The sequence below is a fragment of the Amphiura filiformis genome, chromosome 13, assembly GCF_039555335.1.
Source record: "Amphiura filiformis chromosome 13, Afil_fr2py, whole genome shotgun sequence".
Classification (NCBI taxonomy): domain Eukaryota; kingdom Metazoa; phylum Echinodermata; class Ophiuroidea; order Amphilepidida; family Amphiuridae; genus Amphiura; species Amphiura filiformis.
Window position 1 is genome coordinate 2,416,494 of NC_092640.1, and position 72,089 is coordinate 2,488,582.

General features: G+C 36.0%; 1 long non-coding RNA gene across 1 annotated transcript; it reads left to right on the top strand.

Annotated features, from left to right (window-relative positions):
* The first annotated feature begins 20,731 nt into the window (after positions 1-20,731).
* LOC140167165 (uncharacterized) lies at positions 20,732-34,165 on the top strand. Its single transcript, XR_011860972.1, has 3 exons — positions 20,732-20,831; positions 26,225-26,289; positions 33,560-34,165. It is a non-coding gene; the product is annotated as an uncharacterized lncRNA (long non-coding RNA).
* Positions 34,166-72,089: the final 37,924 nt, after the last annotated feature.

Here is a 72,089-nt window from a genome sequence, read left to right on the forward strand (position 1 = left end):
GTAAAAGAGTTCGCTTATGAACTGAGTGTACCCCTAACTGATATATTGAATAGCTCTTACTCAGAAGGTAAGGTTCCCAAACAGTGGAAACAAGCAATAGTTGTGCCTATTCTTAAGCAACTCCCCCACCCCCCCACTATTGAAAAACTGAGACCAGTTTCTCTCACCTCTGTTTTTGCTAAAGTTGCGGAAGGTTTTGTTGCAGGGTGGGTCCTCGATGATATTCAGCATAAAATTGATAAATGCCAATTTGGCAATGTTAAAGGTGTCTCGACATCCCATTACCTTGTTAGCCTTCTTCATCATCTGCATCAAGGCGCGGAAGGAAGTCACAATGTTGGAACGGTGGTCCTAACGGATTTTTCCAAAGCGTTTGACTTGGTCGATCATACCATCCTTGTTGATAAGATAATCCGCTTGGGAGTCCGTGGGTCCATCGTTCCATGGATTTGTGATTTCCTTCATGATAGGCAGCAATGTGTTCGTTTTAATGACACTCTTTCAGACTATGTTTCACTTCATGGAGGAGTCCCTCAGGGCACGAAACTCGGCCCCATTGGTTTTCAAATTCTCATAAATGATGCTGCTCAAAATTCCACTTCTAGTTGTTGGTAATACGTGGACGACCTGACATTTGCAGAGAATGTAAATGGATCACAACCCTCCAGCTTTTTACAATCGGATCTTGATCAGTTTACTGAGTGGTCCAAGGATAATTTGCTCAAATTAAATCCCTCCAAATGTCAGGCCCTCCAGGTTTGCTTCAGTAAAAACAAACCCCAGGCTGGCGACTTGAGAATCGGTACAGAGCCACTGTCATATGTCACGGAGGCTAAGGTCCTTGGCATTTATCTTCATAACAACCTCAAGTGGGACATACAGGTTAATAACATGCTTAAAAAAGCCAATAAGAGATTGTTTATGCTAAGGTCCCTCAAGAGGTTTGGCTTTGATAGTGAAGAGCTGAGTGTCGTTTACAGTGGTTATGTAAGACTGATTCTTGAGTACGCCAGTGTTGTGTGGCATTCCAGTATTTCTGTTAAACAATCCAAAGAACTCAAAGAGAGCCTGTAGAACAATCCTGGGAGGAGATTACAGTTCATATCATGATGCCCTGGTTAGTTGTAAACTTGACTCCCTATCTGATAGGAGGGTGGTGCACTGTCGTAGGTTTGCTGAAGAGCTGCCTAAAAATGAACGAACACAGTCATTAATCCCTCCTACCAGACTTGAGAGTCATGGTCGCAATTTGCGCAACTCCCACAATTTTTCCCAATTCCGTGCCAGGACCGAGCGCTTTCGGCTGAGCCCTATCCCATATTTTGTTAATCTTTTAAATCAGTAATCTCCTCTTGGGATTGTTCTTCGTTGCCATGATTGCCTTTTATAGTCTGGTGCAGCTGTTATAATATTTTTGACATGTTTTGAATTTAAGTATATTTTGATGTTTTTCATAGTGCAATAGTATTTTGGTTAAATATTTGTGTGCAATATGGTGCTTTCATGTTGTAATACTTTTGTCCCTATCAATGCAATTTTTGATGTCTTTTAAAAGTTCTTTAGTGTTTAATATTTTTAATGTTTATATGTATGTATATTCATATTGTAATGTTACATGTAATTTGGCCGTTTGGCCACGATATGTGAACAATAAAATACCGATAATAATAATAATAATAATAATAATAATAATAATAATAATAAAATGTCGATGTTCAATAGAATGTTCAGAAAAGTTAACAGAATTGTTAAAAATCAAAAAGTCGGTGCTTGATTGTTCAAAACAACAACAAATGAAAAGACGAATGAATTTGAACAGATTTTGTTTTTAATTTATCGGGATTTTAAACAACGAGTTGTTTAATAAAGAAAACACGTGACGTAAACAGCCAATGACAATGTGTCATTTACCAATAATCAAAGATGGCCGTTTTGACAAGCATGCACGAGAAGCGGAGGAATTTTATTGAACGGGTAGGTGTACAAGTCATCAAGGGAGTCTGTGGCCTAAACGCCAAGAAAAAGAGAAAAGCTTTCATATCTAAAAATGATACCTGAATATGAAATAATAATTTAGATTAACAATTTAGAAATTTCTCAAGCTTTTTATGCTCGCTTCATTTGCATTTTGGAATGCAGGTATCACTGATTATTATTAATCCTGTGTATTATCTCATCTTAACTCAAGCTTTTTATCAATGCTGTTTTAAGCTTCAAAAATAATATTATTAAAATAGAAGTTGGTGATAAAGAATGCCTGAAGGTCGGTCTTTTTTTATCTTTTAAAAATGGAATGGGGGACATAACTTAAAATATTAGCACTAAAATTAAACGTTTTTCAAAGATTCAAGTAGCGTAATTAGCAGCTACTAGCACGATAGTTGCAGGCATTATCTGACACAAAACTGCAATAGCACATACTATTATGACAGTAACACCACCATGCAATTTGAAGTAGACCTAAAGACTGCACAAAAGTTTCGCAGCTGTTATAAATACGCCTATAGATGAGGTGACCTATGATGTCACATGTTTACATTCAGACCGCCCTCTGTTGTTTCAAGCCAGGCAAAATAGCACAGAAGTGTCTATGACAGACCACATAAATCTCTTTAAAACTCAACTTTTAAAAACCTTTGAAGTTTTGTGTGATATTATGTATATAGCTTGATGTATTTATAAAGAAGATTGATACCATTTTTTGTATTATTTGCTTTGAAACCAAAGTTAATGAATAAAAATCAACTTCTTCCATGTAAACTATAGTGTTTTTTGCCTGACAGTTTTGATCACAGACCAACAGAGGGCGTATCAAATGTAAACACATGTCACCTCATCTATAGCGTCAGAACTAATAATCGTGTTCACAATATTTCAATATAGATAGAAGGATGATTTATTTTACGCGCATTTTAATACCCCCATTTGTCCAATTTCGTTCAGTATTAACAACACAGCAGTGCTATTAAGAAAAATGCCCGAATTTAAAAGTTGCAGCTATTTGTATTGATTTGAAGTCAGCGCGAAGATAGTGGATGATTTTACGTGCCACAATGCTTGCGTAATAACCATTGATCGCTGTAAACTACAACTTTTAAATTCGGACATTTTTCTTTAAAAGCACTACTGTGTTGTTATATTGAACGACATTTAACAAATGGGTATAATGCGTTTAAATTAACCATCCTTCTTTCTATGTTGAAATATTGTGAAAACAATTATTAGTTCTGAAGCTATAGGCGTATTTATAAAACTGCGTTACTTTGTGTGATGTACGAATACTAAACGATGTCTAACAAGGACTCTTGAACTCACAGATGCCCTTCAGAACATAAAATATTATTAACAGATTATTTTGTATTTTCGGAGCACTGGTAAACATAGCTATTAAATGAAATAATGTAGAAAATTTCAGACATCCTTGGATTGTCTGGTTTATTGAACATTTCTTAAAAGTAATCAACCGAGGCGACACAAAACAAACTGTTCTACGGGCCCGACCGACCCAGAATTTGCGTTTTGAATAACTTTGCTAAAATCATGTAAATTCAACCATTTTGAGACCAAAAGTTATTTATTTTGTCTGAAAATGTTTAGACAATATGTTTGCAAAAAAACGTTCGTATTTTGTTTCGAATCTTTATTTCAAATATAACTAGGTGAAATAATCAATATTTCTATTGTTAGCTGATTGTGGCATGGAGAATATTCAATCCATGGCCTTTTTACGCATTGATTAAAAAAAATGGCAGCAGATATAAATGGTGCAATCAAAACGGAACCTTTGACAAAACCATGACATATAGCCCCGTATAATGTGATGTAGAAAGTTGGGGAACATTTTTATTTAATCCAAAGCAATTTGCATATTTACTGAAAAGAAATTAAAAAAAAATATTGCATGGTCGATACATGTTGAAATCAGAACAATGCAGAGATACACCTTTTTGCTATGAAATTTATTTTCACGGTCAAATATAAAGAAATAATTTTCCTTCAAAAATGTCAGTTAAAACATAGTGATTGGATATACATTTTTTTTCAATCCTGGTGTTGAAATTAGGCATGAAATTGTGTCTTCTAGTGTAAGATTTTTGATTTTTATAGGCAATTAACTTCGGAGCGAGCTTTTTTCGGAATTCATTTTTTAGCGTTTCAAACTAAATATAGTTTGCTAAAGAAAGATATTTCGCACCTCTGTAAGGCACATTGAGTGGGTCTATAGTTTTGTCAGAATATATCCGTTTTGATTTTACCATTTTCACTTGTGACTGCCAAAATGTCCAACTCAAAACTTCATTTCTAATATACCAGCAGAACTACTCGACATTTCTATTGTGGCTTGCAAAATCATCCATCCGTGGGTACATTCGCAAGTTGATTTTGACACTGGCAAAATTGGTAGTCGGACTTGAAAAATGGTCCGAAAAAACCGAAATTCTGACCAAACTACAGGGTGTCCCAGAATGATTAATACCGGGAAAGATGGTATTTAAGTATGGTATTTTTAGGTATTAACGGCATTTCTATTGGTCATATTGGTTTACATTTTAAGTTCTACATATTTAGCTTTTACAGATTTTTTAGATTTTAAAGATTGGACATTTCTAGTAGAGAGGATTGCGTAAAAGTGGTAAATTCCAAGTTTTGACAAAGCAACCTATTTTGAAAATCTGTAAAATTGCTAACCGTTCAGCACAAAGTTATTTGGAAAATGTTATGCAGTATATTTGTTGTGTCCTGTTCTTACTTCTACTAAATAGTTGATATCTATCATTTATTTATGATGTTACAAAGCAATCCTTGTATGGAATAAAGGATTTGCTACGCTTGAGTGACCTTAAACTATTCTTTCTTTGGCGGCAGTTTTGAAGCCAATTATTGCGGTCTGTGAGTTTCATCATTTGAAATGCAGGCAGAGATGGATTTTTTTTATAAAGGTATATAGAAGGTTCTTCCTTAGTGTCACAGCATGCATTTATGTCCACAGTATATTGGCAAACCCACAGCTACGTGACGAAGAAGATTAAAATTTACTGCGGACGATCCTTGAGGAAGTTATATCCTCTGTAATAATGACATTTTTGGGTAAAAATTGGGGTAAAAATCACATAAAAAGTATATCACCTAAATATCTGATGTCATATTGAAATGTTTATCATTGTGAGCTCTACAGCTGTGCCAAATTTGGTGTATTTCCTATAAAATAATGTAGGATTTCTCCAATATATTGCACAGTGCGGCTGGACGATGGTGACAAAGGATGATCCATGTGTTATGATGCCTTTGCACTGTAAATTACACACATGCAGTTTTCGTCCATTTTCAGTAATGTCACGCGAAAACATGAAAGTCACAAAATAAGTAGGAAACATGTGTGGCATTGTTTTGCACTTATTAAGATTAGATACACTGTTGACTATATATTTTTGATATTTTGTTCAAACACGGTATAAATCATTCTGGGACACCTTGTATGGTGATGAGCGTTAGAAAATTGGGAAAAATACTTCATTAACGAACTATATTACTTTGAAAAGCTAATAGGTTGATCCATAAAAAAGCTCGCCTAAGTTTAACACTAGGATTTGAGAAAAATGTAGTAATTAGTATCAAGCATTGGAGTTGTCGTTTTTTTAAATGGCCGTTTTATGTCCAAAAAAGGCTGTGAGGGCGCTTTGCATAAAACATGCACACGATCTTTTCACAGGAAATGATTTCAATTTGAAGATATTCACAGGTGACACATCCTCAAGAGATTTGGGCATTATATTTATTTTCGTTTGACCGTTGCACCATGTTTTGTATTCTCAGGAAGCCTTCCATTGAAACGTACACATTTTAAAGTGCATTGGCCCCTGTACAGCTGAATGGAGCGTTCTATGAAATATTCAAATGGCTGCTAAAATCAAACCGTACTATGTAAATCGTTCACATTTCTTGAGCAGATACTACCTATGATTATCTCCATACATACACCACTGAAATTTCTGTTTTAAAGATCGTTTGCAAGTTTCATGCGAAGCACCCTCGCATCCTTATTTGGACGTAATGGCCATTTTAAGAAAACGACAACTCCAATTTTTATGCAACTTTCAAAAATGGAAATCTAGTCATCAATTACATACAAATCAATACCAGCTTTAACAGAATTGGGCATAAAATAATGATTGTTGATGAAAATATTGATTTTCAGACCCTTAACCGACCCCGCTGTCCAAATACTTGTTTAGGCCGGCATCTGGGCCTACTTATTTTTTGGCCGAAATGGATGAAAAAGGTGTCAAAATGCTCAGGAGATCATACTGCATCAAATAAGCTGGTTCCCTAAGAAATTTAAAGCATCACCATTTTTAACCCACCACTATTAATACCAATTTTGTTGAAGTGTTTGTTCATCAATTATCGTCACTTTCTTCCATAAAGTATCTTAGAATAATCTAAAAAAGCCGTAATGTTTCTTTTATGATCCACAAATTGGGAAAGTTACCTTCAAATCAATTGCAAAAACACATAAACATAATTATAAAAATAATAATATTCTTTTCACTCCAGTGAAGTTGGGTGGCCTGACTAGCAATCAAGTGGACAACAAAATTACACTGTAGCGCAATGTAGCAGAAATTGGTGAAATGGGTGAAATTCCAACGCAATTTGCAAGTACCAAATAGTTGCTATACTTATTAAACCTAATCAACGGTTGGCTCGTGCACATCAGACACACCAAATTACATTAGGAATGTCCTTCTGATATCAAATAATTTTGATTTTTGAAAATCGCGATAAAGTACAAAATGTTATGTCCTCCAAGTAAGCTTTATCAATCTAATGATAACGTACTTAAATTGTTTGTAGCTGGGAGGACAATTTAAGGCCTTTTGGGGAATGTATAATTATCTTCAATACGAAAGGTCAAAATTTTCAAATGATGGTCGGTTTTTCCTAGCAGCTACATATTCCTTATATTAAATATAGATTATTTTAAAATTGCACCTATTTCTGTAAGAAAATAATGTGATCTAAATGAAAATAACTTGGGACTGAAGAACGTTTTTGTTGGTCTAATTTTTATCAAATTTAACGAACTTACAATGAACTTTTTTTTCCGTTACAATATAAAGTATTGCCAGACCAGTATTTGACCAGGTATTTACTAACTACATTTAATGTTGACAAATATTTCCGGTATTCAGAGACGCTATGCACTTTTCCTCCTTTTGCCTGAATACCTTCTTTTATCAAGTCAAAATTACCACACGTTTATTTAACTTCAGCCTCCTAAATTTACACCCGATTATGGGCCAAAATATTGTAAAATACCAACATATTGCGTGCACAATGAAGCTCTTTTCATCCAGATCATGGGCGAAAATAGTGTAAAATAGAAAATTTTGCTCGCTATTCGCGCACATCGTCCCAGTAAAGCCTTTCTTGGAAGCCCTAAGACATGCGCAGTCCGAAAACAAAACCTGTATAAGATAAGTATATTTTTTCCACAAAGTTCCAGGCTTTTCAAGTGGCCCTAGGTGGCATCTCTGTGATGTATTGTGGTATTGCCCGGTATTTTCTGCCCTAGCCGGTAAAGGGATACACTAGCATTATGTGATACATAATGTGAAAGTCTAGTCGCTTTAGCGGGCACACCATGTCCCATTGAAATACACGTGAACAATACAAGAAAGTAATTTCGTTTTTCTACTAAATTTATTTCTGACAAAGTTATGAAAGTTTCGAATACAATTTCATAAAGTATAAATTCTTAAATTTATTAAAATAATTTGTTGATCAATCTATTTGAACTTTTGAGATACGGGCATCTGAACAACCCCCTCATAAAATTCAGCTGACAATCGCGTCTCCTTGCCAATTCTCGACTTGATATTATTCCGACAGAATTCACACTCGATTCGAAACGTTTTTGAACATATTTTTAATGTTGATGTCCTCAAATTGAAAGCTGATATATCTCACGCATCAGCGTCAAACTTTTGTTCGAGAAAATATTATGTCCTTTTATTGATCAAAGGGAAAACAAGTTAAGGTTATTAAATGGTATGAGCAAGGTTAGGGGCTACGGGTGTGGAGTTTATTTTGTACAGTCTGTTAAAGGCTAAGCTTATAGTTATCATCAGCAATATTATGCTCAGATTTTTTTAAACACACAGATCCCAAAATCGCATTCAGTTTTGGCAGCAGCACACATACATAGAATAACGAAATGTAAAACTTGTACAAGTAAAATGTTCGATAAAACGTAAACAACCGTTACTGAATAAAAGCATATTAACAAGCCTAAAAAGTTTGAAAATCCATATTAAAGCAACATTTTTTAAAACAACAGATGTTCATTTAATTAAACAATTGAGTGTATGAATATTAAGCAACTTTGAGTTGTTTAACTTTTAAACAAGATTGAGCGATGCCCTGGTTAATATGTGGTTGGTTACAACTTGTTTGATTTTATGTTAGCAATGTAGGGTATCTCTAGCTCTTAAGGATATGATTAATGTTATCAGGGGTGCAAATTGTGATTTCTTCATCAGGTGCAAGGTGTTTAGGCTCAAAATTTCCTCAATCATACCAGACATAAAATAACTTTATTATGCGCTTCGAAAGATGAGAATTATAGCATAGCATGCACCCCGGGGGTGCGGGCACTTAACACAAATGACCATATGGGTATGTTCACCCGGAAAGATTTAGCAGCTCCGAAAGACCCCTATAATTGTCCAAAATAGAGCTCCAAAAGACCCTTGATTTTCTTTTTTTCAGGCAATTTTCAGCCACAAGGCCAAGAAAAACCCTTGATTATTCGCAGCTCCAAAAGACCTCCTTTTACCGGTACGCCGTCAGCTCCCAAAGACCCACCACCTCAAAATTTCAGGTGAACATACCCACCAAAATTTGTTGATGTGCCCCCGAACATGTGTTTTTTAGAGAGACTCCACATGTAAAGTCTTTAAGCTTCCAAAAAGGGCTCTATCGTGACATTGTGCGTGCTACGCGCACAAAAATTGTGTATTTTACACTTGTTTGGAGTGAATTTTGGTGGGACACAGGCTCCTATCCTTTGTTTGGAGTGAATTTTGGTGGGACGCAGGCTCCTTTATGCTTTGTTTGGAGTGAATTTTGGTGGGACACGGGCTCCTTTACCCTTTGTTTGGAGTGAATTTTGGTGGGACACAGGCTCCTTTACCCTTTGTTTGGAGTGAATTTTGGTGGGACACAGGCTCCTTTATCCTTTGTTTGGAGTGAATTTTGGTGGGACACAGGCTCCTTTATCCTTTGTTTGGAGTGAATTTTGGTGGGACACAGGCTCCTTTACCCTTTGTTTGGAGTGAATTTTGTTGGGACACAGGCTCCTTTACCCTTTGTTTGGAGTGAATTTTGGTGGGACACAGGCTCCTTTACCCTTTGTTTGGAGTGAATTTTGGTGGGACACAGGCTCCTTTATCCTTTGTTTGGAGTGAATTTTGGTGGGACACAGGCTCCTTTACCCTTTGTTTGGAGTGAATTTTGGTGGGACACAGGCTCCTTTATCCTTTGTTTGGAGTGAATTTTGGTGGGACGCAGGCTCCTTTATCCTTTGTTTGGAGTGAATTTTGGTGGGACACAGGCTCCTTTACCCTTTGTTTGGAGTGAATTTTGGTGGGACACAGGCTCCTTTACCCTTTGTTTGGAGTGAATTTTGGTGGGACACATTCCAATGCAATAACCGATCATCTTCAAACTTGGTTTGGTGATTGGATATGGTATAGCCTGATGTGTTGTATAGGGCTATTCCAGATATTATCCACACTCCCCCCCAAAGATGACATGGTTAAAAACAATTTTTAATGTGGGATTTCCCATGGGTGAATTCACAAAACCATGTGGGATTTCCCAAGGCTCTCATATATAACGGTGGGATTTCCAAAGACCAAAGATGACAAAATCAAGATCAGTTTCCTTTTTCCATGGGAATTTACCACAATTTGCTGCGATTACTCTGGGAAATCCCAAATACCCAATTTGGCATCCATGAAAATCACTTTTTACATAGGAATTCCTGAAAACCCCTAGATATGTAACAATTTAAAACATTTGTTTACAAATATGTTTCACTTTCAAGATGGGAATTAGTAACTTCATTTGTTTTATTTTTATTTTAATATTGTTTATTGCCCAAGAAACAAATAAACAAACAAAATCAAAAAAGATGTGTTGTGCAATTAATGGAACGCTAATGAAAAAGCATCAAGGCCCACAGTTACAGACCTTTACTCAGGGAAGTATATCGACCTGCGATTATTTTAGGCCTACTGTTTATAAATATTATCATGCAAGACATGCACATTTGCAAATAAGAAACTCATAGTTTATCATTTTATGCATTATGTTCAACTTCAAATTGACATAACATTTCATTAAAAATTGTATTGTAAGCTATTTTATTTTATAAACATAGGCCTAATATGTCATTAGTGCTAGTATACTGAGCTATACCTAAAACAAAAATTAATAAAACTAAATAATAGATGAAGAACACAACCTTTTTAACACAGATCTTCATGGCTAGAAAGCGAATGTGATTGATTTTGCCACTTAATTGTTGCATTTTTAGATTTATACTAGTCTTTTTCCATGTAAATAATTTGTAATACATTGAACACAGAGAAGGCATTATGTTTTAAACGCCTGATTCACTCCTATTTATGTGGTTTTCAAAACAATAGAATGTGTTTAATAATTATTGATACTCTAAATATACTGCCAATGCCATTAACCTCTGCCCCTAGCTCGCCCTATTTGACCTTAGTAACTAAAAGTGGTAAGTTTGAACTCTCTTTAGCTCTAGTACTGGCTACTAGGCATAACTTACTACTACTGTGACACAGTACATATTTACTATTTAGGAAATTTAAAATAAACTTGAACAAGAATACTAGTGTCATAACAATTACACATATTTTATAAATTAAATAATTATCTGATGAAGTAAATAAGTAACATGTGTACAAATCTACAAAGAACATAGTGATATTTGCTATGAATATACCCTTACTGTAAACTGTTATACTCTGAGAAATACATGTATACGTCTAAAAATCCTGAGAGTCAAAGTCATCATTAAAAAAACAGTTGTGTACATTATTTAACATTTTAAAATTAATGTTTAGCAAATTACCACACAAACTATGAGTATAAATTGAGTATGATTTTGATGAAAATTGCCCGGGAAAATTGTTAATTTTAATTAAGTATTGTTGTTGTTGTTGTTGCCGACTTCCTGCAAAGTGTCGTTCGCGTGTTTTCATGTTTTTGGCCGTGTTTTTTGGTATAAATCTTGGTATATGAGTAGGCCTACAGTGGCCTATAAACTTATTTGCAGGCATATTCAAATTAGGTTTTAAATGCCTTTCAGACTCAATTTCATACAGCTGCAAACTGCATGTTTATTTTGGGCAGTTTTAAATCAATATTTATCATCATCTCTTCAAAAGTATTAACAAAGAAACTATTGAAATTTAAATATGGAAGACAGAGATATATGCAATCAGATATTAAAAAGGAAAAATCATGTGTGTAGTGAATGTTATAAATAATTTTTCAAACCTAAAAAGGCCTGAATAGTCCTTGAAAATTTGGTTCATTTTCAAACAAACAAACAAAAATAACCATAATATTCTGAAGTTGAGTTTGGGCTTGTAAAAGTTGGTGAAGGCCAGGCAAATATGCAGGATTTATTGGGGGGGGGGGTGTCAGTATGTCCAAAAAGTGGACCTTTTTTTTTTTAAATAAAACTATACTTGGGCAGATATGTGGACCCAAAACCATCTACAAATTGCCCTTTTTGGACCTTTTGAATGTCTATCACCAAAAACCTGAGTGGACCTTTTGTCAATGTTTTTCTCCTACTTTTGGACCTTTATAATTGGTAAAAGGAACAATAAGCAGACCTTGACCTCTGTAGATTTTGGGGGGGGTTAAGGGAGCGCTGCCGCAGCTCACTGTATGGCTTAGCCTTACGCACACCAGGCCCATAGATAAGAATTTCAAATTTTTATTTATGCCCTTTGGAATTTTTAGATACATTGTTTTAACAAAAATTGTTTTCTGTTACCTGTAGCCCATTCATAAAACTTTTTGTTTCAAAATTATACTGTTGATATACGTACGTCTGCAACAAGCAAAATGAAATTAATAACAATAAATGTGTAGATTTATAATATTAGCCTTTTTTTTCCAAAATTGCAATATCAATCAAAATTAACCCTCAGTGTTACACAAACACAAAATATTTTAAATACTTATTTTGTAAACAAAATCTAACTTTGGTTCAGGCCACCAGCAAAAAAACAAATTAACTTGTTTGAATAAGTAGGCTATACTTTGAATGAAAACATATTTTAATGTAAGTCATGACACATCCCATACACCTTTGCACACACATAAACAAACAAACATATAAACAAACACCACCACTAACAAACCAACACGGACACCAAGAAACAAACAAGCTAACAAACAATAAATAAATATTATATATAAATATATAGATAAATAAACTAAATAAATATTAAGAATAACAGACCAAGAATTATAAACAAATAAAATAAATTTGAAATAGGCAAAGGATGTTCTGTAGGCCTACATGTATTTCTAAGCTAGGTTTATAGTGTTCTGAAATCCTTGTAGTTCATCTTGGCATTACAACAATGTTTCAACACAATTTCCTCACAAATATTGCTAATTATTGTGCCCATTGCATTAAATGGATAGATTGATCTAAAATTCAACAAATTTATGGTACCCGACAATCTGCCACTTTCTCAAACAAATTTGACGGTGTTTTTCTTCAGGTTATTTAAGTGGAAACAATAACCTGATGAAAAACACAGCCAAATTTGACGATATCCTACGATCAATGTTAAAAAGCTGTAGATTATCGGGTACCATGATTTTTTTTTTTTTTTTTTTGATTAGAAGTATTTAATTCCCGATTTTTCAGATTAAGGCCTATATATTGTCACATTGTTAAATATTGAATAAAAGTAAACTTAATACATCATAATACTTTAGTTGGACTTAAAGTGGCAATAAAAGTCCAATTTTAATATTTGGCCCAAATTTTTTTAATAAGGGCCAAAAACTGTCCCTTCTGAAAAATAAAAAAAACAGCATGTGCATTGTATTTTACAAGCAAAGGTTTATTTTAAAGTTTTTGCGTAAAGTGTAGAGGACTGGGGGATTCACTTTAAAATAATAAAAAAAGTATTTAAAGAAAGATGTTTTGGAGTAAAAAATTTAGTTTAAAACTGTAATGAATGACCGACGTTACTTTAAACAATGGAAAAAAAAATTGTGATCCATCAAAAAACAAACCTTTTATATCAATTGTACATTTAAACACTTGTACTATGGTCTTTTTTTTCAAATGTGTGCCCTCAAAAAAAGAAAAAACATGCTGAGTGATTGCTTTCTCCCTTATCCGTATATTTACACTTAGTAATATGTTCATGTTATTTACACATTAATCATATTTACCTTTAAAAGAAAACATAATATTTTATTTAACATATATATTTTGTGGCTAAACAAAAGAATAAGAACAATATATTTGTTTTCAAGTTTTTTTTTATAATCATGGTAAAATAGTGCACTTTCTCTTGCTATATTGATTGTTTTCAGGTAAAAAAAGTTAATGGGACCTAATCTACCTTGAATTTATATTTATAATTTATTATTTAAACCAATTAACAAATTGAAAAAATTATCAAGTTATATATATTATTTCTTAAAGTCAGTCAACTTTGTTCAATTCACCCCAAGTGGATCTGATATGGGGTAAATAGAACACCAAACTGATTAATTAGCTAATAAAATAATAATATGCATAATTTCATCATTAAAATCTACTATACCAATATTCAAATATTTAGGAATCAATACCCTTAAATTAGTATTGTTCACTCAATCCTACCACTATTTTATGGTTAGTGACAACCTTTAGCTTTTCTTCCGCTCCAATATCAAGTAAACCCATGAAACAAAATGCAAGGCATGGAGGGGGGGGGTAAATAGAACACTCGGTATAATGTTGCCCGATTTTGTTGATTGAGGAAATTCTTAGTATCCATATAATTTCATATACCCCACATCATGTTTTGCCCTCTCTGTGTCCAAAAGCATCCCTGTCCCCGCACATACTTAAACTTTAAGGGCAAAAACTGTCAACAAAAGACATTATTAAAACATCACTTTATTGAACACCATTGCTACCCAGTAAACAAAAAACGTTTTACAGAAAATGTGTAAATGTCGGGTCATATAAAGGGTATAAAACGTTTTAACAACATTCAGAAAACATTTTTGACAACTTAATGCAAAACATTCTAACATAATTTTATTAAGTGTTGACAGAATATTTTGCAAACATGTTGGCCAAATTAACAATAACATTTTGACAACACTTTTAAATTGCATGTTATTGTGGTGGTTTTTTTTCATATAAAATGTTTTTCAAATACCGAATCCAAAACGTGTTTATAACATGTTTAAGGGTATACGAGGTATTGTTGGTCGAAGCAGCCAAAAATAGATTTTCATTATCTGAATCAATATATTATTGAAAAATAACACTTTGGTGTTTTGCAAAAGTTCATTCTACAAATCATATACTTTGAAAACTTGCTTAATTTATTGTTCTTAATGAGTTACGTACGTTTTACAAAAGTGTTGTTGTTTCAGCCCTCTTTACAACATAACTCAAGAACCGCATGACCTACAAAAGTATATCTGTGATATTTGAATTCTTCTACACGCTCGCTACGAATTGAGCAATGTAATTTTTGCTAAAGTTCTCTACCATTTGCAAGATGCTGCGAACTACTTTTTGTTTTGACTGCTTCGACCAACAATACATCGTATACCTAATAATAACGTTTTAAAACATTTTTTGTGTTTGCTGGGAAAGCGATTTGGGAAAACAAATTTATACTATACACTTTAATCAGAGACTCGAGCATGATACAACTGTTTGCGCCTTTGTTTAATCAGAGTTCTATTATCATGTTTAAATCTTGCGCGTTTAACAACGGCTAGTATCGTAGAACTTGGAAAAGAGAAAGAATTTGGACATAAAAAGGTTACAATTTTCTATAGATAAGATAGAAAAGTTTTTCGTTTTCTATCGGGAAGCAAGATATAAATCTTACTCTAACCCAACCTTAACCTTACCCTGATCATAAACTAACCCAAGTCATAATCCTAACCCTATATGTAATACACCATTTTACCCGTCAATTATAAAATCTCAAATTACCAAATTCGAATTTTGATGCCAGATAAATGGGCATTTTCTATCAAATTTTGTTTAAATTTTTTTCTCAATAAGAAAATTAAATCCATATAATGGCTATTTACAATACCTACTCATGATTTTCTGATTATGGTCTGCAGGTCTTCTTCTAAATGCTGATTGATATTAAGGGTCTTTTTACCTTTTCAGTTTATGTTTTTGTTGTCGTTTACACTTTTGGATGACATTGTTATTTTGAAGTGTTAAGGGCTGGGGTAAGGCAAACTTACTGGTAACTGGAGAGAGGAAACTACGAGGAATCCCAAATCTCAGCGCCAGGTAATGACTGGGCTGCCATGTGCAAATGTTCATTTATTTTGGAAGGTTCATGTTTGTTTTAAATTTGGGGGCGTTTTTTCCGAAATTTAATATTTTGGTGATATTTAAGAAAGTGACATGCCAAAGACAAATCTTTTTGCACATACTCTGTCATTGTTAATGCAACTCTTTTCTGCATACCTACGTTACAATTGGTTTTGGTGATTTAGTAATTATTATAAATTTTGTGACTGCATTTTGACATTTTCAATGCGTTTTAATCTTACCGTGGAATTAACGCTGATATCTGGTCCTGCTCCTTTTATAATTTCTGTCTGGTCGTCGGCTTTTGCAAATAATAGAATGCAGATTGGCTCGCCAGACACCGAGTGATGTAATGGTTGGGTGGCCGATCGGTCTAAGGCATTGTAATTGATTTATTTGATGCTGCTCTGATCGTCGCTGGTTCGAAACCTTGTTATTTTTTTATCTTTTTTCTTATGAAACATCACAGTTTAATATTTTGCAAAAGTTTATTCTACAAATCATATACTTTGAAAACTTGCTTGATTTATTGTTGTTAATAAGTCAGAGGATGATTTAAGGAAGCCCCATCATGCACTGTAAAAGTGTTATCACTAGAGTTTCAACTGCCACTTAACTTTTCAAATCCCATTGAACTCTGTGCAAAAGATGTTGTTTTAGAATTGCCCGTGTGTCATTATTAGTTGGTCGATTTCAGATCTAAAGTGATGTATGCATGAAGGATAATCCACACCTTCTGTAGATAACATAAAATGTGAAATCGACCAACCTTTAGAAGGTGTTTTATTGTAAATATATCTGTCGAAATTCAAATTTAACCATGCACGTGTGTATGCAGTGGGCGGGCAGTGGTGTGTGTTCACTCACACAGCTGTGCTAACCGCAAGACTTGCTGGGAAGTGCTTAAATCATCCTCTGTTAATAAGTTATGTACGTTTTACAAAAGTGTTGTTGTTTCAGCCCTCTTTACAACATAATTCAAGAGTCACAGGACCTACAAAAGTATATCCGTGATATTTGAATTCTTCTTGAATGAAATGATCAATGCAATTTTTGCCAAAGCTCACTACCATTCGCAAGATGCTGTGCACTACCAAATCGCATCAGTTGCTAACCTTAATCGTACAGATGTTACAAAAAAAGGGTAGCTAAATTCAGCACCAAGAAAAAAGTAAAATGTTGGGTAAAATTGAACTCAAAAACTCCTCAAAATGTGTTTTCAACACCCTCTCACCCAATGACCCCTTTTTTGTTTTACTGAACTCTCTCCGAATGACCCCTTTTTTGTTTTCCTGTCACCAAAATATCCCTTTTTTTCCAAAATTTTGGGAAGTTCCTGATAATATCTCACTTATGACCCCATTTTTTCATGAATTTTCTTTAAATTTTTGTCATATTTTGATAAATTAAAAAAAAATTGTATCAACTTTTATATCATGACCCAAAATTATTCCCACTGAATGATCCCCTTTTTTGTTCAGATTTTCCAGTCTCACGGAAAGAACCCCCTTTTGGGACCTTCTCACTGAAAGACCCCCTTTTATGGTGTTTAGGCTCTCACCGAAAGACCCCTAGTTTTGAACTGCTGTCCGCACATCCTCGTCACTTCCAAAGTCAAATGCACGCCCCCCCCGGGTCCGGGGGGTTCTTGGCCTCTTGACTGGTCTTGACTGGTGGTTTTATGTGTGTTCGTCGTAACTTGCTTAGGGTGAGAAAACAACCGCATAGTACTTGTTTTGGGTCCTTTTACACTACTGAAAATACTTGCTTTGGGTACTTTTTGAAAGTTCTTGTATGCGGGTGATATAGGCCTACATTTTGAAATACAAGTGGCTCACCGGATCCGGACCTGGGCCCAATTCGTAAAATGCTTTGCCTGTACAGCGCTATGAGCTTATTTTACGTTTGGTGCATTTATCATGAATCTTTTATCATTATTTATCATTATTATTAGTACTATTAATATTAGTATTATCATTATCATTACTAATATTATTAGTATTATTATTATTATTACTTTTTTGAAATTTTCATTCCAAGCCTCCTACATTTTACAACTATCCTCTCCCAGTATAATATTGACAGGAAGGTGAGTGGGAAATCCCAGTGTCATCTTTGGGTGAGTGTGGTACCGCATTTTAATGATGGGAACTCCAACTCAAAGAGGCATTTTTGTGATGGGAATTTCCATGCAAGAAGATGTGGGATACTACATTTTAATGATGGGAATTCCCACTAAAGAGCCACTTTCATCATGGAATTCCCATGCATTATGCACCTTTCATGATGGGAATTCCCATGCAATATTGAGAAGAGAAGGAGTGGGAAATCCCAGTGTCATCTTTGGTGGGGGTGTGGATAATATCTGGAATAGCCCATAGTGTGTGTCATGTTATTTGCATATTTGAAGAGTTTGTTTCCAAAAGGCGCTAAATCCAAAGATTGCTTTATGTAAAATTCAATTGCAGATATTCCTAAGAGTAGCAGTAACCTTGCCAATCTAATAACATTGGACCACTAGAATAGTTATAACAATTCTTTTGATATCTATAAAAAAAATAATTGCAAATCGCTTTAACCTCCCACGTGCGAAGGAGAAAACAATAAATATAATATGTTCCAAAAGGAGCTAAATCCAATGGCAGCCATTTTATAACTTTGCATTGGAGAATTTTTAGGGGACAAAATGATTTTAAAGGCAGTTCTTGATTAAGATTTTTCAGTTGAACATTCAAAAGGAATTGTTGTGGGGGAAGGAATAATTATATTTCCTTCGGTTACCAAGTCGGACACAATTTGGGGAGGATCAACATCGTTAATAAAGTCCAATTTAATGGTTTTGACAATATAGTTGAGAATATAGCAATAAATAGGCTACATATTATATTAATACAGCATACATAGTAATGGATTAAGAGTTGTAAGTATAGTATATTAAATTATACATACATGATCATTGATACAATGAATAAACGCTGTTCATAAATACTTTGGTGGGGGTTGGCAATGTTGGAACCTCGGACGTCAAAAATGTGTGATTCCCCTAAAAAAAGGTGGATTTTTTTATCCCTTTTTATGGTCTATTTTTGACACCCTCCCTCCCCCCTTTCACGTCCTAAAAAAGAAACCAAAAATGTTACGTCATTAACTCATTAGCTAAAAATTTTGTTTCAAAACTTGTTTTTTTCCAAATACAACTAGGTGAAATAATCAATATTTCTATTGTTAGCTGATTGTGGCATGGAGAATCACCAATCCATGGCATTTCACGCATTGATTAAAAAAATGGCAGTAGATATAAATGGTGCAATCAAAACGGAACCTCTGACAAAACCATGACATACATGTATAGCCCCGTATAATGTGATGTAGAAAGTTGGGGAACATTTACTGAAAAAAAATGAAAATTATTGCATGGTCGATGTTGAAATCAGCACAATGCAGAGAGACACCTTTTTGCTATGAAATTTATTTTCTCGGTCAAATATAAAGCAATATTTTTTCCTTCAGAAATGTCAGTTAAAATCATAGTGATTGGATATACATTTTTTTTAAATCCTGGTGTTGGAATTAGGCATGAAATTGTGTCTTCTAGTGTAAGATGTTTGATTTTTATAGGCATTAACTTCGGCCCGAGCTTTTTTCGGAATTCATTTTTTAGCGTTTCAAACTAAATATAGTTTGCTAAAGAAAGATATTTCGCACCTCTGTAAGGCACATTGAGTGGGTCTATAGTTTTGTCAGAATTTATCCGTTTTGATTTTACCTTTTTTCACTTGCGACTGCCAAAATTTCCAACTCAATACTTCATTTCTAATATAACCAGCAGAACTACTCGACATTTCTATTGTGGCTTGCAAAATTATCCATCCATGGGTACATTCGCGAGGTGATTTTGACACCCTGCAAAATTGGTAGTCGGAATTGAAAAATGGTGCAATCAAAACCGAAATTCTGACCAAACTATGGTGATGAGCGTTAGAAAATTGGGAAAAAAATACTTCATTAACGAACTATATTACTTTGAAAAGCTACAAGGTTGATCAAAAAAAAATATAGTAATTAGTATCAAGCATTATAGTTTTTCATGACATTTACTGAAAAAAATGAAAATTATTGCTTTTTATTTGGCCGAGAAAATTAATTTTACATTGAAAAGATGCAACTCAACATTTTGCTCATTTCAACACCCAATTCTATCGTTTGTATTACCTCATTAAATGACTGAGTGAGCCTTGTCCAACAATAGAAATCGGTTGACAGAGTTCTGCCTGTTAGCATGTTTAGAATATATTAAAATAGGACCATGCTGTATTTAGGACATTTAACCATACGTTCGGAGTCTACGTAATTTAAAACAAATTCGACCAAATGAAGAAAAGGTATATTAAAATATATATTGTTTCGTGATGCATGTGTAGTATGATTTCGACTAAGTCTTTGCGCTTTTGTTTTAAACTAATAGTCATGATTCCCCGCATGGTTCGTGACTCATGACGATATAGTTAACCTGTACAGTGAACTGAACTAACAGAGTTTTAATTTGAGATGTTTTTCCCCCCGAAATAGTCAAACTTAAGTATCAATGCAGCAATTAATTACACATTGTTTTATTAAATTCTGGTGCACTCATACATGCATGCATTTGGCATTTTCCCAGTTATTTATTATACAGTAAGATAAGATACTAAGATGGCCTTCATCCGTGATTTTGCCTTTTTAAAAACAGTTCTTGTCTATATTTCAATTGAACGAGAAAATCAGAGAGTTTCCGACTGTCAGTGACCAGGCAACTTGATCCAATCATAGGCCTTCAAACACAGCCTATTGAGATGCTTATTACCTGATTTGGTAAATTCAGCCAATGGGTGGACACAATTTTCGACTGGGGTGGTAAATTCAGCCAATAGGTGGACACAATTTCCGACTGGGGTGGTTAATCAAAGTTTACAACCAAAAAAAACAACATGAACAAAGCAATGCCGGAATTTATGTCACGGGCCTAGAACTGGAATGCATAACAAATGAGCTGGAATATGTTATATATACCAGATACCGTATCCATGAACTATCATTGGGTCCTTGTCTCAGCATATCAGCAGTATATTCGGCTATTTGGTCTCCGACTCAAGTTTCGGCTAAACGTCTCCGGCTACTTTGTCATCGCTGCAATCAGTTTTCTGTCCAGGTAAGTAGGCCTATTTTATTGTTTAATTAAGGGGTGGGGTATGAACGTTTGGAAAGTATTTATTGTGGGATATTAGAGCACAGCAGACATATCGAATTGCATTCTGAATACGAAGAATGTCCTTCTGATATCAAATAATTTTGATTTTTGAAATTCGCAATGTAATACACATTTTATGGCAAATGATTAAAATTGATATTTTTGATATTTAACAGTACTCGAAGTAAACTTTATAAATCTGATGATATGTATTTAAAGTGTATGTAGGCGGGATGAAAAGCCGACGATCAATTGAAAATTTTGACCTTTCGTACTGAAGATATAGATTTTTTTCCCAAAAACACCAAAACAAATTAGGTCTTTTGGGGAAAAAAATCCATATCTTCAATATGGAAGGACAACATTTTCAATTGATCGTCGGCTTTTTCCTCCCAGCTACATACACTTTAAGAATATATCATTAGATTTATAAAATTTACTTCGAGGACTGAAATATATATCAAAAATGTGAAAAATATCACATTTTAATAATTAGTCATAAAATTTGTATTATATCGTGAATTTCAAAAAATGAAAATTATTTGATATCAGAAAGATATCCTCCGTATTCAGAATGCAATTCTATATGTCTGAGGTGCTCTCATGACAAAAAAAAAATACTGTCGAAACGCTCATTCCAGATCCCTTAACCAGCCCCAGCTCGCGGTCTTAAAGAAGATGTAGCTTACTTTGCTTTAGTTAGGGACGCACTATTAGATTTGTATGGGTGGGGCTGGGAGTTTGGGTAAGGCAGAAGTTTTCTTTTTCAAAAACTCTCATGCCCCACCCCCCCCACCTTTGTTCCATAACCATTAGGGTATAGGACATTTTTGTTTTTGATATAGCCCCGAATGAAATGTATTTAATTATGTTTGTACTCACTCAGGTAGCATTGTGTGTGAATTTAACATCTGAACTAGAGGCTATTCTTTTTTTATGGGCATTTTAGTGTCTAAAATGGCCCAAAATGAGGGTTTTTCAATATTGCCGTCCATTTCTAATCGTCACCCCCATAGGCTTTACATGTAAAATAAAAAGGCTCGTAAAAAATTAATAGCCTCTAGTTCGGATGTAAAATTCACACCAAATGCTTTTTGAGTGATTACAAAGATAATTAAATACTTTTCATTCGGGGGCTATGTGGAATTTTTTTATGTATTCCTTGTACAATGACATTTCACAATAAAATGTCCATTGGAAACAAAGGTGCCCCCCCCAATCAAATGGTGCGCCCCTTATAGGCCCTGCATGTTAGTAAATATTACACGTGACAATATTTTTTAGTTTGTCAATATAACGGTATTACACGCAAATCGATAGAGAAAAAATGAATTGTCACGTGTTCCTATGTAATAGCATGGTAATATTCGTATTGCGCGGACTTGGATGTCGACCTTTTCCCATGATACATCACGATTACATCGCAAACCGCTGGCGGCGCCCTTATTGTGAATAGCAAGAATTAGGCGATCTTTAGGTTGTTTTCGTTGATGAAAGAGATTCAATCATGTTTCACCGTTGTTCACCATCGATTAACAACTCGCGTCTTGCGCGGCTGCGTGGTTTACTTCGCTCGGGCAGCTAAAGCTACTGCCCTCGCGAAGTAAACCGCGCAGACGACACAGACGCATCGTTGTTAATCGGTGATGAACAACGGTGAAACATGATTGAATCTCTAATTACCGAAAACCTGACTGCTATGGGCTCAGGTGCAACTTCTTAAAAGGCCTCTTTTCTTACATAATTAACCATTGTAACTGAACGCAATGATATGTGACGCTATAAGTTGGTCCACATGGGTAAAAAATAGGGCTATACATATATTTTTACATTGTTAGATTTCGGAAAATATTTTTGACTTATTTAACAATTTATTATTAATGGTTTATTAAAACAATGCACTCGCAGCAAAAAATCTGAATTACAACATCATTACATATCAAAATTAACACAAAAAATATCACAACTATGGCAAGAGAAAATATATACAACAATTAAATGAGACTACAACATAAACAACAATGACAAATCAAACTGAAGCTGAAACTAAAACCAACCTCAGTACAAACAGCAGAGAGAACTGCAGAAATGAACTTTGACTACTTCGGATCTCAAACGCCTCTCTGGCAGAACGACTCGTAGCATAGTGGTATAGCCTGTGGACTATGGATCCATAGATTGTGGGTTCGAACCCCGGTGAAACCCCATAGAATCTTAATTCTAATAAATATCTTTTTATTTTGTAAAGTAAGAGGAATGATAATGGTAATAAGCCGTTATATACATGTGTAATATATAGCTACATATGAAGAGCTTATTTCCAAACCGTGTTAAGTCCACAAGGTTCACTTTGAAGAAAATCAGGAATTTTCTTTATGGCAATGAAAAAAAGTTTGATTTCTATAAAATTACATTGAAGTGAAGGCGACATATATAGGACCATAAAAATATGTAAAGTTAAAATCTAGAGACTTTAAATTTTTTTTTAATGAATTAATTTGTTTTAAAAATAGCATGGACTTAACACGTTTTGACACAAAACACAATTTCTGGCATGGACTTAACACGTTTTGACACAAAACATAGTATCTGTAACACAGAACTAACCATATTTTTCTCAAACTAGTCTTAAAAGATAACAAATTTATTAAAAACATACAAAATGTTATTCTCTCTACTATAAAACACAATTTTGCCACAAAAACACCTTGCATCTCGAACCCCCTCCTCCCGCCCATTTTTACCAAAATTCGAAGTTTAAAATAGTTCAAAATTCAAAACTTAGTTGTATTGCATTTCTCAGAATTGAATAAACGTCATTTTCACTGACAATAAGTGATGACCTGAAATATCCACTTGTTTTACCACATTATCGACATTTCCCCCTCCCCCATGCTGCCACCCTAATCTCGTATTGACAGTCGTAAGTTTTTTAAGTCTTTAAGTCCTAAGTTTTTTTATACCTTTAACTTTTAAATAATACCTTGAATTTTGATAATCATACAAAATAATAATATCAAAAACTAAATCTACCACCATCCTCTAACATTAATTCTACCATTACAACCTCTCCCTCTCCCCTTCCCACCCTGTTCATGTTTTTCTGGAGGTATCTATCAAATATTTAAGAAATCCTATACAAACTAGGCCTACTAATATTTTTTTTTTTTAAACAGAAAAAAAACAACAACAACTTTTTATGCAGACCAAATTCAGGTATACTAGTCTCAGGACCAAACAAGAATGAAGACGCAAAGCAAGGCAGCGTTATCAATCATGCAGAACTTGGGCGATTAACTATTGGAAGCCCTATGCCATGCTACCTGCCTACAAGCTGCCCACAAGGGCAGTGTTCGTGGCAATAATTATGAGCCCTGGGGAGGGTAAAATTGGGGGGGGCAAGAAATTTTGGCGAGACGAAGGGGGGGGCAAGCAATTTTGGCAAGCCGAGAGGGGGGCAAGCGATTTTTGGCACGCATTCACGGGGCACCTTTTTAAGAAAATGCTTTAAGAAGGCTTAGGAAAACGGTACGGAAACGCTTAAATATGCAAATTTCCTGCTCGCTGCGCTCGCAACATATATCTAGACCATTTAAAGTTTGGAATTTGTTCAAGGGGGGGCAAAGAATTTTTGGCGGGCCGAGGGGGGGGGGGCAAGCGATTTTTGGCGGGGCGAGAGGGGGGGGCAAGCGATTTTTGGCGAGCCGTTCGAAATTTTACCTCTTTCATTTCGGGGCTGATAATTATTGCACAGCCCTAACACGTTTTGGGAAAAAATCTATACTTTGTGTGTGAATATTTCGGAAATTGACTAATTTTGTAAAAAAACACAAACATTGCTGGATAGCCCTAGTTACTCACTACCCATTTTCATCAAAATCTCGATTTTGAATGTGGGTGGACTTAACACGGTTTGGAAATAAGCTCTTCATATACTTATGTACTATGTATCATCGCATTGGGCCCATTGTGGTTGCAAAAAGAAATTACGTCTCCCGTACCAAACGGGGGTATTCTCTGTCTTCACGATTCAAAACTTTGACAACCATTAAATAGATAACGGCAAGGTTTTGAATCGAGGATATGATGTACACATCAAAATATTGAAAAAAATATCTCAATATGTGTTGAATAATATTTTAAGGGCTCGGATAGACGTTTTCACGTAATCTTTGTGAGACGTGCGAGCACATCAGACATTATAGAATCGCATTCTGAAACGAGAAATGTCCTTCTCATTTTTTGAATTTCGCGATATAACACACATTTTTATGGCAAATGATTAAAAATCGATATTTAATAGAAATTTAACAGACCTCGAAGTAAATTGTATAAATCTAATGATATGTACTTAAAGTGTATGTAGTTGGGATGAAAAGCGTCCATTATATTAAAACCTTTCGTATTGAAGATATAGAACATCCCCCCAGGGTTTTTTGGGGAAAACAATGTAGGCTATATCCTCTATATGAAAGGTCAAAATTTTCAATTGATGGTCGGCTTTACATACCAGCTACATATATTTCAGTTCATATCATTAGATTTATAAAGTTTACTTCGAGTACGGTTTAATATCAAAAATATAAAAAATATCAACATTTAATCATTTTGCCATAAAATGTGTATTTAAAGATATAAAATATAAACAAATATCTGATATCAGAAAGACATTCCTCGTATTTTGAATGCATTGTCTGATGTGCTCTCAGTTCCCCAAAATATACTGTGCAAAACTTGCTATCCGAATCCTTAACCCTAGAACAACGAAGGGGGTTGTGCCAACTCCGCCCCCCCCCCTATAAGATTTTTTATCCGTCATTAAAACAAGGCACGCGTTTAGGCCAAACGACCTATAATTTGGTCTACCTCAAGTTTGGTAGTGACGTCAATGCTCTTTCGCGGTTGCGCCGCAAGCGTGCTGACAAACCGCCCCTGTGCGCGTGCGTGTACACTTAGGGCGTTTAACTTTACGCGTGCGATTTCGATACTGCGGCGAGCGAAATACACACCTACGTCACTACCGAACTTGAAATGAACCAAAGTTAATCATACTCCATGATTTAGGCATGCAATGGAACTGAGGCTATTATATAAAGTGCAACTCTGGTCCAATAATTGAGGCCGCGAACAAACTAGGGAACATAATGGGCTATTCCAGTTGACATACACACCCTTAAGATAACCTTAATCTTCCTACACACCCTTAAGATAACCTTAATCTTCCACACAGGGAATGTGAATGTCAAATGGCGTTTCCTGAATGGGTGATGCCATAAGATTTTGTCGCCCATAGGGGGTTTTGGACTTCAATTGGAATATTCCTATTTATAACTCATCCAATTATTTCGTTTCAGATTTATTATTCTATGCTTTATTTGCATTAAACACTTGTGCGACATCATCGTCCTGATAGTTTTAGGTAAGTTGATCAATATTTAATATACTGCACACAAAAAGTACACGAACACTTCAAATTAAATATCTTGACGACACTTAAGGGGTTGTTTGGAATGACAGGTGAGTCAGGGGTCAAAAACAAAATTTTTACCTTTTTGACCTCAGCACATGTGTATGTATGATCTGCCATACAAAAATTAAAAAAACAATACCTCAAAGTATCATTTTTAATGTTTTTTTTCATACTTTCGCTTCTCTACAAATTTCATCTGTTTGTTACTGGGGCGTGTCTGTTGCCAGGTAGGCCTACATGACAGCATAGACACACGATACAACCTTGAATAATAATACAGAATGACGTTATATTCTTCTTAACCTATCTTAGAACTGCCTATTATTTCAATTGTTATACTGTTCTGGTTGGTTTATTGCATATACTGTATAGAAATTATGCAATATGACGTCGAGCATGACAGAGTCATCTTCATTCAAATAAAATTCAGGTACCCGTAAGGTACCACGGAGCAATTCGCACGATAATACAATAAAACAGATGAAAGGTATGAATGGTTGTGGAATCGAATTGCAGACCTGTCCCTCTGTCACCTTAGAACTGCATCTCGTAGGCAATGGTAGGTAATAAACCAACCGGAACGATATAACAATTGAAATAACAGCATGTCTTGGTCTCAATTCAAGATGTGCAATTTGGACACACCTACTCGTTGGCTGATTTATACTTCAACAGTTCCTCAAAGTGATATCAGAAAAGCCACTATCTCATTGTTCATTGGCCCGCAGTATGCGCTCGCCCTGGGGCACTCAACTTTAGAATTGATGGGTATATGTGCCTACATTTTGTACAAGCGTCGCGAAGTAGGCGCATATCAGTACAAAACGTTGGGTTTTTTTTTTTTTATAAAAAAGGGTCAATTATGTACAATCAAAATGAAAAAAGGGGTCATTGGGTATAATATTTTGAAAACTGAAGGTGCCTGGTCATCGGGTATAGTCGGCTTCAAAAGAGGGGCATATATTGACAGGCACATACCGTCACCTCTAAAGTTGATGCCCCCGGGTGCTCGCATTATATTTTGTTCATGGCTCGGCTTTTAAAACTCCCACACATCACAATAAGGCTATTGAAAAGTGTATAGAATAGCTAATGATAGACTGGTCCCTGCGATTAGTCGCGGACCCGAGCGACAATATAGTAAACACATCGAGTTTATAACACAAGTGACAGTAGTCGTGAATTATGGAGGGTTTCATTGAACTTCTACCAGCAAAATATGGAATAATACTAACACAAGACACCAATCGAGATGATGATACCAGCCATAATGGAAGGCTTGTATTTGACCTTCTTATGAATCCAATTTCGTGGCGAGAAGTTAAAAAGGTAATGTATATTTCAAGAAATTTGGGTTCAAAAATTCCGTATCAGCTCGTATCATCAATTCCGTAAATATGGCGTATAGAGGCACAACTTGACAATAAACTGAACTATTTAAACGTAAAGGACGCACTGGATACACATAAATTTGTGTTTCCTTGCTGGCGGAATAGTTGTAAAACTCTTGTTTGTCAAAAAAGTTGGACAATTTATGAATTATGATTGGCAAAATAGCGAAAGGAAATAGACTTTTCCAACCATGTAAAACTACACTGGGTTGTTGACATGGTCGACATACATTAAGACATACGCATGTTCCTAAAGTAGGAGGTAAGTACTATAATTAATTGTTTAAAGTGCTCAACATACCAGCAAAAAGTCATAGGGTCATCAGAGTACAGGGACTTTGTGAAATACTGGGTACAAAAATAAAGTGCGTGAGCCGATATGCAACATCAAATATAAAAGCCGATTTACATAATTTCCCATGACCTTACAGAAGTGATCGTGCTCAAATATAAAACTATAGAGTTTGGTCCTTGATATGCACCATCAATTGTGTACTTGTGATCAATATTGCTAGGCAAACAATCACAGCAAACATGCCAAAATCCTCCCATTTCTCCTCCATTTACACACATATAAACCCATCCCTTAAGCTAAAGTACCACATAAGGCAATCTTTGGATGGATCTGGGTATTTTGATACCTCAATATTGGCACGGTGCGACTTATTTCCTCGGCGCGGGCTCCCCGCTTAGTAAAGCTGAGATTATACTCCATCACTGAGCGACGAGCGATTTGTATTTGACCAATGAGGTGACGCGCTCTTCCCGACGCAGCAAAAAGCGCTCTACCTCATTGTTAAAACCCAATCGTTATCGCACAGCGATGTAGTATAAATTCAGCTTACACGGGCAATCACTAAAACGGGAGACTGACCCATATAGGATCACTCACGAGCCACGGCCGGTTTCATAGCTTATATGGTCCTTTTTTGTGTGCATGTGCATTGATACACTTGATGACTTGAGTTCATTCTTCGCCATGTTCACTGCATGGTTGTTCCTATTATTAACTTACGCCCCTCTGGAATCAAGCTGTGAAAAATCCATTGTATAACCTTAACGTGCGCTTCACCGGCCATGCATGACTTTTAAGTATGCATGAGGGTCAGTCCATGTCGAAACAGATTGAGTGTACACCCACCCTCTTGGAATTTGCTCTCCTTTGGCTCAGGGGTACCTTTCATGGATCCCTAGGTGAGGTCACAAGAAAAAATTCAAATTCCATTTCGTTTGCGAATGGCGGGCAATCAAAGTTTGGCGACCTCGACCAAAATTGTGAATTTAAGGGGTCCAAATGACAAAGTGCTCTCTTTGAGGGGCACTTTCTTCTTAATTGAATCAGTTGTGATCCTCTTTTTGAATGTGGTCACTCACTGGCTGTGTCTGAAATACCTAATGCCAAAAAAGATAGATTTCGGAATTTCGTTGGGATTTCAGAGGGGGTCAAATTCAGCACTTCGTACTGTTCAATCAAATTATCTTGATTTTGAAGGACCCATGATAATGTCACAGTGCACTTATAGGTCCTAATTATGTTCAGAATGGATTAACCATATGCCAATGTCTGTGAGCAATTAAAAAAAAAGAGAAATTTCTAGACCCCTACAGAATTTTAGGCCACCCCTAAAGTGGTTCAGCCACAAATGGCACTTAAAGTCGGCAAATTTTGACCCCTAATAACTTTAGGTGTACACCAGATATTAATTTCTAGTCTTTTGCATCTGAAAGAATGTAGTTTAATGTTACTAGGAACATAAGATTTGTTTTGTATTTTTTGTGTTTTAGTATTAAGTTGACGCTTTCAAAAATAGTCATTTTTTTTTAACTTACCATGCATACAGGATACGGTACAAAATGCCAATTTTAGTATGATATTTTTTTATATTTTTGATCACTTTATAGCCATTTGTATTATTTATCCTGATATTTCAAGTTGCTCTTGAGTCAAGTAATAAGAAAAACTACTTTCTAATCCTCTGTATGGATTTTTAAGGGGTCAAAAATGCACTTCCTGGCAACGATGCACATGCAAAGTACAGGTTATGGGGGTCAAATTTTCAGAATGCTCCCAATTATGTCAAGTAATATATCAAATTACTCGTATGGTCATGAGGATTCCAAAAATGTATAGTTTGTTATGTGTCAGACCTTTCAGGAGGGCGCTATGACGAAAAATGTTCATAGGTCAACGACCTTTTTGAAAGTATCAAAACACAAAAATACAAAACAAATCTTATGTTCCTAGTAACATTAGACTACATTCTTTCAGATGCAAAAGACTAGAAATTCATATCTGGTGTACACCTTAAGTTATTAGGTGTCAAAATTTGCCGATTTTAAGCGCCATTTGTGGCTGAACCACTGTAGGGGGGCCTAAAATTCTGTAGGGGGTCTAGAAATTTCTCTTTTTTTGAATTGCTCATAGACATTGGCACATGGTTAATCCATTCTGAACATAATTAGGACCTATAAGTGCACTGTGGCATTATCATGGGTCCTTCAAAATCAAAGATAATTTGATTGAACAGTATGAAGTGCTGATTTTGACCCCCTCTGAAATCCTAACGAAATTCCGAAATCAATCTTTTTTGGCATTAGGCATTTCAGACACAGCCAGTGAGTGAACACATTCAAAAAGAGGGTCACAACTGATTTAATTAAGAAGAAAATGCCTCTGAAAGAGAGCGCTTTGTCATTTGGACACCTTAAATGCCCAATTTTGGTCAAGGTCGCCAAACTTAGATGGGCCGCCATTCGGAAACGAAATTGAATTTGAATTTTTTCTTGTGACCTCACCTAGGGGTCCATGAAAGGTACCCCTGAGCCAAAGGAGAGCATAATCCAAGAGGGTGGGTGTACACTCAGTCTGTTTTGACATGGACTGACCCATGACTTAAAAGTATCAACACACTAGATGTGTCATAATTATAGAGGTTGTGCATTATGATCTATCATACCGTAAATAAGGCCGACTACTCAAATGCATTAAAAAAAATCATGATTGCAATCTACCGCGACAGTTCGTCTCACACACATGACAAATGCACTACGATCAAATACGTTGATGACAACATTTGATTGAATGGACTACACTGCACCATGATTACGGTGAAGGACACAGGTTCAAATCCTTTGTTTGGAGCTAATCGATAAAAGCATGCAGGGCCTCTATACGCTGGCGAAGTTATGTAATAATCGGATTAATTACCATAGCAATAGGTGAAAACCGCTGCACTGGTACGTTCACGCGATACCTCTACATTGAACCATATCATGCTATCACTAGCACCTGTAATATTAGAAAAGACCGGTATTGTATTCCATCTATGATTGTAGACATACACAGGTGATGAGTACAACCTGCTTGCAGTGTAGCGCGATATGTTCAAAATTGTTTTCACATACTGCTATGGTAGTTAATCCGATTTATTACGTAACTTTGCCAGTGTATACGCAAAGAAGTGACGTCATAATCGGATTAACTACCATAGCAATAGATGAATACAATTTTTGAATAGACCGCCCTGCACTACAAGCAGATTGCACGAATCACCTGTGTATGTCAGCAAACATAGATTGAATACAATACCGCTCTTTTCAAAGATACCTATCTTACAGCTGCGAGTGATCAGCCTTTCTTTGACATCTATGGTTCAATGCATCGGTACCACGTGAACGTTGTAGTGCAGGGCGGTATAGTCAAAATTGTATTGCTATGGTAGTCCACCCGATTAACTACGTCACTTCCACGGCGTATAGAAGTCACTAACATTAAATGAGGTTATGCAGAGAGTAGACATCCTTGACAGGGCACTCTATTCACGTGGTTTCTTTTATTAAGCCTCATTTAAAGATTATATATATTGCTCGGACAACATCATGTCATTGGCTAGCTAATATTATGAGGACAATGAAAATGACTCTTTTTTGAGAAAATAAGACGTTTAAATTTATATTCCGCAAAAACCAACTTAAGTGATGAGTTCCTTCGAACGAGTTCGAACGAAAGTTGACGTCATGAAATGACTGTGCCTGCTTTGCGAGAAAGGACTATAAACATTCTCAATGCACAGAACGTATACTGTTGTTGTTAACAGAAACAGAAAAAAACTTATTATGGTAAATAATAGTACAACTCATTGTTGGTAATGTCAAACTTGTCAAAGTGATCACACAAGTAAATGAGAGCATGATACAGTGTCCGCTTCATTTACTTACGTCATCAGCCGCTGCCTTGAAAATTAATTTTGCTTCAAACGGGGGAAGAACACGAGCCCGAACTTAACCCACACAATTTATCTTTTTTCAGGAGAAATACGCATAAAAAATTGCAACGAGTGTCAACTTGTAATGTAATAATTATTCTCTTCGAATAGAGATGAACTTGTTTTTGCAATTGGGACTTCTATATGATCAAGGGCGTAGCCAGCTTTTTAGGTCGGGGTAGGGGGCAAAAAGGAATCGGGAGCACAGACGAAAAAAAATAGTTGCATCATACAATACATAGAGACTGTATGTCTTCGAGCGTCAAAAAAAAAAGGGTATTTGGTATTTTACACTATTGGTTTTGGGTTCAAAAAGAGGGTGGTCCAAAATATTTCACGCGACATTTTTATTCCAGCCCCCCCCACCAAAGTATTTCTGAACACTCCCTAATAAAGTATTAAAATTCAATATGAATTACACCACATTTCGCCATACTGCATTTTAGAAACGCTTGCTGTTAGAATAAGAAAAATTTTAATTGTAATTATTGCACAGGTCACGGCGACCCTGTGACCTTTCCGGAAAAAGCCGAGTGGCAGGTTTTTCAAATAAATATTTTCTGTGTAAAAACTGTACCATCAGATAGGTAATGGAATATATGAATATTAACTGTACATCTATCACAACAATTTGTGATAACAACTTGCGTCACAATTGATCTAGTATAGAAGGTAGAGAATTTATTTCAATCTTATATACGCATTTTTTTTTTTTTTTTTTTTTGAATTAAGTGAAAATTAATTTTGTAAAAACTGTAATTTTTTTAATGTAATTTTCACATTATACCCGACAAAATATTACCATTTTGTTGTTATGATAATCTAATCTTTTGATTTCGTAAATAAAATTAGGGGTCTAATGTGGATTTAGGATGCAAACTGGAACAATCCAATGCCTTGTCAAAACCATTTGCTTCAAAATGGAGTTCGGATGCACTTCGTAATACAACTTCCGCCACTGCGGGAAACCACATGCACAGCAGAGCACGTGGCCGATATCAAAATCGATTTTATGTATTGTGTATGTAGGCCTATTCATATGACCCTCGTATTAATTGTCTCTATACGCTTGAGAATTCAACAATATAAATAATGCTAGCTTTATTATAATACACATTAATGTTTTAAGCAGATAAAATTCCAAAATATGATATAGTAATGAAGTTGCGCTTTATTAATATTATATGTTTAAATTTTCACGATGACATTATCAAGTCCTTCGTGGTCGAGCGGTCCAAGGCGCTGGTCATATGGTATACGTGATAGCGGCGCAGTGCAGCGTGGGTTCGAGCCCCGCCTCTGCCTAATTAAATTTCCTTCTTTTTTTAAATTTCATATTATGTTAGGGAAATGTGGCTGGGAGAATGTATGTATGGCGAAGAGTGGTGTGAATATGAATATTGAAAAATAATTATTATCTGATTCTAGAAAGCGATTTTAGAAAGGAGGCGGACTTAAAACAAGAAACTGTTAACTTCAGTCAAAGATCAAGGGATCTTTAAAATATTAAAATGTCAAGTAACTCACCGGGTGGTTTTGTTTTGTTTTGTTTTGTATAAATAGATAATGGCCGCGCCAGACAAGATCTGTTTTGTTTTTCTCATTTTGGCGTTTTCACCGTTGCTAACCATGGCCCTACCAGCTGAGGGTGACGAACTGAAGGGACAGGAAGATGAGGCTACTTTGATTTTGCGCGATCTTCTCAGCCCAGAGGTCCGCCAAATTACCCCAGCGTCGGTGTCTTACCAATATCGTAAAATGACTACAAGAAATGGTAAAACGTGTAAATCGGGCAGTGGTTATGGGAAAGGAGGGTGTTATTACCACGGGGAGTCGTATATTTGGTGTTACATTACAGATGGAGGATGGGAATCATGCTGTAAACATGCATGTGAAAAAGCTCCTTATCATATGTTTAAGAAACAAGCGTGGAGATGCGCTAACGACGACGACGCTAACTATGAGTGGTGCAGTGGCACTGTACCTAAAGCTGTTTATCGTGGAAAATAAAACCAGAAAATTTAAGAAAAGGGTATACTTTGTACAATAAATCACAGTGTTTAGGGTTCTAATAATGTAGCATGATACAGTAGGCTTCTCCAGAAAATAGAAGCACACCCCCTATAGAGTAGTAGTTTGGATTTTTTTTGTCCAGTCGTAATTGTTGGAAATCCAGTCATTTAGAATATATGTCAAAATTTGACATTTTCAAGCTTTTTCTAGTAACTTTGGCGACTGAAACTCCAGTCATTTGTAAAAGGTAAACTTGGAAATGCAGCCATTTCTTTTATTGAAAAGTTACTCCTCTATAGGGAGTGCGACTTATTTTATTTTCTGGAATAGCCCAATATTACATTCTGATCTTATGAATTTTCCTATTTGTTATGAAGGGTTATTTGTTATGAAGGGTTATTTGTTATGAAGGGTTATTTGTTATGAAGGGTTATTTGTTATGAAGGGTTATTTGTTATGAAGTGTTTTAGTGTTTTAGTGTAAACAATTATTGATTTACTTTCAATTTTAAATAATGCCAATAGTTGCTTAGAATAGGAAATTGCATTTTTTAACAATATATGATGCAATTGCTATTATCTTTGGAACTGGTTGTTCAATTTCAATGGGGTTTTCTGCAAAATCTAGCTTTGTAAATGCTTTTTACTATCCTATAGGAAACTGAAAATTTATTATTGCCGAGTTCCGACTGATTTTGCTTGATCGCATCACATATGTGTCTTAATTTTTTGGCGTTACCTTTTATGTAAGCAATTTTACTGAATAAATTACATGAATCAAATGATATCATTTTATCGTAATAAAAAAGGTTAAATTTCTTCGTCTATTTGTCCACAGTCAAATGAAGGATTCAATGCATACATATAAAGATAGAATCTGTAGACTTCCATCACCCCAAATTAATATGTAACTCCTTGTACATTGGTATAATTTGGTATTTGCTCAATTGTGATATTTCAAAGTGGAAATCACTCACACAGTGTTACTGGATTGTTTGTAGTTTTGTTTTGCAGACAGTAGACTCTAATTTCCTTTTTTGAATAGGAATCACCACTCATTTATTTAATCCCGTAAATATTTATTCTGACGAGTGTTTGTAACCATGGTAACATGTTCACATCTGCCATTATGTTGCATTCAATTGAGTTTGGTGAATGACCTCGGTGAATGACCTCGACATGTCATTTTGATGAGTCATTTTGAAGAAAAATCCGATATGTCAAATTTGACCAGTTTCGATTAAAAATGAATAGATCGTTTTACGAGTGTATCTTTATTTCATTTATCATTATTATTTTGTGTAATATGCATAATTTAATAAATATTATATTTAAAAAAGACACAATAAATGGCAACTTAAGCAAAACCACGCACTGATATATTTGAGTTCTGTGGTGCTTTATTAACTAGTTTAGTCTACCAGTGGCTTGATCGTATTTCACAGTATGACTGAATCAATGCAATGCTCTCATTTGTATTAATTCTATCGACTGATGATAAAAGTGATTTGACAGAAATATCCTCGCCTGTTGGTATTTGTATACAAAATAAAAAATGAAAAACAGTTTATAGTTGATCTTAACCCAGGAACTTTCGGGCCTCATAACTGCTAAATTGTTGGTCTAAAGTATATAAAAGTATACATATTTGATAAATTCATCTGTGAGGTCAAATTTGGGCCAAAATGCTCATTCTTGGCCCAAAATCCCCCAAAACGGTTTTTGGCCCACTTTTTTTTTTTTCGTTAAACGTAATAAAAAAAATTTTGGGGAAAATTGTATTTTTATTAATTTTAAAAAACTAGGAGCCGTTTTTTTATTTGTTGAATTTTGACCAACTTCACCAAAAATATTTGAAATTTGGGCGAAAATTGGGCTTTATTTTATAATTTGTTTTTGAAAATTAAGCATTTGTTGACCATTTTTGGTGCAAATTCCCAAAGTTGGTCAAAATTCAAAAATAAATAAATAAATAAACAAATAAATAAATAAATAAATAAATAAATAAATAAATAAATAAATAAATAAATAAATAAATAAATAAATAAATAAATAGCTAGTTTTTAAAAATTAATACAAAAAAATGTTGGCCCAAGAATTTTTTCTGTTACGTTTAACAAAAAAGAAGTGGGCTAAAAAACAGTTTTTGGGATTTTGGGCCAAAATGAGCATTTTATATACTTTAGAGTTTAGACTAACAATTTATAAGTTATGAGGCCCGAAAGTTTCCATAATTCCTGGGTTAAGACCAACCTTAAGCCGGCAGAGTCATAAGTTACGATCGCGACGCATTTACATACATTAATCATGGCTTGTCTCAGAAGAAACTGGTAAACTGTTAGGGCCAGTTTCTCGAAGCATGAATATACAGCCTGTCTCAAAAAAAATTGTGCAAGTGAAAAGCGCCCTCTTTGGCAATTATAAAATACCGCTGTGACATAATGCTTACATAAAATTACATCAACGTCACGGGCGCAGTCTTAGCTCGCAAATGCCGTTTGTTCTGTTCAATTTGCTTGTTCCAATTTCGAGATATGTTTATTTAACAAGAAAGGATTAAATCACAATTGTGCCACTTTTGCTAGGGAAGAGAGCTGTACATGTAAATCAATGATAGCTGATGTTGATGCGTCTAATGCACTCCCCCTTTCGGGGCGCATGAATTAGACGCATCAACATCAGCACGCGTGTATTATTTTGTCTAATATCTCTCCCAACAAGTAATACGCGTTCATTAACCTATAACATGTACAAGTGCGCAATATTTGTTTGTCTTTTAACATGTCTTAAGTGACTAAGAGAACAGTATTTACCATGATAAAGTCATTGACATGCACATGCAGAACAGCAAAATGTGAAATCCATTTTTACAGCAGAATGTGAAATATTTATTTATCTTTAAAATGGAAAAAGAGAATCATCATTCTTGCATCATGATAAAACAATAAAAACAGTCAAAACAATTTTATATTGTGTAATTGGTGCATTCTTTTGATTTCACGAAGAAACTCTTGATAAACTTGATGCTACCACTATTACATGTAAAGCCCTCTTCCCTAGTAAAAGTGGCACAATTGTGATTTTACCCTTTCGTCTTTAACTAAACATATCTCGAGATTAAAACAAGTAAATTGAACAGAACAAACGGCATTTGAGAGCTACGACTACACCCTTGACGTTGATGTAAGCATTATGTCACAACCGTATTTTCTAATTGCCAGAGAGGGCGCTCTTCACTTGCACAATTTTTTTTGAGACAGGCTGTAGTGGTCGACAGGCTTCCTAAGCCATCTGTCTTAAGCCCAATTAGTCCTACACTGTAAACGTAAGCTAGTTAAAAAGGTCTAATTCGACTAGTTTTCGACTAACTAAAATAAGTCATGCAATATATAATTTTTTATTCAAGGAAAATAATGCTGCAATGTATTTATAATGCTAAAAGAACAATAATATCATTAAATTGCACCATTTCAACATATTTTTCATGACTTATAATATTCAATTTGTAAAAAAATAAGAAATTGTTTTGACTAATTTAAATTTAACAGTGTGTATACAAGTGGTTATTTGACGTCGTACATGACCCAGAAAGATAACAATATAATGAATCAACTTGGTATAACTAGCCTACCTGACCACTATATACAATGGGCTATTCCATTTAAAATACATACTACCCCTGTGGAAGATTTTGGAAATATCTGCCACAGGGGGAGTATGAATTTCAGATGCAATGAGCACATTTGGCAGCTCCATTTGAATTACATACACCCTCTGAGAAAGATTCAATCTGAATTTTCCACAGCTAGAGGGAAGGTGTTAATGTGTTAATTCCAGTTGAAATTCATACTCCCCCTGTGGAAAATATTTCCAAAATCTTTCACATGGGAGTGTGCATTTTATATGGAATAGCGCAATTTAGGTAAAATTTTACATTTGTTATTCTTTACCAAATATATGAAATATATGGCACCTTTTAAAGGTGTGTAAACTCTTGAGACGGCCACTAAGGGACCGGTCACTATTTACGCTGGGGAATGGGGATACGCTGGGGAATGGACAAAAATGTCACGTCCCATCTTCGCTTCCAAATTCCGCATCCTCCCTGTTTGAAGACATTTCTCCATCTCCCCTTTTCCTGGCAAAAAAAATCACATTCACCCATATATTCCTCATTCAGGAGTAGGTGCAAGAATAGACTGCTGCCCTCATTCGTCAACATTCTACGAAGCATAACACATAGTACAGTACATGCGCAGTGTAGACGACTGATTGGAATTGGTCTAGTGCGCCTGTCAACTATCATATATAAGGCCTTCTAACCCTATTAACCCTAAAATTCTAACCCTAACCTTGCAATCTAAAGTGACAAATTTACCACAGGCACCCAATATTGTTAAGTCATAAAACTTATTCCTGATAAAAAAATTGGGCTATTCCAGCTGAAATTCACACCCCCACTATGGAAGACATGAACTTAATTAATCTGCCACACAGGGAGTGTAGATTTTAAATGGAGTCACCCATTCAGGTAACCCTGTTTGAAATTCACATAGAGTAAACCTGCCCACATCAAGCAAATTAGCTATTCCAGTTTTTTTACCCCACTCAGAAATTTTACCCCCTACTGCTTTATCTGGAGTCTACGTCGCTTATCTGGGTTACGGCGCATTATCTGGGGTTTATATGCCTTATCTGGGTTTAGACTGCGATATGCTAAGGTTAAGGCATCTTAGCCACAGGTAAGGAACGTAAACCCAGGATAAGGCCATCTAAACCACAGATAAGGCGCCTTATCCCTAGATAAGGGATGTAAACCCCATATAAGAGACATGAACCCCAGATAAGGCGGAAATGACACACTTATGCTTCTGCTCTCATTAAAAATCACATTTACGCTCTACCAAATGGGGGCCATCTTGGATTTCTGGGCAAAAATTATGTTGTAACGTCAAATTAATGTCAGATTCGGATTTCTTGGGGTCGACTTACCGGAAACAGTGTCTTTGTACACGATTTTAGGTAATCTGGTTCAAAACTTATTTTTTTCAAGATGGCGCCGGCGGCCACCATCTTGGATTTCTGGGTAAATATGAGTTCGTAATATCAAAGTAATGTCAAATTTGAAATCCTTGTGGTCGACTTATCCAAAAAGTGTCTTTGTACACGATTTTAGGTCCTCTTGTTCAAAACTAAATGTTTCAAGATGGTGCCGGCCACCATCTTGGATTTCTGGGTGAAAAAGATGCCGTAATGTCAAACTAATGTCAGAATCGGAATCCTTGTACTCGACATATCCGAAAAAGTGTCTTTGTGCATGATTATAGGTGCTCTGGTTCAAAACTTAAATTTTCAAAATGGTTGCGGCGGCCATTTTGGATTTTGGCCTCTAGCGAAAAATACCGGGATTTTCGCGAGGGACATGGTGGCTATTTTATTTCTAAATGGTCCATAGAAGTCGAATCAATCGTCAAACCTTACTAGCCAGAGAGTGGTCACCAAATTGAACTTTTTCGCCTAACTACACCCCACAAGCTATTGCTGCAACTTACACAGTACCCCATACACTCTGTCCACTTAGAAGTACAAACCAAATCTGTGGTATCGGGGGTCGATGCTTTGCGTCACACGCGAGCGCGACGCGACGCGTAAAGAGCGTGGTGCGCAAATCGCGCAGCAGTTGGCTCGCCAAAGAAGCATTGCGCTGATATAATTATTCTCATACCTCCAGTTTCCGAGGTCTATTTACTTTGTACTTCTATGTGGACAGACTATAAGAATGCTGGCACCCCCGAACTCACATCAAACCACCTTGCATAGTTATTAACTTGAATCAAAAAACGTATAAAAGGCGTACAAACGTCTAAAATCAATTTTCCTCAGCAGTTAAAGATCCCAATTAGAGAAATGTTAGTGCGTAGGATGTAGCTTTACATTATTTTATATGTTATACAAATTGTCAGAATCTGTTTGAAAATCCTTCGTTTTCATCCGTTTTACGAACCATGTTCACAAGATTAAATACCGTTTGCGCGCTATTTGAAATTTGATAATTTGCGCGCTATTTGAAATTTGATAATTTATTTGTTATGTTAGTCATTGTGCGGACGCGATTGTAATCACCTTATTGCATCAAATTATAATTATATAGCCGCTTTGAGATCAAACAATTGCGTAAGTTGATGCGTGGCCGAATGATTATGGCGCTGGACTATGAATCGCTAATTTAAATCAGTTTTATGGGTTCGAGACCCGTGTGGTTGAATTTGTTATTTGTTTTCCATTTTTTCGTCATTTCTTCCCCCAATTTGCTCTTTTCTTTCTCCTTTCTTCCCCCTTTTTCTTCTTTCTTTCTTCAACACATTTTCCAGACGGTGGTTGAAGCGTATCAATAGATTGTAAAATTTATGCACGGTGGCCCAATGGTTAGGGCGCGATCTTCATAATCGAATGGTTGCGGGTTCGATCCCCACCACGGCAAGTGTGTTTGCGTCATTGAGCAAGATAGCTTAATTCCCAATTGCTTCACTCCACCAAGGTGTAAAATGGGGAGTTGCTTGGGGTAATCACAATCTAAGTCACTGAGAGTAACTGCGCATCAGTGGACTTGGTGAAGTGAAAATGATACTGATATATCCTAATGGCAGCGCAGCGGAATATATTGTTGAAGTGTGCTGATAATTAGGTCATGGCTAGCTGATGCAACGCAATTTAAATCAAGCAATAGTTATCATTGTTTTATTATTTATAGGAAAAATGTCGTAAAACGGCTTGTGCCCTCTCCTCCAGCATTAGGCCCGTTGCCGCCCCCTCATGACCCCCTATCCACCTCCCCAGGATGACACACCAGCAACGCCAAGTTTCATGTCTTGAACATGGAGATTGATACGCCCCCGGTACGCTTGAGTATATTCTCTGCATGCCTGTTTCTGTAATAAACTTACGCCCCTCTGGAATCAAGGCATGAAAACCCATATGGTAACCTTAAAGCAGCATATCTATTGCAATAACAAGTTTAACTCCATTCGAAGAGAATTATTACACTGCAAGTTGACACTCGTTGTCATTTTTTTTATTCGTATTTCTCCTGAAAAAAGACAAGTTGTGTTGGTAAAATGCTGGCTCGTACGGCCCTTTCCGAAGCGAAATTGATTTCCAATACAGCAGACTGATGACGTACATTATATGAACAGTAGTCTCCTCCGCAGCCAGTTTGGTTACGTGTAACCAAACTGGCTGTGTAAGGCACTATAAGGGACAACAAAATATAGTTCCCGGGCCATGGAAATTGGTTATTTGCCAATATAATGTCATATGATATGTCATGCTCAAATTTGGCTCGTTTAGTGAAATTGATCTATTATATTTTGTTTTTGTTTGTTAGTCTATGTATTTCTCATCAAGCTGGTAACCATATGAATTGTAATATCACAATATATGATAAAGAAGCGGCCTGATTTTATCCATATGTGTAAAAACCAATAAAATTATAATACTTGATTCAGAGTTTTTTCTTATATTAACATTATACGTTCTGTGCATTGACAGTGTTGACAGTCCATTCTCTCAAATCTGGCAATATTCATATCATGACATCATGGCAGTTTCTAGGTCAATCCTGTCTCGTTCGCAGGAACTCACCGCTTACAGTTGGTTTTTACGGAATATCAATTTTATTGTCCTCATAATATTAACATGATATGATGTTGTCCGAGCAATATAAACGTCCTTTAAAAGATGCCACCCTCAAGATAGTAAGCAGTTTATTGCAAGTAATACGTGGAGCATCGTGGCAGAATACAAAAAGGGGGATGCAAACCTATGACGTGATGAGCGCTACCACTACCACACCCTACTACATACTAACGACGTATTGAGCGCTATACCATTACCACACCCTACTACATACTAATGACGTGATGAGCGCTACCACTACCACGCCCTACTACATACTAAAGACGTGATGAGCGCTATACCACACCCTTACTAAACGACGTAATCGTCATGAGCGCTTTACCACTACCACGCCCTACTACATACTAACGACGTATTGAGCGCTATACCACACCCTTACTAAACGACGTAATCGTCATGAGCGCTTTACCACTACCACGCCCTACTGCAATATTAACGTTTGTCGTGTGATTTAGTAGCATCGTGTCAGCTTACTTTCAAACATCGCTGCTATTGTGCATCATCTCGGGAGGTAAACATTACAAAGGTAAAACTCTTACGATATATTCAGCACTACTTCCTAATTCATTAGTGACCGTTATTTGGAGGATCGATACAGGACGAGTGGCGTCAAAATATGCCATTAACCTAATAATATTAGAACTTTATGGGACATCTTAGTTTAACAGAGATTCTTCTTCGGGAGATCCGAAAAGTTTGTCCACTATTACAAGCTATAAAATTGGTTTTAAACCCATCACCCTTTCATCGTTTGCTTTGAGTCCATATCTGTTTCCGTTGGAGGATCCAAAGGACATGCAGTAATATATCTGGCTTTGCATCGAACCCGGTAAGTACCCTTTCGTTATTAATTCAACGAAAACAACGTTTTGCGTGTTTTGTGTTGGTTTTTATTTTGAAAATCAGAAGTTAGCTCTGTGATGATCGGAGCCTTGAAAGTATATTAACAGGAAACATCACTTTACATAACTACATGTATGTGTACCATTAAGTTTTTGCGGATTTAGACAAAATACAAGCTGAATTTATATTACATTGCTGAGCGAAAAGCGATTAATATTTAGCCAATGTATTTCCGCGATGGCGTGTGAGTGCTTCAAGGTGTAGATTATATAACGTAAGGTTACATTTATTTCATTATTAACTGCATTTCCATTGGCATAGGATGAGGTTATTGACAATATGGCTATACAAAAAATTAGTCAAATACCAATCGCTCGTCGCTCCGAGATGGAGTGCCAATTCAGCTTTAGTAGGATTTATGGCTTCAATGTGTAGATTATATAACGTAACGTTACGTTTATTTCAATATTAACTGTAATTCCATCAGCAGAGGATAAAGTTGTTAAATTGAAGTTTTGAATTGAAGGCTATAAAATAAATTAAAGAATTTATATAAGGTATTTGACAAATGTCAATTGTTTTAAATAATTTTCACAATTACTGCACCATTGGTTTATTTTAACAGAATTTTAGAAAAATTACATTTTAATACGATCGTGGTAAACGAAAGCGATTTCGAGGAAAAATATGGTGGCGACAAGCCGTGTGGGGGATGCCACATCAACTTGGCCTTTTCCCTGCCCCGTCGCATTTTCCCCAGTTCAAGTGGTGCCACCAGTGGTGCCACTAAAATAATTAAGGGCCTTCCTTGAGCTAATAATTATATTTCGGTTTTATTCGAAATGCGTTATTTATTTAGCCAAATGTAATAAAAAAAATTCTTCAATGGCAAGCGACTATAGGATTTACTTAACTTCAAAAATTTCTTCCACCCCCCCATTTGTGCTGCGTATGTGTTTACCGACAAACGAGGACACGCATATGACATTTCACATTTAAACTGTGGACAATTTTGCAAAGGGGGACCGTCCTCGGTTTTGGAGGTCTGCAAAAGACCACAATTGAATGTATAATGCATTTGCGAGATACGCTCTCTATTGTGTATTAAATATACCGTCCGCAGTTGCTAGGTAAACTTGCATCTCAAACACATACACACAAAAAATGGCGAAAAACTTCCACGGTTTGTCGAATTGAATGCGGTTTCAGACGTCCGCGTTTGCATAATCCTAAACTGTGTCCACGTTTGGAGGCGAACACCCGTAGGGGTGAGTGGGTGTGGAGAATGGTGTAAAATATGTGAAGGCATGGAGCGTTTTTCGCTCCCAGAATAAATTTCTGGAACAACTACGCGCAAACAGATTCCATTTTGAAGCTAAAAATTGTCAAATACGACGTTAAACTGGAGCTAACAAAATGAACTAAATGGAACTCTTTGGCAAGGATTTTAGGGATGGCCGAGAAGGGAAAGCAGTTTTGGCACGCCGTTGGAAATTCCCCGACTTTGTGCAACCCCTCATCCACTGAAATTGAATTTCCCTGGAATTTCAATAAAAAGAACAACTTTTGTTACTCAGAAAATTACGTGAAAACAAAAAAATGACGCAGTGACGATAAGCTCTAGCCTACTACAAAATACTGTAGTCCAGAACCTTCATATTGCGGCACCATGATTGTTTCCTTTGGGAGCAACGTGGGTGAGAGGGAAATCTAAAACAACTTTTGGCCCCAAATAGTGCTATTTCCAGATATTTTTGCGACAGGGGTAGGCAAGTGGAGACCCACCGGCGCTACCACTGTTCATATTATCAGACGGGGGTTCTTAGAGGTTGATTTTGTAGGACCGGAGCCTTCACATTACCAGGAAACCTCATTTTCATATTTGATATCGTTACATGTCTGTGTATCATTAGTTTTTGTGCGAATTAAGCATAGCACTTTCACATTACCACGTTCACATTAATACAAGCTCTTAAGCTGACTTTATATCACATTGCTGAGCGACAAGCAATTGATGTTTAGCCAATGAGGTACAGCGTTACTTAGTCAAATACCAATCGCTCGTCGCTCCGCGATGGAGTGTAAATTCAGCTTTAGGATCGGTGGCTTCAATATATTGATTATATAACGTAAGGTTACATTTATTTCAATATCAACCTTAAGTCCATTAGCATTGGATGAGACAATATGGCTATACAAAAAAAATGAAAGAATTTATATAAGCTGTTTGACACATTTTTGTAACAACTATTATTTTATTTAAAAAATATTTAAAAAAAATCTACAATTGCTGCACCATAGCTTTATTTTAACAGAAATGTACGATACATTACATTACGATCGCGTTTAAACTTGGGTTTCTTCCTTGAGCAAATCTTACATATTTGGCTTTATACGAAATACATGTATTAACGTTATTTATGTGCTCGAATCATGAAAAGTTTACAGCCAAGAAACGTTTATCCCATTTTGTAAAAACAAGTATATTTGAAGCTTTTGAGAAATATATCTGACAACGTTGCCAAGGTCGCTGACGACTTTAGCTACAGGATCCATATTACAAAAATGTAATTACGAACATGTAATATTTGCCAATATTTTGCTGAAATCAATGCATATGTTCATTACATTTTATTTGATAGAATATTGGTTTTAAACTTGGTCAAAGTGTTCCTAATGACTTCCAAATAATTTATGCATAATTAAATTGCTGAGGAGAACTTCGCACAGGCCAACCTCAGAAAGAAAATGAAGTATGAAGATCTAATCCAGGAAGGACAAGCAGCAGGATGGGAACTGAAATACTTCCCAGGTAGAGGTGGGATCAAGAGGATTCATAAACAACGCACTTCGCGCCGAACATGCTTCAAGTTCTTTGGCCTCACAAACAAAGAAACCAAAAAAGGCACTGGATACTGTGGCGAGAACAGCATTAAACAGCAACACACACTCTATGGCTTGCACGCAACAACAGACACTTTGGAAACGGGGAATTGGTGAACCGTCCGTATATGACATCACTCGACCTACCTGAAGTTGATTAAATGACCCTACATAGGACCAGGATCCTGCGACCAGCCTAACCTCTGATGGAACTTGCACACATCAAGATGTTCCAGCAGTGCAAGTCCTGCCCTGGAGATCCATGACAAAGGGTTTGCTTGGTATTGGGGGTTGTGGCTTGGCACCTTGGTTTCAACACCTTTTACCGACAGTTCCTGGTCTGAAAGAAGGGAGTAGCAACTCCGTCCCAAGTCGTGGGCAGTTCAACAGAATGTTAGATTGATGGAACAGGATTTATAAAATGTCTACCTGGGCTTGATACAGCAAACAACAACTTGCTTCATCTGTACATGTCCTTAAAAACGTCGATTGCAGATCAAGCCAGGAAGCAGCCACTCCACGGCTATGGAATTTCACCGCTAGCCGCCCTAATTTGCACAATTAATTAGCTAATGATGCAAAATAGCTCATTAATTATGCAAATTAGATGGCGGCTAGACTATACAATACATAAGAACATATTGGGAACACTTTGACAAAGTTGCAAGACAAAAATCTGCACAATAAAAGTATAATGTACATTTATGCATTGGTTTTTAACAAAAATTACATATAAATGAGGTTTTTCTCTGATTTTAGTTCATTAACTATATTGATTATTGAGAAAAAAAACACAAAAGATACAAAGAAAATATAAATGAATGTATAATGGAAACAAAAGGCATATGGATCAGTGTACTTTACCCTACTCAATCAATCTATTTAAAACATACTCAGCGCATTTACTAATTTCTAGAATATACCTCAAATACCACCTTAAACTGGTAAAAAACAAACAGATTAGACCTCACGACTAAAAATAATTGCTTTCTTTTGTATGTGATAATCTATTCTATTTTGTTGTTCTTTATGTTGTTGTTGTTATTTATGTTGTGTAACCACGACTTTATTATACGTAAATAACCTGTCATATTTTTGACGATGTTGGCAAAGTTTTTTGTTTAAACTGTATTTTCAAGAAGAAAAATAAGCTCACTGAATTAGGTCGACCGGAAAATTAGCTTTAGAATTTCACATACACATCAGCGAATGAAAAATTTATAGAATTTACATAGAGATTACTATAGTTTTTCTGGTTTATTAACAAGTGTAAAAGGAGGTATTTTATATTAAATTAATTGCTGTCGTATGACACGTATTTTAAGTCTCGTATAGCTAAATCTGTCGATTCTTTTGTATAATTATCATCATAGAAAAGATAAAACCTTTAGAATTTGACTCTAAATAGTGGAAAGTTACAACTTGTAAACATCCATTAACGCCTTAACGACGTGATCGGCGCTATACCACTACCACACCCGCACTATTAACATACTAACGTCATAAATATTTTATCACTACCACACCCTACTTGCTGACATCTTGTCAGCTTACTTTCAATCATCTCTGCTATCGCGCATAAAAGTTACGAATCTTGCAAACTATTTAGAACTAAGTTCCGAATTCATTCGTGGCAGTTATTTGGAGGATCGTGACAGGACGACTTATTCAGTTTATAAATGTGGAGCAAGTGTTGATTTATCAGCCTTGTGGAATCAAAATATACCATTAACCTAACCCTGGTTTGATAGAGACTCTACCTAAAGTATCCGAAATGTTTCTCCGCGATTAAAAGCTATAAAATTGGTTTTAAACCCCTAAACCTTTCTTCATTTGCTTTCAGTCCTGTCCGTTTCTGTCGGAGGATCCAAAGAACATGCAGTAATACATCTAGCGCTGGATCCAATCCGTTAAGTACCCTTTTACTATTTCATATCGAGATATGGATTCAACGAAAGAAACGTTTGGCGTGTTTTGTATTTGTTTTTATTTTAAAAATCATTTGATGAATTTGAATAAGACAATGTTAATTTACTATGAATATTGTTCTATTAAGGACTCAAACAACGACGTTTACATAGAACTAGCCCCGTTCACAAATCGTGACGCCTTTCGAATAGCGAGCGAAGCGAGCACCGAACGTATATGGTATCAGAGTGCATCACAGAGACTGTGCTCCGTTTGCACAGTATTTTTGTGAGACCTAAATGTAATACAGTAAGCAAAAAAATTAAGGTACCAGCTATGTTCACCCCTGTATATCCTAAACTAAGACAGCCAATAGCTGCATCTTTTAGCTCGAATTTAAGACCTCGTTTGTTGAAATTGTTCTAGAAATCAAAACACGACGATCAAGGAAACAAGGAAGATGGCCATTTAAAAGTTGTAGTTTGCTCCATTTCAAACCTATTTATTTGTGCACAAAGCGTTCGCGAACAAGAGAACTAACGCACGTTAGCACGTTCAAACTAGCACCGTGCTTTCATTGATTAGAACACAAAAGTGCAACTTTTGATTTCGTTTCTTCATTAGATTTTAGATCACCATTTCTTTAATTCTCAACCAATTTCAACAAATAAGGTCTTAAATCAGAGCTAAAGAGTACAGGTATTGGCTTGTTTTAATTTGGACATACTTGTCTTTATTTAGGATATACGGGTGTGAACACAACTGGTACCTTAATTTTTTGGCTTACTGTATGTAAATGCATTTGTGCTGGCAGTGGTGTAGATTTCTTTTTGACATTGAGTAGGGCTGGAGGACGGTGTAAAATATATGAGTTGTTCGCTCCAGAAAAACCTTTCTGGAATAAATTCGCGCAAACATTTGCCATTTGGAAGCGAAAAATTGTCCAATGTGACTATAAACCGGAACATACGGTACATCTATTTGATATATACTGTGCAAATGGAAATGAACTGAAATGGAACTGTGCAAAGGGGTGGGCAATGATTTTGGGGAAGGCCGAAAGGGGAAAGCAGTTTTTGGAACGCTGTTTGGAAATCCCATGACTCATAATTATTGCACACACCCTCATCCACCGACATTGAATTTCTCTAGAATTTCCACTATTCTCCTCAACTATTTAGTACAAAAGGATAAAAACAAAAACTTTTTCTACTCACTAATGACGGGAAATCAGAAACCCCGAAACATAAACATTCCCCTTCGCTATAAAAATGACGCAGTGGGTAAATACATGTTTATACTATAAAACAATTGAGTTCAGAACCTTCATATTCCGTGGCGACACCATGACAGTTTTCGTTTGGAGCAAGGTAGGGGAGAGGGAAGTCTAGAGGTCCAAAAAGGCTGTTTTGTTTATCTTTTTAATATTATTTGTTTCAATCATCTACATCTATTCAATGTTTTCTTTGTTTGTTAATCATTAATTTGATATCACTAAATGTGTTTTTAAATCATATCAAACTGGTCCAAAGAGAGATTGGCCCTACGTATTAAAAGAATTATATGATTATCTACAGGGTGTCCCAGAAAAAAAAATACCGTGCGAATAAATTTGGACGTAAGTCGAGAAATAGATATCAGAATCCAAATATCTAAACATCAGCGTGTAGCCCATCTTATTCTGCATCATATACGTCAATTTTACTGGAATCGGTTGACTGATTGCCAAGAAATGAGTGATTACATAACGCATGCGTCAATTTACTTCATTCCAAGTTTGAGAGAAAGATAATTCAGCACAATGCGCACAATAATGGTTACCTGTCAATGGGCTTCATATTTTGTTCTGTGAAATCCTTTTCATTCTTTTTAAACAATATGTTTCTTGCAAAACATTTAATTAGGTTTTGTTCAAATTTGAGAACCTGCACGATATTGAAATGAAAGCTTGCATGTAAGATGATGCTCGGTACTTGTAAATATATTTTTTCGTTGATGTTGATATAAATGTTACATAGGGAATTATTGCATAAAAGAATTCCAGCTAGCTTAAACAATTTCTCACACACATTGAAGTTTTTTAAATATTTCGTAGAGATTGTAATGCAAAGTTTAAATCTTTTAGAACTTCAACATTAATGTTGCATGGTATCAAAATCGCATGTCACGTAAGCACTTGATCATTGTCATTCTTGGTTCAAATGTTCTTTGGAAAGTTAAACTGTAACATTATTTACACAACCTAAATAATTATAGTTGGAAAGCTCTAATTACAGAAATCAAAGTTTTTTCGGCCAAATTGATATTCATCTTCAGTAAAAGCATGAATAACATAACACCGTCGGATTATAAAAATGATAATGTGAACTAAATTTAACGAGATACACAAACTTTAGGAAGCAGTGAGCGAGTATGAAAAAAGCGCCTGTTGATCAAACTTGGAATGAACTGCATTGATGCGCGTATTATGTAATCGTTAATTTCTTCGCAACCAGTCAACCGAATCAAACAAAATTTTCGTACGTGATGCACATTGAAATAGGCTATGTGCTACATTTTAAATTTTCTGATTCTAACGTCTGCTTCTCGACTTACGTTCAGTTTTATTCACTCGGTAATTTTTTCTGGGACACCCTGTATTCTATTTTGTTGTTATTTATGTTGTTGTTGTTGTTGTTTATATTGTTTCACCACAACTTTATATACGTAAATAGCCTGTCATATTTCTGACAATGTTGGCAAAGCAATGTAAACTTCAATTTCAAGAAGAAAAATAAGCTCACTGAATTAGGTCGACCGGCAAATTAGGTTTAGAATTTCATATACACATCAGCGAATGAAACATTTATAGAGTTTACACAGAGATTACTCTAACTTTTCTGGCTTATTAACAAAGGTAAAAGATGTAATTTTATATTAAATTAATTTCTGTCGTATGGCACGTATTTTAAGACCCGTATAGCTAAATCTGTCGAATCCTTTGTATAATTATCATCATATGAAAGATAAAACCTTTAGAATTTGACTCTAAATAGTGGAAAGCTACAACTTGTAAACATCCATTAACGCCTTACTCATTCTTTAATCATAGTCATGTGATGGAATAAGCGAAAAAGTTCAAAAATAGCTGCCGCGCAGGAGTTTATAGCTGCCATCTGTACAATCATTTTCTTACTAACTTGCAGGTGAAAAATTCGAAACACAGTTGGTTTACTATTTTTGATATTTTTAAACGTTGCAATCAAAACCGTTGATTTTCAGCTTATTAACAATGATACCCCGCTCCTGGTTAGAGCTGGTTAGAGATGATTGTTGACTCCCTGTTCAAACAAACGGGGATCACGGTCCAAAATGACAACGTCATCAATCAGGGGCGTAGCCATTTTTTTGTTCGGGCGGGGGGGATAAAATGTCGGGGGCACAGACGAAAAAATACAGTTGCATCATACAATGCATAGATGTCTTCAATGTATGTATGTCTTCGAGCTTCCAAAAAGGCTTTACTGGGAGGATATGCGCGCTAAAATTATGTATTTTACACCATTTGGCCAATGATCGGGCTGAATTTTGGTAGAAAAAAGGCTCCTTGACCCCTTTTCTTTTCGTTTGCCCTCCTGATTTTCTCTTTCATTTTTGTCAGAGGGGCACTTTCTTCTTTCATTTTTTGTCCGGGGGGGACTCTGCTTGGCTTGAAGTGTGTAGTTGCCGTGATCGCAAAAATTATCTTCTCTGAAACGTCACCGTGATAAAGAATGCTAACGTTAACTTTGGTGCCAGGCGACATGGTGTCTTTGTTGGCTGATTTGGTGTCGTTATACCCACGATTAAGGGGTTTCTCAATTGCCCAGCCATTATATTAGGCTAAAAAAGGTTTGTCTCAAAGCTCCCGCGCGCATTTGTAAAATCACGTGATTTACACAAAAAAAAAGAAGAAATTTAGACTTTTTTTTATTTCAAAAAAATGTGTAAAGTGTTTTTACCAGACCAAGTTTCTGGACCAATTTGTGATTTGTGGTGAACAATATTGATCAGTATGTGTAGGAGCTTGTAGGTTTGCCAAACACTAATACTGAGAAAGAATGATCTACGTTGACAGTCAATAAAAAAATCAGAGAAGGGGAGTTTTTTGACCGTCAGATCTTCTTGAGTGAATTTAATGTTTAGTTAATATGTGCGAATAAATAAGTTGTCACGTTCCGTTGATTTGATTATGATGTGCCATTTTGGACCCTGAACCCCTTAGGTTAGACGGGGAGTCAAAGAAGCAGAACAACCATCCCTAAACATGGATCGGGGCGTTAGAGTTTATTTGCCACTTAATTGACTGGGATCGGGTCATCAAGAAACTTCCTCACCGATTGATCTCGGACGACCCTATGTCACCCACCCAGCTGAAGACCAAAGGCTTTGGTCGCAATGTTGGTAATTCGATGTAGTCAAAAAGTGGGTACGTTTCATAATAATCGTGTGAAAACTAGGATTATGAGGAAAAATTAGTAAAATAGTAAGTCTTACATTATAGCCTTACGGAAATAGCTTAACGTCTTTACGTAATTACTTGTATGTTAGTTAGAGGCCAAAATCCAAAATGGCCGCCGCCACCATTTCGAAAATCTAAGTTTTGAACCAGAGCACCTATAATCATGCACAAAGACACTTTTTCGGATATGTCGAGTACAAGGATTCCGATTCTGACATTAGTTTGACATTACGACATCATTTCCACCCAGAAACCAAGATGGTGGCCGGCACCATCTTGAAAAATTTAGTTTTGAACCAGAGGACCTATAATCGTGTACAAAGCCACTTTTTCCGGTAAGTCGACCTCAAGAAATCCGAATCTGACATTAATTTGACGTTATAACATAATTTTGCCCAGAAATCCAAGATGGCCTTCATTTGGTAAAGCGTAAATGTGATTTTTGAATGAGAGCAGAAGCATAAGTGTGTCATTTCCACCTTATCTGGGGTTTGTGTCCCTTATATGGGGTTAAACAGCCTTATCTTGGGTTTACATCCCTTATCTAGGGATAAGGCGCCTTATCTGTAGTTTAGATGGCCTTATCCTCTGTTTACGTTCCTTACCTGTGGCTAAGATGCCTTAACCGTAGCATATTGCAGTCTAAACAGAGATAAGGCATCTAAACCCCAGATAATGCCCCGTAATCCCAGATAAGGGACGTAGACCCCCGATAAAGCAGTCCAAGCCCCAAATAAGGCGCCTTAACCCTAAATAAGGAACATAAACTCCAGATAAGGCATCTAAACCCCACATAAGGTGCCGTAACTCTAGATAAGGGTCGTTAACCCCAGATAAGGGTCGTAAACATCAGATAAGGCATCTAAACCCAAGATAAGGCGCCTTAACCCCAGATAAGAGACGTAAACTCAGATATGGCAGTCTAAACCCCAGATAAGGCGCCGTAACCACAGATAAGGGACGTACACCTCAGATAAAGCAGTCCCAACACCAAATAAGGCGCCTTAACCCTAAATAAGGAACATAAACCTAAGATAAGAGAAGTAAACCCCAGACCTGGCAGTCTAAACTCCAGATAAGGCGCCTTAACCCCAGATAAGGAACGTAAACCACAGATAATGCATCTAAACCCCAGATAAGGTGCCTTAACTTCAGATGAGGGACGTAAACCTAGGATAACACAGTCTAAACCCCAGATAAGGCATCTAACCCCATATAAGGCGCCTTAACACCAGCTAAGAGACGTAAGCCCAGATAAGGCAGTCTAACCCCAAGATTTAGCCGCCTTCCATCAGATAAGGAGCGTAAACCCCAGATAAGGCATCTAAACCCCAGATAAGGTGCATTATCCATAGATAAGGGACGTAAACCGCAGATAAGGGATGTAAACCGCACATAGAGCAATCTAAACCCCAGATAAGGGACGTAAATCCCACATAAAGCTGAAATGACACACATATGCTTCCATATCCATTACTATTGTATAATTAGACAAAAAAGGGAGTTAATTCATGATCCTAGGTGCTCCCATTCAAAAATTACATTTACGCTTTACCAAATGGGGGCCATCTTGGATTTCTGGGCAAAAATTATGTTATAACGTCAAAAATCGAAATCCTTGTGGTCGACTAATGCAAAAAAGTGTCTGAGTACACGATTTTAGGTACTCTGGTTCAAAACTTATTTTTTCAAGATGGTGCCGGCCACCATCTTGAATTTCTGGGTGAAAATGATGCGGTAATGTCAAACTAATGTCAGAATCGGAATCCTTGTACTCGACATATCCGAAAAAGTGTCTTTGTGCATGATTATAGGTGCTCTGGTTCAAAACTTAAATTTTCAAAATGGTGGCGGCGGCCATTTTGGATTTTGGCCTCTAGCGAAAAATGCCGGGATTTTCGCGAGGGACATGGAGGCTATTTTATTTCTAAATGGTCCATAGAAGTCGAATCAATCGTCAAACCTTACTAGCCAGAGAGTGGTCACCAAATTGAGGTTTTTGACTTAACTATGTGTTCGAGTTTTTTGAAAAGTTTACAGCCAAAACAACAACAACAACAACAACAACAAACAAACATTTACGTTGTTGAAAAGGTATAAATGTTTGTACCAAACTTTTTTCCAAGCCCATTGGAAACTTTACTTAACTTTGAAACTATATTTTAATAAGAAAAACAAGCTCTCTAAATTAGGTCGACCGACAGAATTAGCTATAGAATTTCATATTCAAGTCATTTATAGATTTTACATAGGAATAAATATAACTGGTATATTATATTAGCACGTGCGTAAAGAGGGATTTTATATTAAATTAAGTGCAGTCGCAGAGCACACAGATAGCTAAATCTGTCGATTCTTTTGTCTAATTATTATCATAAGAAAGATAAAGTCTTTAGAATTTGACTCTAAATAGTGGAAAGCTACAACTTATCAACATATACACCTTACATCTTTACTCATAGTCATGTGATGGAACAAGCGAAATAATATAGCTGCCGCGTAGCAGTTTATACTTGTACAGCATTATATAATGTGGTTGTAAGGAACCATAGCTGCCATCTGCGCAATTAGTCTTTACTAACTTGCCTCCTACAGTTTCGTGTATGTGTACGATCAAAGTAACTAACCAACAAATAAACACCCTAAATTCAGCCATAATGCATCAAAGGCGTTTACAAGTAGCAGATAGTACGGGTTTTTTTTCACTGTGTTGTGTGTGGGTGGTTGGTGTGGGGGTGTGTGTGTGGTTGGTGTGGTGGGGGTGTTCGTGCGTTTTGAGTAATAAATATTCAAACATAAGACGATTTTTTTTTTTTGCATATTGGTTTCGAATTAATATCATAACCAAGACATTAAATTACCAATAGAGCTCCACAGGTACGGGAAAAGATAGTGAAACAGAAGAAAATACAATCATTAATTATTAAATGACATTAATTAATTAATTAAGTAAGTAATTGATTAATTAGGAAATACGTAATTTTATTAATTAAGTAATTTTATTAAGAAAGCTATAAAAGTAAATTATAGCACTTTTTAAATTTTTCAAGGACAGAAATATGAATAACAAACATGAGAAAAATGGCGACATCAATGACAGAAAATATATATGACTTGATCACGTGTGCTACCACGCCCTACTACTGCTACATATAGACGTTTGTAGTTTATATGGATTTAGTCGCACCTTACTAGTATAATTATTTTAAGATGAAACTTAAGCTCGCTGAATTAGGCCAACCGGCAAAATTAGCTTTAGAATTTCGAATACACATCAGCGAATTATAGACTTTACAAAGGGATTAATATTTTCTGGTATATAAACATATGTAAAAAGAGAGATTTTATATTAAATTAAGCTCAGTCGTAGAGCACATATTTAGACTTAGATAGCTAAATCTGTCGATTCTTTTGTCTAATATCATCATAGAAAAGTTAAAACCTTTAGAATTCGACTCCAAATAGTGAAAGTTACAACTTGTAAGCATTCATTAACTCTTATGTTATAGTCATGTGAATAAGCGAAAAATTGTTATTAAAAAAAACAGCTGCCTCGTAGATTCTTATTTCAGTAATGCGTGATTGGTGTATATAATGTGACTGTAAACAAGACCATAGCTCCCATGTGGTTTTACTCATTAACTTGCTTAAATTTACCCTAGACCAATAAATATTTTAAATCTACTAGTTCAATTTTTTGCTTTTTGTAGGTTTGTTGTTTTTGTGTTTAATTAAACATAAATTGAATTTGTCATAACTATGCTTGTTTTTGCTTACAATAAAGAGAAGATGAGAAAGGCAACATTCATGTAGAGAGATTAAAGCCTTAAATGGTATTGCGAGCATAGGGAGCAGGAAATTTTGCATATTTGAACGTTATCATACTATTTTGCAAAACATTTTTATTTAAAAGCTGCCAAAATGTGTGACAAAATCGCTTGCCACATGCCTCCCCCTCTGACTGCCCCATCCCTTCGACTTGCTAAAAATATACTTACCCTTCTCAGTTTTACCTCCAGGTCATAATTATTTCACAACTAAGCAAAAAATACCACGTGCAACAATAATATTATGTAAATAAGGATATGAAAGATGAATGGGTGGAATTGAACCTAGGACCTTCAAGTTACCAGACTGATGCTCTTAAAAGTCGGATCTGAAGGACTGTGGCCTTGAAAGTATAGACTACATCGTTTAAGGGTGGTCTTAATCTGGAATTATGGAAACTTTCAGGCTTCATAACTGCTAAATTATTAGTCTAAATAATATAAAAGTATACATTTTTAGACTAGATAAAAATATCTAGGGACATTTTTTTAATTTTTTTGAATTTTGACCAACTTTGAGAAATTTGCACCAAAAATGGTCAAAAAATGCAAATTGTTCAAACAAATCATAATAAAGCCTGATATTCACCCAAATTTCAAATTTCATATATTTTTGGTGAAGTTGGTCAAAATAAAAAAAAATGAAAAAACGGTCCCTAGATATTTATATCTAGTTTTTAAAAATTAATTAAAAAAACCCGTTTTTTGGGATTTCTCAAAAAATGAGCATTTTGGCCCAAATTGGACCTCACAGATGAATTCATCAAGTCATTTCCATTCTAAAAATGTATACTTTTATATTCTTTAGACTAATAATTTAGCAGTTATGAGGCCCGAAAGTTTTCATAATTCCAGGGTTCAGACCAACCTTAAAGTAAATTAAAGCTGATTTTAATATTTGCATATGGTGCAATGGCTGGTATTTCGAAACCTGCTTTTTAATCTTGATCTAAAATTAAATCCATGTTAATAGAAAAGCAAGTTATCAAAATCGTAAGCTTCTTCAGACGCCACCATCCAGAATTTTATCGTCAAGTATTGTGGATGATTGCCATTGGATGAAATGGAAAATCAATGACGTAATCACATGGGCGCTACCACGCCCCACTACTACTCACTGCATAGTAACGTTTATGGCAAGCTAAGCGGCTCAGAACGTGGGACTAGCTACGCGCAGCTTCTTTCTCGTTACGTGCAGCTTATTAACCAATCAGATTCGCGGTTTTAAACACGTGGAGCTGATGTAAACATCCTCTCTCACAAATATTACGTTGTTAATTTTTGTAAATGAAAATATCTGTAGTATATCAGCAAAAATGGTATAGGTGCTATTAAAGTAATATCTGAACAGAATGATGATTGTTCTATATTTAGGGGCTATCATTTTCTTCGGAAGGGATCCCAAATAATAGGGGTCATACTTTTTGGAAAGAAAAATAAGGGGAGGGGGTCATAAATTGATAATGACAAAATGTAGGGAGTCACAAGATGACTACAGATAGTGTGTTTATTGTATTCAAAAAGACTGATTTCAATACAATTTTAGCCTGTCTAGGGGTACGGTGTATCGGTGGTGGGTGTCGGGGGTCATAACATTTTGATGCCAAAATAGTGAGGGCCGCAATTTATTGACGCCGACTTTTTGTAAATTTAGGACCCCCCCCCCCCCGTCCGAAAAAATTGATGACCCATTTTACTCTCTCCATATTTACACAGTGGCATGTGATATCGCTTTCCCTGCAATATCTTTACACAGCGCTTTACATCAGTAGTTGTTGTTGTTTGACCTTCATATCCCCTGCACCGCTAATACAGCCCGAGTATAAAGTTACTTGCTATTAAACACGCTGTAAACTTGGAAACACTAAATAAATATGCTTTGTGTCATTTTAGCCAGGCATTAGCAACATGTTCTCTTGACACGTGCTGTGATTTGGCCTCCTTTACCCGTTCGTTATCTATGCTAATTCCGTAAATTAATTACAAGATAATAATTGTGAAAGAGGATACCTATAACTATACTACGCGCAGCTAACGACCCAACCACGTGATTAAATTTGACTATTTTGATTGGTCAAACAGCTGCTCGTAACGAGAAAGAAGCTACGCGTAGCTGTTCCACGCTTTTGGCCCCCTTGGCTTGCCATAAACGTTTGTAGTCATGTGATTTAGTCGCACCTTATCAGCTCACCTTCAAACGTCGCTGTTATTTCAATAACTTGTTATTACAGATTTACTAATCTTATACTATAACTGTTCAGCTCTAATAGTTCCGATTTCATGAATGTCATTTTGAGGATCCAAACGGGATGAGTTCAAGGTATTTAGTTACCTGTGAAGCAAGTGCTGATTCAACCGAATTTTAATTAACATAAATGCCAGCAGTAAACTTTTTATAACTTTTCTGTGCATTTCAGGGATATCCAAACTTTCGGCTTGCTATTAGATTGGCTTTAAAACACGAGTTCGTTTCATCATTTCCTTTTGAGTCCGTGTCGGTGTGTTTTGAAGGATCGCAGAACATCGAAATATATTTGGAGCATCCAATTCGGTAAGGGAATCTTTTTTTCTTATTTCCATATTAAGATATTGATTCAATGAAAACAACAGTATTTTATATGTGTTTGTGTTTGAGTGGATAAAAATGTATATGAATAAGGCACTGGTCTGAATTTGTAATGAGCATAATGTATCTATTTGTAGCAGTACATATACAACTCCATTGACCTGAATTGAATTTATTTTAATTTAAAATACCAAGCAAACAAAACGTTTTCGACATCATTTGCAACAGGTTATAAAAGTTTGTCTTAAAACGTTCAAATTTCGGGTTATATAAAGGGTATATGAAGGGTGCAAAACGTTTTCATAACAGTAAAAAAACATTTTTTGATAACCTAAATAATTTAAATATTTGCAAAAATAGTTTACAATATTATTTTGAAAACATTTTGAAAATATTGTTGCAGTGTGTTTTCATACAAAATTGTTTTCATGACCTTTATATAACCCGACATTTAATTGTGGGATCGGCTTTTACGACGGAAATTCATAACAATTAATGGGTTTTTAGCGGGTTCGCCGTCGGACAAGTTTAGAACTGTCAAAAGTTCTAAACTTGTCCGACGGCTAACCCGCTAAAAACCCACTAATTATTTCCGACATTTAATGTTTTTAAAACGCTTTTGCCTAAACCAAAATCCAAAATATAACTTGTTTAAAACGTTTTAACGTTTTTGTGTTTGCTGGGTAAACTCTACATTACGTGTCACTACCTGAAGAGAATGGATCCCCTCCTAAGGTAAGTATTTGTCAATGAGTTGTGACCACATCACGAGGCTGTTATTATAGCTAGAGGCAGTATATGACACACATGGGTCAATGAGAACATGACCTTGTGTGGTATTTAATTTCCAGGAAGTGAAATTTTGTTTTCTGTGATTGTTTTTATTTTTTGTATAATAAATAATTGTAAATAGGACTATTAGATAAATTTGTCATAATGCTTGTTCTTGTTAACAATGTAGAGATGAATTTGAAAGATAACAACCACAGACCCAAAATACAAACACACACAGAAACAGAGCTAAAAAAAAAGGTTAGAGAGTTTTGATTTTTGTTTCTGATTATGTAATCCACTCTTAATTGTTTTCTGTATTTCCCTAGTGGCATATTCCCCTATGAAGATGTAACCACCTTACCAACAAACATTAATCCCGCCCTGTCATTTTGTTTGTTTATTTGTCATTTCTTTGGCATTTCAGCTTTTAATAAGCAACATTTCTATTTAACCAAGTTGGTGAAATTACCAGGGCTGCTCTGCATTGTATAATTGTCCCAATTTACACACTTCTCATAGTTATGCATTTGTAATCGTGGTAGTTGTAACACAAATCGTACACATTTCTTTTGGTTTTTTTGTCTTAGGGTTAAGTCACGCCGGCATACAAGATGTGATACCGATTTGTGATCTATGCAAGAAGGCAAATAAGTGCACACCCCCTATAGAGGAGTAGATTTTTAATGACTGAAAGCTCGGATTTCCAAGCTAGTCTATCAGCAACTGTCTGGATTTCCAGTCATAAATACCAACAAAAAACCCCGGAAATCCAACACCTATAGAGGAGCTTGATTAAAATGTACAAAATATCCCGGATATTTTTCACCAATTTCATCTCGAATAATACGGAATTCCAACCATATATTGCACAGAAGGGTATATAGGAGTGGCATAAAATATTATAACAAAATCCGGATTTTTGAATGAAAAATAGCAAAAGTTTGGATTTCCGGAATGGTTGTATTGAAAAAGTTTGGATTTTCGAAATCCTCTATAGGGCAATTAGGATATGTCTATGGAGAAAAAATGCTTGAAAAGTTCGGATTTCCCAAGCTGGGATGTATTTAAAAGTCTGGATATCCGAACTCGTCTATAGGTCGATCGAGCGTATGGCTATTGGGGAAAATGCCTGAAAAGTCCGGATTTCCCAAGCTGGGATGTATTTAAAAGTCTGGATATCCGAACTCGTCTATAGGTCGATCGAGCGTATGGCTATTGGGGGAAAATGCCTGGAAAGTCCGGATTTCCCAAGCTGGGATGTATTTAAAAGTCTGGATATCCGAACTCGTCTATAGGTCGATCGAGCGTATGGCTATTGGGGAAAATGCCTGAAAAGTCCGGATTTCCGGAGCTTGAATGGATACAAAAAGTCAGGATATCCGAACTCCTCTATAGGGGGTGTGCGCTTATTTTCTGGAATAGCCCAATTGAAGCTCTTTACTGTATAATATTGACTGCAACGAAACAAATAACTAGAGTCAATAGAATCTGGGTACACAGCGAATAGCTATCTGGCAACCATATTTTGACCTTTTGACCCCAAAGTAAACATTGACCTTTGGGGTCATAAATATTTGTAACATGTTAAGAATGTCGTAAGAATCGTTCATGTTGAATTTGAGCTCGATTGGGCCAATTTTAAACATTTTTTTGCAAATTTGACGTTTTGACCTCCTTAATGACCTTTGACCCCAATATAAAAAAAAACTCATATACACCGAGAAAATGCATTGTTACAGTTTAAATAAAAAAATCTACTATGCTTAGTTATGGAGATAAAAATTCTTGAAGTTATTTAGCTTAAAACCGGAAATGACGTCTAAATGACCTTTGACCAAAAAATAAAAATACCGTGCATACATCGGGTAACACTAATGCATATATGAAGTTTATGTCACTCTACGTTTTGAGATAAAAAAAATAAAAATATTTGATGATTTTTGGTTTTTGACCGGAAGCGACCCCTTAATGACCTTTGACCCCAAAACTTAAGACACCCCAAAGACCCTGGTTGGTAGCAATGCATGTGTGCTAATTAAAACACTCTGCTATGTCATTTGTAAATACAGTGATTTTTTGAATATATTTAGCTTTCAGACCGGAAATGACCCCCTTAATGACCTTTGACCCCTTATCTGGGAACACCCTATAGACACTGGATATAGCCAATGCATAGGTGCAAGTGACGTTATCGTGCTATGTAGTTTGCGGCAGAAGAGGCATTTTGAAGGTTTTTGGTTATGCACCGGAAATGACCCCTTAATGACCTTTGACCCCGAATCTGTGAACACCCTATAGACATATGATATAGGCAATGCATATGTGCAAGTGGCGCCATTGTAGCATGTGACATGTAAGAGAAGAGGCTGGTTGCCAGAAAGAAGAAGAAAGAAAGAAAGAAACTAGATCTGGCTACAGATCTGGACCTAGCCGGGGCCGGAAATGCCAGTCTTAAAGTTTGACCTTTGACCGGCTATTATTTGATGTCAGTGATTGATATTATGGACATCTCACACCATTAATGGTGCATCACTGTAGCATGTAGGGGCTTCATCCGTCTTCCATAGGCTGAGATACAGCTACTTTTCCGTAATTTTAAACATTTTTTTTGCAAATTTGATGTTTTGACCTTCTTAATGACCTTTGACCCCAATATAAAAAAAACCTCATATACACCGAGAAAATGTATTGTTACAGTTTAAAAAAAAAAAATCTACTATGCTTAGTTATGGAGATAAAAATTCTTGAAGTTATTTAGCTTCAAACCGGAAATGACGTCTAAATGACCTTTGACCAAAATAATAAAAATACCGTGCATACATCGAGTAACACTAATGCATATATGAAGTTTATGTCACTCTGGTCTGGTTACGTTTTGAGATAAAAAAAAAGAACATATTTGACGATTTTTGGTTTTTGACCGGAAGTGACCCCTTAATGACCTTTTACCCCAAAACTGTAGACACCCCAAAGACCCTGGTTAGTAGCAATGCATGTGTGCTAATGACGACACTCTGCTATGTATTTTGTAAAAACAGGGATTTTTTGAATATTTTTAGCTTTCAGGCCGGAAATGACCCCTTTAATGACCTTTGACACCATATCTGTGAACACCCTATAGACACCGTTCAAAGTCAAGTCACATGTCCTAAGCATGTTACCATCACATGTAATTTGTGGAAGAAGAAGCATTTTGAACATATTTGGTTTTATACCGGAAATGACCCCTTAATGACCTTTGACCCCAAATCTGTGAACACCCTATAGACACTGGATATAGCCGATGCATATGTGCAAGTGACGTCATTGTAGGATGTAACATGTAAGAGAAGAAGCATTTTGAAATTTGTTGCCAGAAGAAGAAGAAAGAAGAAGAAGCCGGTGTCCCGGCTAGGTAACTAGATCTGGCTACAGATCTGGACCTAGCCGGGGCCGGAAATGCCAGTCTTAAAGTTTGACCTTTGACCGGCTATTATGGACATCTCAGACCATTAATGGTGCATCACTGTAGCATGTAGGGGCTTTATCCGTCTTCCATAGGCTGAGATACAGCTACTTTTCCGTAATTTTAAACATTTGTTTGCAAATTTGATGTTTTGACCTTCTTAATGACCTTTGACCCCAATATAAAAAAAACCTCATATACACCGACAAAATGCATTGTTACAGTTTAAATTAAAAAAATCTACTCTGCTTAGTTATGGAGATAAAAATTCTTGAAGTTATTTAGCTTCAAACCGGAAATGACGTCTAAATGACCTTTGACCAAAATAACAAAAATACCGTGCATACATCGAGTAACACTAATGCATATATGAAGTTTATGTCACTCTGGTCTGGTTACGTTTTGAGATTTAAAAAATGAACATATTTGACGATTTTGGTTTTGACCGGAAGTGACCCCTTAATGACCTTTGACCCCAAAACTGTAGACACCCCAAAGACCCTGGTTAGTAGCAATGCACGTGTGCTAATGACAACACTCTGCTATGTATTTTGTAAAAACAGTGATTTTTTGAATATTTTTAGCTTTCAGACCGGAAATGACCCCTTTAATGACCTTTGACCCCTTATCTGTGAACACCCTATAGACATCGTTCAAAGTCAAATCACATGTCCTAAGCATGTTACCATCACATGTAATTTGTGGAAGAAGGAGCATTTTGAACATATTTGGTTTTATACCGGAAATGACCCCTTAATGACCTTTGACCCCAAATCTGTTGACACCATATAGACACTGGATATAGCCGATGCATATGTGCAAGTGACGTCATTGTAGGATGTAACATGTAAGAGAAGAAGCATTTTGAAATTTGTTGCCAGAAGAAGAAGAAAGAAGAAGAAAGAAGAAAGATCCGATAGCATCACAAGACCTAGCCAGAAAGAAAGAAAGAAAGAAAGAATTGGCAAAAGACAGTACACAGCGAATTTGCAAATTCGCTGTGTAATTCACACTACTTTTTTTTATCTTACAGGTTGAGTAGAGATCATCAATAATAAGCTTTACCCTGGGCTTAGACCACTACAGACAGAAGTGCAGAATATTTACAGTAAGCTGGTAAGATATAATAATTCAATGGAATTTAGGAATCTAAATATCTAATTATTAAATGTGTGTTCAGCTTTATACCATTAAAACAAGAAAATGTAGTGTTACAAGCTAAACTGCAATGGATAGATGCGTTATTTCAAATTGTCCTTTTCATGTCGTCGTATGTGCAAAACGCAATTCATTTACACGGGTTTGTCATAATGTCATATCTTATGTCGTTTCACATAGCAACCTATCGTCCATCATTGAAATACAATATGCAATGATTGTCGTTTTACATAATGACGAATAAGTTCCTTCAGTTGAAACGTTGGACTAAAATATCATTTACATTGACTTTTAAAATGTCTTCTTTAGATTAGAGTTTTTCTTTCAAAAAGATACTATCCCAGCAAACACAAAACGTTTTCGACATCATTCGCAAAAAGTTATAAAAGGTTGTCAGAAAACGTTTAAATGTCGGGTTATATAAAGGGTATATTAAGAGTATAAAACATTTTCATAACTTTAAAAAACATTTTTTGATAATCTACTGCTCAGCCAACAAAAATGTTTTACAGAAAACGTTTAAATGTCGGGTTATATAAAGGGTATAAAAACGTTTTAATAACATTCCAAAAACATTCTTGAAAACTTGATACAAAACATTCTAAACAGAATGTTATTTTGGGGTTGAAAAAATATTTTGCGAAAAATGTTTGGCCAAAATATTTTCAATAACGTTCTAAAAACGTTTTCATAACCTTTATATAACCCGACATTTAAATGTTATTAGAAGGTTTTGAAAAAACCATTTTAAGAACATTTCTGTGTTTCCTGGTTTCAAATATTTTAACATAATGTTATTTAAGTATTGACACAATATTTGGCAAAAATGTTTGCAAAAATAGTTTACAATAACAATTTTTGAAAACATTCAAAAATATTGTGGTTGTGTGTTTACATACAAAACGTTTTAAAACGTTATCATGACCTTTATATAACCCGACATTTTAATGTTATTAAAACGTTTTTACCTAAACCAAAAGCCAAAATATAACTTATTTAAAACGTTTTAAAAACGTTTTTGTGTTTGCTGGGATATTTAACAGCATCAATAGATTAAAAATGCAATTTTCTCAAAATGTGTGTGAAATTTCACAATTGTGATCAGTCATCCTTAAGAAACATCCTGCTTTAAAGCAATATTAATTCGCTGTGTCAGTGTCTCGAGCATTCCGTAGATTTGCGCATGGACGTATAAATATATAAACACAAACTTTCCAGTAAGCCGAAAAAAACAACATCTGGGGTTGGTCTCGTAGGACGAGGGGCGTATTGTTCCGTCGCTTTATTAAAAACCTCAGATTTGTCCCAAATACAGCACCTAAGGCCAATTGATTTTTGAAGAGTATGTTAAATTATTAGGTATTTTAAACACACGAAGGTGTCCTCTTCATCAGCAAATGTTTAATATTGATCTCGTCAACAGTAGCAAAGGGGGAATTCGGACGAATAAAGCAAGAAAGCAAGTTATTACAAATAATTATTTCAGACTCGGAATATCCCGCGGGGCTACGCCCCTGGGGATTTTCCTCGGTTCCACAGGCAAAATGTTTAGATTTTTCACAATGCCCTCCAAATAACCGATGCGCAGTTATTAACCTCTAATTCATAACCTCATTAATAAACGCGATGCATGCGATCCGAACATATTTTATCATTTGTGAAAACGCGAACGCAAATCCAGGTCATTAATATCTCACAATTGACCACAAAATGCGTAATTGTTCCACTGTCGCACACAATTGACTTCCGCGTGCGCCGCATTGTGCGTCCAACTTACTGCGCGCGCGCTGGCTGCCGTATTTGGATTGCGCGCTACCATATTTGCACAGATTCTGATACGCACTTTTGTTATTGGTCGTCTTGGTTTAGTGTGATCGATTTTGGGAATGGGAAGATGTAAATTTTTTTTTTTACAAACTTTTGAGGAAAATTATGTGTTATTTTGTTAAGTTAAAACAGTCAGTCGTGAGCACGCTCAAACGCTGCTCTGTGTGAAAGTAAATATGCATAACAACCAGTGCGCGTAATGCTCCGTGGCCAATTATGCATACTAATTAGCTCATGACATTTCCCTGTTTGAAGAGCTCTAATTTCTTTGTTTTAACACGAAAAATTACGAAACTTTCAAATGATCATGCCAACCCAATGAACTTGCTCGTTGCAAAAAAAGAAGTAGATCTAAGTTTATTTAGATGAATAAATAGCGTGTGTTTTGAACTAACAAATTTCAGTACAAAGGTCGGAAAAACACAGTATTAAATTCTATTTTTCTGCGGTAATTCGTATAATTCAAAAATATGACCGATACAAAGGTTTTGAATACAAATACATCGGAAAAATCCGTACGAATTGGCGTAAATCGACCAGGAGGTAGACACTTTTTGGGAAGGTAAAATAAGGTCGAAAACAATCAGCCCGTGACATTCCCCTGTTTGAAGAGCTCTAATTTCTTTTTTTTTAACACGAAATATTATCACTCTCTCACATGTCACAAAAAAGAAGGAAATCAAATATTATTTAGATGAAAAATAAACGTGTGTTTTGAACTAAACAATTTCAGTAAAAAGTTGGGAAAAAGCATCATATTTAAACTTAATTTTGTATGTGTAATTTAAATAACACAATCTTAAAAATCACAAATATGACAGATAAAACGGTTTTGTACACAAATGCCACGAAAATGCTGTACAAATTGACTTAAATCAACCGGGAGGTAGACAGTTATTTTACGATACCGCGACGAACGGAAACGCGTATCACACTGCACACCGCTTGCATAGCGCGAGCGTCACACAAAGTTAACCGCGCGCCGGCGCGGTATTTGCATTTATAGGGCGCGGACAACCCGAATGTTGATTGATAGGTTACGCAAAAAATGCCACTACAATATGAACCACATGAAAATGAAGTAAACAAAAGTAACTCGGAGGGGAGGTAGACGAATGTCGCCTAAGGTTTTCAATTTGGAAAAATTCAACAAAAAGTTAGTGTCATTTAAATGATCGAAAACAACAAAAATAAAGCAAACTTGGTCTCGTTTTTTTATCACAGAATTAAATGTACATGCCTATTTAGCAATTTGGAAGCGATGCCAGTAAACGCCTTATCTTTCAGGTCAGCCAGTGCTCATCGTGTTTTTGTCTAAATTATTGTACACGGATTGCGAGCGAGAAACCATGAGATTCTTCGAGATCCTCATTTCACAATTAGCCGATTCAGCTCATTAGCGACCGTGCTCACGACTGACTGTTAAGAGATCAAAGTGACGGTTATGAATGAGGTTAATAACTTTGCATCGGTAATATGTCGAGCATTGTGAAAAATCTAAACATTTTGCTTTGGACCTCGGCTACGCCCCTCCGGATATTCCTCGGTTCCAAAGGCAAAATATTTAGATTTTTCACAATGCCCTCCAAATAACCGATGCGCAGTTATTAACCTCTAATTCATAACCTCATTAATAAACGCGATGCGTGCGATCCAATCATATTTTATTATTTGTGAAAACGCGAACGCAAATGGAGGTCATTAATATCTCACAATTGACCGCAAAATGCGTAATTGTTCCAATGTCGCACACAATTGACTTCTGCGTGCGCCGTATTGTGCGTCCAACGAATTGCGCGCGCGCTGGCTGCCGTATTTGGATTGCGCGCTACCATATTTGCACAGATTCTGATACGCACTTTTGTTATTGGTCGTTTTGTTTTAGCCTGATCGATTTTGGGAAAGGGAAGATGTAAGAATTGTTTATTTTACAAACTTTTGAGGAAAATTTTGTGTTATTTTGTTAATTTTAAAGATCAAAGTGACGGTTATGAATGAGGTTAATAACTTTGCATCGGTTATATGTCGGGCATTGTGAAAAAATCTAAACATTTTGCTTTGGACCTCGGAATATCCCTCGGGGCTGCGCCCCTCGGGATATTCCTCGGTTCCAAAGGCAAAATGTTTAGATTTTTCACAATGCCCTCCAAATAACCGATGCGCAGTTATTAACCTCTAAACAGTGGACCTCAGCGCCGTCAGCGTAAATATTAGTAACTTCCGCGCGCGCCGTGTTGTGCGTCGAACAAATTGCAAGAGCGCTGGCCGCCGTATTTCGATTGCGCGCTACCATATTTGCACAGATTGTGATAAGCACTTCTGTTATTGGTCGTTCTGTTTTAGCCTGATCGATTTTTGAAAAGGCAAAACGTAAAACTTGTTTATTTTTGAGGAAAATTGTGTGATATTTTGTAAAGTGAACAGATGAAAGTGACGGTTATGAATGAGGTTAATAACTTTGTATCGGTAATATGTCGGGCATTGTGAAATATCTAGACATTTTGCGCCCCTCGGGATATTCCTCTGTTCCAAAGGCAAAATGTTTAGATTTTTCATAATGCCCTCCAAATAACCGATGCGCAGTTATTAGCCTCTAATCTAAACATTTTGCGCCCCTCGGGATATTCCTCGGTTCCAAAGGCAAAATGCTTAGATTTTTTCACAATGCCCTCCAAATAACCGATGCGCAGTTATTAACCTCTAATCTAAACATTTTGCGCCCCTCGGGATATTCCTCGGTTCCAAAGGCAAAATGTTTAGATTTTTCATAATGCCCTCCAAATAACCGATGCGCAGTTATTAACTTCTAATCTAAACATTTTGCGCCCCTCGGGATATTCCTCTGTTCCAAAGGCAAATTTTTTAGATTTTTCACAATGCCCTCCATATAACTGATGCGCAGTTATTAACCTCTAAATCAAACCGTCACTTTGATCTTTTAACTTTACAAAATTTTCCTCAAAAGTTTGTAAAAATAAACAATTTTTACATCTTCCCTTTCCCAAAATCGATCAGGCTAAAACAAGACGACCAATAACAAAAGTGCGTATCAGAATATGTGCAAATATGGTAGCGCGCAATCCAAATACGGCAGCCAGCGCGAGTGCAGTATGTTGGACGCACAATACGGGGCACGTGGAAGTCAATTGTGTGCGACATTGGAACAATTACGCATTTTGCGGTCAATTGTGAGATATTAATGACCTCGATTTGCGTTCGCGTTTTCACAAATAATAAAATATGATTGGATCGCACGCATCGCGTTTATTAATGAGGTTATGAATATAGGATAAGCCACTCGTTTGCGCAAATGGAGTCAGTCATTCAGCCTACGCGGGATAATGCATGTGATGGCATAGTACCCCTGTACGTGTAGGAGTGTATTACCTGTGGAAGAGATGTTTACGTCATCGTTTCCAAAAAAAATTAAATGGCGAAAAACGGCGAACTTTCTATTACTATCATATCGTGAAAAACCAAATAGCTGAGGAGTTAGCTCAATATGCTAGGAAAATATTATAACCGAAGACCCCATGACGAGACTGGCTAAATAAGCTGTATTTTTGCTTATTTAGCAATGTACATTTTAAGAGTGGAGTATTTACTGGCGGTAGACATGATTGTTCTATTTTTTTTTTATCATTTTGTTACTTTCGGACAGACAAAATATACTGTAAGACAATAGCATTTAATTGCGGCATTGTAAGAATATACCGATCGTTTTATCATTCATTGCAGGTCAAAAAAGTGCTTTCAAGATTACTGGATGCCACGGGCGCCAGGTTTCTGAAGTTTCCAACGTTGTAGAGGTTTTCAACTTTTGTTCTATGTAGTGTGTTGCAAATCATAAATAATAACAGTTAGAATAATTAATATATTGTATGTATATAGTCAGAATGGTGTAAATTGCTTATTATTTTGTATGTCTATGATTATTATCAAGAAGTGAATACTTACAAAACATAATACTTATTGATAGGCCGTAACAAAAGCAAATGTGTCGAGCTTGTGACGACTTCTTACCAAATTAGGATGTACCTACGCCGTCGGCGAAATACGCATGGGACATTGTTTCTTAAAGCATCTAAAACAATGTTTCAAACACGACTATTTGTTGTACTTGTTTTCATGATTGGGTTCCCAAATGCCAATTGTGAAGACTCCTTTGACGAAGAAACCTCCGCTTACACGGAAACATACACTCCCATTGAGACAGAAATTGTTACTCAAACCAGTTTAGTTCCTGTCACTACATCAGATTCCGAAACTGACCAAAATGCAACTAATGTATGTGACATTAATCAATTATTTGTACTGTCTAACCATACGATCAGATTGAGAGCATTTACTGGCCCTAGAAATTGCAGTGTACTAGTTACTACCAACAACAGTACCGCTCTTTCTGTCAAAATATTACAATCCGGCCTTAAAACCGTGTACTCCTATTTCTATATAGAAGCGTTCGAAAATCAAACCACAGATTGCGTAGGTCGATATGTGTTGATATCAATTGACCATGTTCCGTGTATGACAGTAATCAGTGGGACCGATTTCAGATTTCACTTTCAGAACAGTGAGATATTGCTTGAGATACGCAGTGAAGATGTTAAATTGTCATCTTGTTTCGAAAGCGTATCTGATTTATCGGATAAGATTGCTAGCTGTGGCGCAAAACTTTATAGAAAACATGTCAGGCAAATAGATCAAACCAAGTCATATAGAGCTGGTATTTGGAATGACGAAGATGAAATACCGTCATCATCATATATTTCATATGATGATGATGATGATGATGATGCTGATGATGATGATGATGATGATGATGATGATGATGATGATGATGATGATTATGGTGATGATGATGATGATGATGATGATGATGATGATGATGATGATGATGATGATGATGATGATAGTGGTAGTGGTGGTCATTATGATGATGATGGCCATATCTTGTTCCAAGTAACTGCACACTTAATTCGGTGTAAATGTAAGTGTCCTGTGCCTTGCGCGTGTACATTAGGTTTTAGGGAGTGGCAGTATTCGTGCAATGCAGACAGCTCACATGAACACGGTGCAGATTTGATAGTGTATGAACAGAATATTGAAGGTTTGTCATTTGCTGACACCGGATTGTGTAACATTCAGCCGAACGCGTTTGTAGAGCTTATCAAACTGAAATATTTACTCTTAGACCACAACAACATTCATGTACTCCCTGTAACTGGTTTTCAAAACCTTACGCAACTAAAAATACTTGATTTAGGTTACAACTCTTTGTCAAATTTAACATTTGACATATTCAATTCATTGGACAACTTGCGTTATCTTGATCTGAGCCAAAATATGATTTCTAGACTACACATGGACCTGTTTGAAATACTTAACGCACAAAATGTTAGTAATAATAATCTGACAACCTTGTCAGATGGTGTATTACTAGATTTGAGTCATAATGATTTGACCATAATGCCTGATGGATTATTTTCTTATCAAGAAGAAATATGGGGGACTCTGGACCTGAGTTATAACCAGTTGATTACATTGCCGAATACAGCATTCTCTTCACTAGAGAGAATACGGGGAACCCTTGACCTAAGTCATAATGATGTTTATATAGAGTTGCTTGCCGGTGCATTCAATTCGCTACGGGAAATACGGGGAACCCTTGACCTAAGTCATAATGATCTTTATATAGAGTTGCTTGCCGGTGCATTCAATTCGCTACGGGAAATACGGGGAACCCTTGACCTTAGTCATAATGATCTAATCGAGTTGTCGTACGGTATATTCTCTTCACTACAAGAAATTCGGGGAACCCTTGACCTAAGCCATAATGATCTTATAGAGTTGCCTGTCGGTGCATTTGAGTCACTGCTGAAAATACAGGGAACCCTTGACTTAAGTCATAATGATCTAATTCAGTTGTCATACGTATTCGCTCCACTACAAGATATACGAGGAACCCTTGACCTTAGTCATAATGATCTAATTGAGTTGTCATACGGTACATTCTTTTCACTACGAGAACTAAGAGGAACCCTTGATCTAAGTCAAAATGATCTGACCTACTATCAACGCTTTTCCATTCCACTACAAGAAATACGGGGTGCCCTTAACCTGAGTCATAATTATATGACCTATTTCCTCTCTTTCCTACATGAAATGCGGGGAACCCTTGACATAAGCCATAATGATCTTATCGAGCTGCGATCTGATACATTCTATTACCTAGAAGGAATACAGGGAACCCTTGACCTGAGTCATAATAAATTGACTACAGTACCATATGAGATATTCCAACGTCTACTTATGATAAACGGGACCCTTGATCTAAGTCATAATAACCTTACCACATTGTCTTATGGAATTTTTGCCTCAGCACAAGTAATTAATATAACATTAGACCTGAGTCATAATGAATTGGTCACATCGTCAAATGGAATATTCACCTCAATAGAAGAAATATGGGGACCCATAATCGACCTAAGTCACTATAACGTGACATCATTACTAGATGAAATATTCTTCTCTCTACAAGTATTAGTTGGGGACCTTGACCTGAGTCATAGTACCGACATTATGACATTGCCAGATGGCTTATTCACGTCACTACATGAAATATGGGGAACTCTCGACCTAAGTCATAATAATTTGACGCAATTGCCAGATGGA